General features: G+C 43.6%; 2 protein-coding genes across 6 annotated transcripts; one reads left to right on the plus strand and one right to left on the minus strand.

Annotated features, from left to right (window-relative positions):
- Positions 1-10,857: 10,857 nt before the first annotated feature.
- LOC106590409 (forkhead box protein H1) lies at positions 10,858-20,333 on the minus strand. Its single transcript, XM_014181402.3, has 4 exons — positions 20,217-20,333; positions 13,395-13,889; positions 12,679-12,783; positions 10,858-12,255 (listed from the first exon to the last, which is right to left on the minus strand). The coding sequence occupies exons 1-4, from the start codon at positions 20,331-20,333 to the stop codon at positions 11,275-11,277; spliced, it is 1,698 nt and encodes a 565-aa protein (XP_014036877.2). The 3' UTR covers positions 10,858-11,274.
- Positions 20,334-20,901: 568 nt separating this feature from the next.
- LOC106590404 (protein phosphatase 1 regulatory subunit 16A) lies at positions 20,902-46,548 on the plus strand. 5 transcript variants are annotated; one of them, XM_082970758.1, is made up of 12 exons: positions 20,902-21,006; positions 35,903-36,564; positions 36,761-37,841; positions 38,769-38,839; positions 39,690-39,835; positions 41,481-41,584; positions 41,804-41,928; positions 42,297-42,422; positions 42,736-42,811; positions 43,015-43,144; positions 43,304-43,466; positions 43,607-46,548. In XM_082970758.1, exons 3-12 carry the CDS (start codon positions 37,601-37,603, stop codon positions 44,096-44,098), a joined length of 1,674 nt encoding a protein of 557 aa, XP_082826884.1. In that variant the 5' UTR covers positions 20,902-21,006; positions 35,903-36,564; positions 36,761-37,600; the 3' UTR covers positions 44,099-46,548. The 5 variants fall into 5 exon arrangements, with proteins under 5 accessions (XP_082826884.1, XP_014036865.1, XP_014036866.1 ...); XM_014181390.3 differs by having other exon boundaries at positions 36,495-36,564; XM_014181391.3 differs by having other exon boundaries at positions 20,910-21,006; positions 36,499-36,564.
- The last annotated feature ends 11,992 nt before the right edge of the window (positions 46,549-58,540 follow it).

Here is a 58,540-nt window from a genome sequence, read left to right on the forward strand (position 1 = left end):
GAAATGGCTAGCTGGGTAGTGCTGCTCGCTTTCCCACGCATCTCATTCCTCCCCATGGGACCGGTGTGAAATGGCTAGCTGGGTAGTGCTGCTCGCTTTCCCACGCATCTCCTTCCTCCCCATGGGACCGGTGTGAAATGGCTAGCTGGGTAGTGCTGCTCGCTTTCCCACGCATCTCCTTCCTCCCCATGGGACCGGTGTGAAATGGCTAGCTGGGTAGTGCTGCTCGCTTTCCCACGCATCTCCTTCCTCCCCATGGGACCGGTGTGAAATGGCTAGCTGGGTAGTGCTGCTCGCTTTCCCACGCATCTCCTTCCTCCCCATGGGACCGGTGTGAAATGGCTAGCTGGGTAGTGCTGCTCGCTTTCCCACGCATCTCATTCCTCCCCATGGGACCGGTGTGAAATGGCTAGCTGGGTAGTGCTGCTCGCTTTCCCACGCATCTCATTCCTCCCCATGGGACCGGTGTGAAATGGCTAGTTGGGTAGTGCTGCTCGCTTTCCCACGCATCTCCTTCCTCCCCATGGGACCGGTGTGAAATGGCTAGCTGGGTAGTGCTGCTCGCTTTCCCACGCATCTCATTCCTCCCCATGGGACCGGTGTGAAATGGCTAGCTGGGTAGTGCTGCTCGCTTTCCCACGCATCTCATTCCTCCCCATGGGACCGGTGTGAAATGGCTAGTTGGGTAGTGCTGCTCGCTTTCCCACGCATCTCCTTCCTCCCCATGGGACCGGTGTGAAATGGCTAGCTGGGTAGTGCTGCTCGCTTTCCCACGCATCTCATTCCTCCCCATGGGACCGGTGTGAAATGGCTAGCTGGGTAGTGCTGCTCGCTTTCCCACGCATCTCATTCCTCCCCATGGGACCGGTGTGAAATTGTTAGCTGGGTAGTGCTGCTCGCTATTAGCGTTTCAATCGATGACGTCACTCGCTCTGAGACCTTGAAGTAGTTGTTTCCCTTGCTCTGCAGGGGTCACGGCTTTTGTGGAGCGATGGGTAACAATCTTTTGTGGGTCACTGTTGTCGATATATTCAGAGGATCCCTGGTCCGAGCCCAGGTTGGGGCAAGGAGACGGATGGAACACTGTTATACCGACAGATTCTACGGTACCAGTTATGTTTACATAGATCTGTCCATGAGAGAATAAGAAACTGCTGTTTATATAATTGTAGTGATTATTCCCCCTTTCTTTCATTCCCTTTACCTTATCATCTCTCTTCCATCTCTCCCTCCCAGGGCAGTACAGTGTTTGACTTCACAGTGGGGGAACTGTAACGCAACTCGTGCCATCACCTTCTCTGCCCTCATCTACTGCCTGCCTGCATTGTGTGCCAGGACATCCCCCTCAACCAGGTCAGTAGTGGCTCAAAGTTCTCAATTCACCACAGAAGAAAGTCTCGAACAGGAAACATATGGTAGGACCTCTGGTGGTAGATATTGGTACTACAATGTTGAAGTTTGGATGCAAGGATATGATGTGATATACACTGAGAAAGCATTACAACCACTCTTTGTCTCAGGGCTGTCTCACTCCAATCAAACTCATCATTCCCAGCAGCTCCATCCTTTAGCCCTCCAAGAATGCCGCTGTGGTGGGGGGGAATGTGCTGACGTTACAGAGGGTGGTCGATGTCATCTTCCGCGCCTATAAGGTCTGCGGCACCCCACAGGTAGGAGAGAGAGCTGTTACTGGACAGTCCTGGCACAGTTACATAACTCATAAACATCAAGACAATTGTTATCAGCCCTCTCTCTTGTTTTGTTTTTTGCCTCAGGATATGTTCTGCTTGTACACCCCTGGTGGAACGTGGATATGGTGAGGAAGACAAGCAGGCAGCTGGGTATGGAAGACCTCTTAAAAATGAGAATTTCTCAGAGGGGCAGTGTGTTTGAGTACCGCATGGCACAGGTGTGTGTGTGAGAATTAGGAACAGACCAGGGGTGGAGAGGGAAAGACCTGGAGAAACGGTTCCACAGGGAACTCCAGCACAGCGAGTATGAATGTGATGAGAGGTGTGTTCAGACACTCTGCCAAAGATGGGGACGATGAAGGCTGGAGAGAGAATTTAAAACTGCAATGCAATCATATCAGTACTGTCGTTTTTTTCCTAGACCTTGGTTCAAATCGAATTACATAAACAATGCCTTTATTTCAGCAGTCATAAACCACTAGTCGTGTTTTTAAAAGGATGCTAGCTTTGCAACCTCCTTACAGTACCTTATGAGTTTGCACAGAGAGAAGACATACGTGGAAATCCTGTCACCTATTGTGGATTTATTAGAGAACAAGTTAGGATACATATCCCTCTCTGAGCGGACCTTTAAGCTTAGTGTTTAACACACTGTCTGTGTTGTCCATCTCTATTCATCTAGTGTAACACACTGTCTGTGTTGTCCATCTCTGTTCATCTAGTGTAACACACTGTCCGTGTTGTCCATCTCTATTCATCTAATGTAACACACTGTCTGTGTTGTCCATCTCTATTCATCTAGTGTAACACACTGTCTGTGTTGTCCATCTCTATTCATCTAGTGTAACACACTGTCCGTGTTGTCCATCTCTATTCATCTAGTGTAACACACTGTCCATGTTGTCCATCTCTATTCATCTAGTGTAACACACTGTCTGTGTTGTCCATCTCTATTCATCTAGTGTAACACACTGTCTGTGTTGTCCATCTCTATTCATCTAGTGTAACACACTGTCCGTGTTGTCCATCTCTATTCATCTAGTGTAACACACTGTCTGTGTTGTCCATCTCTATTCATCTAGTGTAACACACTGTCCGTGTTGTCCATCTCTATTCATCTAATGTAACACACTGTCTGTGTTGTCCATCTCTATTCATCTAGTGTAACACACTGTCTGTGTTGTCCATCTCTATTCATCTAATGTAACACACTGTCTGTGTTGTCCATCTCTATTCATCTAGTGTAACACACTGTCTGTGTTGTCCATCTCTATTCATCTAGTGTAACACTGTCTGTGTTGTCCATCTCTATTCATCTAGTGTAACACACTGTCCATGTTGTCCATCTCTATTCATCTAGTGTAACACACTGTCCGTGTTGTCCATCTCTATTCATCTAGTGTAACACTGTCTGTGTTGTCCATCTCTATTCATCTAGTGTAACACACTGTCCATGTTGTCCATCTCTATTCATCTAGTGTAACACACTGTCTGTGTTGTCCATCTCTATTCATCTAGTGTAACACACTGTCCGTGTTGTCCATCTCTATTCATCTAGTGTAACACACTGTCTGTGTTGTCCATCTCTATTCATCTAGTGTAACACACTGTCTGTGTTGTCCATCTCTATTCATCTAGTGTAACACACTGTCTGTGTTGTCCATCTCTATTCATCTAGTGTAACGCACTGTCCGTGTTGTCCATCTCTATTCATCTAGTGTAATTGTCCATCTCTATTCATCTAGTGTAACACACTGTCTGTGTTGTCCATCTCTATTCATCTAGTGTAACACACTGTCCGTGTTGTCCATCTCTATTCATCTAGTCTAACACACTGTCTGTGTTGTCCATCTCTATTCATCTAGTGTAACACACTGTCCCTGTTGTCCATCTCTATTCATCTAGTGTAACACACTGTCTGTGTTGTCCATCTCTATTCATCTAGTGTAACACTGTCTGTGTTGTCCATCTCTATTCATCTAGTGTAACACACTGTCTGTGTTGTCCATCTCTATTCATCTAGTGTAACACACTGTCCGTGTTGTCCATCTCTATTCATCTAGTGTAACACACTGTCTGTGTTGTCCATCTCTATTCATCTAGTGTAACACACTGTCCGTGTTGTCCATCTCTATTCATCTAGTGTAACACTGTCTGTGTTGTCCATCTCCATTCATCTAGTGTAACACACTGTCCATGTTGTCCATCTCTATTCATCTAGTGTAACACTGTCTGTGTTGTCCATCTCTATTCATCTAGTGTAACACACTGTCCGTGTTGTCCATCTCTATTCATCTAGTGTAACACACTGTCTGTGTTGTCCATCTCTATTCATCTAGTGTAACACACTGTCCGTGTTGTCCATCTCTATTCATCTAGTGTAACACACTGTCTGTGTTGTCCATCTCTATTCATCTAGTGTAACACACTGTCCGTGTTGTCCATCTCTATTCATCTAGTGTAACACTGTCTGTGTTGTCCATCTCTATTCATCTAGTGTAACACACTGTCCGTGTTGTCCATCTCTATTCATCTAGTGTAACACTGTCTGTGTTGTCCATCTCTATTCATCTAGTGTAACACACTGTCCGTGTTGTCCATCTCTATTCATCTAGTGTAACACACTGTCTGTGTTGTCCATCTCTATTCATCTAGTGTAACACACTGTCCGTGTTGTCCATCTCTATTCATCAAGTGTAACACACTGTCCGTGTTGTCCATCTCTATTCATCTAGTGTAACACTGTCTGTGTTGTCCATCTCTATTCATCTAGTGTAACACACTGTCCGTGTTGTCCATCTCTATTCATCTAGTGTAACACACTGTCCGTGTTGTCCATCTCTATTCATCTAGTGTAACACACTGTCTCTGTTGTCCATCTCTATTCATCTAGTGTAACACACTGTCTGTGTTGTCCATCTCTATTCATCTAGTGTAACACACTGTCTGTGTTGTCCATCTCTATTCATCTAGTGTAACACACTGTCTGTGTTGTCCATCTCTATTCATCTAGTGTAATTGTCCATCTCTATTCATCTAGTGTAACACACTGTCTGTGTTGTCCATCTCTATTCATCTAGTGTAACACACTGTCTGTGTTGTCCATCTCTATTCATCTAGTGTAACGCACTGTCCGTGTTGTCCATCTCTATTCATCTAGTGTAATTGTCCATCTCTATTCATCTAGTGTAACACACTGTCTGTGTTGTCCATCTCTATTCATCTAGTGTAACACACTGTCCGTGTTGTCCATCTCTATTCATCTAGTCTAACACACTGTCTGTGTTGTCCATCTCTATTCATCTAGTCTACTCTAGTCTGCTGCCTCTCATCACAACTGATTTTAACCATGATGTAAAAGCAACAATATATGAAACAGATGTATGTGTCTACACTGGTGCTAACTAAGAAGACTTGAAACATTACTCTCACTTCAGTTGTACCTTCTTCAAATCTGTCCAAGTCGAGGTGTAACCGACTAGCCAACTTGTGGATCAGATCTATGCAGTCAATAACTGACTTGGATTTGTTCTCGTGTGTGTAACCTTTAGACCCCTCAAACTCAACTCTGGACCTTGAAGCCAGTTCCACTGTGTTATTTCATTGTTCCCCTTTAATCAAGGACTGATTTCGACCTGGGACACCAGGTGGGTGCAATTAATTATCAGGTAAAACAGAAAACCAGCAGGCTCCAGACCTCGTAGGGTCAGAGTTGAATACCCCTGCATTATTATACAACTGTAGTTTGGAGAATACATTTATAAAAACTTCCAGTGAACGCTTTCCGTTTATTTATATACAGTACCAGTCAAAAGTTTGGACACACCTACTCATTCCAGGGTTTTTATTTTTTACTATTTTCTACATTGTAGAATAATAGTGAAGACATCAAAACTATGAAATAACACAAATGGAATCATGTAGTAACCAAAAAAGTGTTAAACAAATCAAAATATATTTCATATTACAGATTCTTCAAAGTAGCCAACCCTTGCTATGACAGCTTTGCACACGCTTGGCCCTTGAATGAGGTGTGTCCAAACTTTTGACCGGTACTGTATATTAAAATAAATACTATTTAAAACAGTAATTTATTCCAGGGTTCTGTTACGTGAATTAAGTTATGTTCTTAAACCGAACTTCAATTTAAACTACTCAGCTTGTATATCAGAAGGTGTAAGGTTCCGGTTGAAATAAATAGACTGAGGCCCAGCTAACAATGGTCAGAACGTTTATTTATGAGAGCTCTGAAATCCTTACAATGTACAAAGCCTTTTATATTAACACACACACACACACACCCACACACACACACACACACACACACACACACACACACACACACACACACACACACACACACACACACACAAACTTACATCAGTAGAGAACTCCACCCCGCTCCACCCCGGCTGTATTTTTCCACAGTACACATACATTCCTTATCAACCTTGCCACCTGTCTTCTAATCTCCTGCCAACTAGCCGTTCCCAGGCCGTTGTTTCTCTCCCTAACTTAGGGAGGCATCTTCTCCTGTTCCTTTCCCAAGGTCGTCTTATCAACTCTGACCTGCTCATTTTGAAGTGGTAACAGTGTCTTACTCACACACAATATTGGAATATAGTTTTTAACCCATTATTATAGCCTTATTTCTAATACATTTCTACAGGTTATAGGGTTTCTGAGTGAAATCATTTAGTCAAACCTTTAATCATATAATTTCCATTACAGTTTCCCAAACTCGGTCCTGGGGCCTCCCCCTGAGTGCACATTTTGGTTTTTGCCCTAGCACTACACAGCTGATTCAATTCATTAAAGCTTGATGAGTTGGTTATTTGAATCAATCGTGTAGTGCTAGGGCAAAAAACAAAATGTGCACCCAGGGGACAGACCCAGGACCGAGCTGAATAATTCAAGAGGTTTTACAGTTGAAGTCGGAAGTTTACATACATCTTAGCCAAATACATTTAAACTCAGTTTCACAATTCCTGACATTTAATCCTAGTAATAAATCCCTGTTTTAGGTGAGTTAGGATCCCCACTTTATTTTAAGAATGTGAAATGTCAGAATAATAGTAGAGAGAATGATTTATTTCACCTTTTATTTCTTTCATCATATTCCCAGTGGGTCAGAAGTTTACATACACTCAATTACTATTTGCTAGCGTTGCCTTTAAATTCTTTAACTTGGGTCAAACATTTCGGATAGCCTTCCACAAGCTTCCCACAATAAGTTGGGTGAATTTTGTCCCATTCCTCGCGACAGCTGGTGTAACTGAGTCAGGTTTGTAGCCCTCCTTGTTCGCACACACTTTCTCAGTTCTGCCCAACAATTCTCTATAGGATTGAGCTCAGGGCTTTGTGATGGCCACTCAAATACCTTGACTTTGTTGTCCTTAAGCCATTTTGCCACAACTTTGGAAGTATGCTTGGGGTCATTGTCCATTTGGAAGACCCATTTGCGACCAAGCTTTAACTTCCTGACTGATGTCTTGAGAAGTTGCTTCAAAATAGCTACATAATTTTCCATCCTCATGATGCCATCTATTTTGTGAAGTGCACCAGTCCCTCCTGCAGCAAAGCACCCTGAAAACATGATGCTGCCACTCCCGTGCTTCAAGGTTGGGATGTTGTTCTTCGGCTTGCAAGCCTCCCCCTTTTTCCTCCAAACATAATGGTCATTATGGCCAAACAGTTCTATTTTTGTTTCATCAGACAAGAGGATATTTCTCTAAAAACTACGATCTTTGTCCCAATGTGCAGTTGCAAACCGTAGTCTGGCTTTTTTATGGTGGTTTTGGACCAGTGGCTTCTTCCTTGTTGAGCAGCCTTTCAGGTTATGTGGATATAGATACTTTTGTACCTGTTTCCTCCAGCATCTTCACAAGGTCCTTTGCTGTTGTTCTGGGATTGATTTTCACTTTTCGCACCAAAGTACATTCATCTCTAGGAGACAGAACGCGTCTCCTTCCTGAGCGGTATGACGGCTGCGTGGTCCCATGGTGTTTATACTTGCATACTATTGTTTGTACAGATGAACGTGGTACCTTCAGGCATTTGGAAATTGCTCCCAATGATGAACCAGACTTGTGGAGGTCTACAATTTATTTTCAGAGGTCTTGGCTGATTTCTTTTGATTTTCCCATGATGTCAAGCAAAGAGGCACTGAGTTTGAAGGTAGGCCTTGAAATACATCCAGAGGTACACCTCCAATTGACTCAAATGATGTCAATTAGCCTATCAGAAGCTTCTAAAGCCATGACATAATTTTCTGGAATTTTACAAGCTGTTTAAAGGCACAGTCAACTTAGTGTATGTAAACTTCTGACCCACTGGAATTGTGATACAGTCAATTATAAGTGAAATAATCTGTAAACAATTGTTGGAAAAATTATGACTCCAACCTAAGTCTATGTAAACTTCAACTGTAGCTGTGAGAGCACAGCCCTGACCACATAGACCCAGGGAAAGTAGTTCTCATCCAAACCAAGCAAAATGACCGACCCATCTATGTTTGCTGTTATTGCACTGCCACCCTGTGTTCAGAACACCACATGGGGGTTTCCCAACCCTCTCCTCTGCCTGCCCCCCCCCCCCCCAATATGTTTCACATTTTAGTTAACCCAACACTGCCACACCTGATTCAATTAGTCAAAGCCTTGATGATTAATTGAATCTTGTTTGCCAGTTTAGGGGTAAAACAAAAAGGTGAAATAACTGGGGGGGACCCTGCACCATGACACCCAAATGTTACACAACATAACCTGAGTCATGAAGGGGCCATGAGCTATGGGAATGATTACAATGATTTTCCTCTCAGGCCTCAGTTACACCACCAACCACTGCATGGTGTCTAGGTTTACAGTATCTGTCATTCTAACTCAATTCAAACTTCTAAAATAATAAATCCCAAACCAGCCTCCAATATGAATTCCAGGGAGTTACAGGGTGTTCTGGGAGAGATAAGGAGACCCAGCAGAAGGATTGGCATGTGGGGCTGAGAGGCAGGAGGGTTGGAGTGTGGTGGGGCTGAGCGGCAGGAGGGTTGGGAGTGTGGTGGGGCTGAGAGGCAGGAGGGTTGGGAGTGTGGTGGGGCTGAGCGGCAGGAGGGTTGGAAGTGTGGTGGGGCTGAGAGGCAGGAGGGTTGGGAGTGTGGTGGGGCTGAGCGGCAGGAGGGTTGGGAGTGTGGTGGGGCTGAGCGGCAGGAGGGTTGGGAGTGTGGTGGGTCTGAGAGGCAGGAGGGTTGGGAGTGTGGTGGGGCTGAGAGGCAGGAGGGTTGGGAGTGTGGTGGGGCTGAGCGGCAGGAGGGTTGGGAGTGTGGTGGGGCTGAGCGGCAGGAGGGTTGGGAGTGTGGTGGGGCTGAGAGGCAGGAGGGTTGGGAGTGTGGTGGGGCTGAGAGGCAGGAGGGTGGGAGGGTGGTGGGGCTGAGAGGCAGGAGGGTTGGAGTGTGGTGGGGCTGAGAGGCAGGAGGGTTGGAGTGTGGTGGGGCTGAGAGGTAGGAGGGTTGGAGTGTGGTGGGGCTGAGAGGTAGGAGGGTTGGACTGTGGTGGGGCTGAGAGGTAGGAGGGTTGGACTGTGGTGGGGCTGAGAGTTTTCAGTGTCTATGATGATAAGGGGAGAGGAGGGGGTGCAGGCCCAAGGCAGGCATGCATGGAGAATAGATTGGGAGATAGTGAGCATTGATGTTCCAGCAGCAGGACGTTGGTAGAGTGATGTAAATCAGATGTTAAGGAGTGACGTGGGACCTTACAGCTGGTGCTGTGGACCACGGATCCAAGACAAGAAAATCAAAAAATTCATGGATCACAATTCCTGTGGTAAAAATGTTAGTCACACCCAAAGAGATATCCTAAAACTCTGCCCCCTCCCAGTGAGAGGATATCTGCCTACGCACCAGGAAAGACAACTTGGAGACTCTCTACAAGTATTTCTTCAGTAATAGCCAGTATTGTACACTAATACAGGGATAAAGTCGATTAACATTTAGGGGTGAACCCACATGACATCAATCTTTAGCGGCACCGGACCACCAAGTCTAGGACCAAAAGTCTCCTTAACAGTTTCTACCCCCAAGCCATAAGAATGCTGAACAGCTAATCAAATGGCCACCTGGACTATTTACATTGACTCACCCTTTGTTTTTACACTGCTGCTACTCGCCGTTTATTATCTATGCATAGTCACTTTACAAATGACCTCGACTAACTTGTACATTGACTCGGTACCGGAACCCCCTGTATAGCCTCGTTATAGTTATGTACATTTCTTGTTACTTTATTTGTTTACTTTAGTTTATTTAGTAAATATTGTATTAACTCCATTTGTTGAACTGCATTGTGGGTTAAGGGCTTGTAAGTAAGCATTTCACAGTAAGGTCTACTACACCTGTTGTATTCGGCTCATGTGACAAATAAAATGTGATTTAGACTAGAATAACAGCTACCGTTAACAGTAACCCTTATATAAATAAGCCTTTTAGAGCTGGCTGGGGGGAGTCAAGCTTTTTGTCAGGCAGGCAGACAGTAAGATCACATTGTCTTGTGTTGTAACACTGGGACATCTCTATAGGACAAAGAATACAAGGCATCCGACACTGAACTTTAACTCTGAACCAATTACGCACAGCTCATCTCAAGTCAGGGACAAACACTCAATTTTGGTTGAACCATCTGAACAAACACACCTAACTGGAGTAAGAGGCAGTGATACACTGGGCTCTGATGAGACAAGACGACCAACACAGCACACACACAAAGACAAAGAGCTCCCTCTTCACTTAGGTGAGGCTTAGAAAACCCCACTTCTCTGTTTTCCTAAGGCTCTTGGCACTGGACTAGCACATGTGCAATATTGAAAAGCGCCATGTCTTTTCCTTAATGAATACTATCAAAGCCAACAGTTGAGTGAAAGAAAACATTTTATTTCATACCCTGTGAAGAAAAAGCTGACGTTCCAATAATTGCTTCATGTGCAGTTTTAAATCTTAAATACTGTACAAGCTTTTCAAAAGACAACCATAAAAACAAAAGGGAAGAAAATACTTTTCCTCTGGAAAAAATTCCACTGAAAAAAAACACATTCAATAGTCGAGGTAGGCAACATTGAAGAGAGATTTCTTAAAAGGAAAAATGATTCACATTGACAATACAATCGTGCAAATGCGGGCAGTGCAACATCCCTGTATTAACTGGTTTCATAAGAATGAGGTAGATATTAGTGGTTGTATATTTGAGGTAGATATTAGTGGTTTTATATTTGAGGTAGATATTAGTGGTTGTATATTTGAGGGAGATATTAGTGGTTGTATATTTGAGGGAGATATTAGTGGTTGTATATTTGAAGTAGATATTAGTGGTTGTACATTTGAGGTAGATATTAGTGGTTGTACATTTGAGGTAGATATTAGTGGTTGTACATTTGAGGTAGATATTAGTGGTTGAACATTTGAATTTACAATTTGGTCTTCTGTAAACATTTAATAAATGTATACGGTGGACACTGAGTTAAGTTTGTACTAATAGGGCATTCTTATCCCTGCATTGCACTTACAATATGTTTGGTGCTGGTTTGATTTGAGTCATAGTCAATAATGGGGATACCGTCTGAGAGGGGGTCCACTCTGCAGGGCATACTGACCAGCAGGCTGGTGAGACGACTGATTGGGTGGACCCAGCACATCAAACACACTCTTGTTGGGCGGTACTGACTGGAGCATAGTGTCCAGGTCCATAATGAGGGGAGGGCGCCCACTGGGTAAGAGGGGCCAGTAGGGATGACCTACAAAATGGCTGGATGTGACAGGAGGCCCTCCGTAACCATACAGAGGCATCCCCAGAGGCATCAGAGGGCTTCCGTTAAAACGCATGCTGGGCGGGGCCACAGCATTGGGCGGTGTGTACTTGGCATATGAGGTGGGAAGTTCCCAGGGAGCGGGGCAGCCTCGGCGGGCAGTCTTGTGTGGAGGGGGCCTGCAGTCCTCGTACCCGTCTGATCCCGCCTCGCCCACCTGCTTCCTGCCTTGCGACACACCCCTCCAGTCCTCATCGGATGAAGAGGCGGGGCTGACGGAGCTTGCTGAGGCGCTGCGGGCGGAGGAGGAGTAGCGAGCACATGGAGGAGGGGAGGGGCGAGTGTGAGGCTCAACCCCCCAGCAGTCCCTGCCCCTGTCGGGTTCTCCTGCGTCGCTGGCCGGCCTCAGGCTGTGGAGGAGGGAGTCAATGGCAAAGGACGAGTCCAGCTTGGGCCGGGACAGGTCCTCCTGAGAGGGGGAGAGTTGTCTGGTGGGCATGGGGGGTAGAGTGGTGAAAGAGGGGCCGGGAGGGGGGGTTGTGATGGGTCCTCGGGGTAGAACAATGATTGGTGGTGGTGGGGGGGCCGGGGACTCTGCATCTGGCTTATGTTGGTGCCCATGCAGGATGTAAGGAGCGAGATCCTGGGCGAAGATGGTCTCATCCTGGCGTGACACAGCAGTGTTCTGCCTCTTGAGGAGCTCCAGAGGCACCCGGCTCACCTCCACGGCCCAGAAGTTCCCCTTCCCCTGGGGCTTCCCAGGATCCTTCAGTACCTACAGGGACCAGGAGTGACAGACAGCGGTGAGATCAAAAGTATAGTACAACCTGAAAACCAGTCAGACAGGATCTCCCCAGTTTCACATCTCATAATTTGCTAGAATGATTTGCTTCATCTAATGTTTCATAAAGCACTGCAGTGGCTTTCGAAAGGCTACACAGGTAGTCTAGTGGTTAAGCGCGTTGGGCCAGTAACCGAAAGGTCGCTGGTTCGAATTCCCGAGCCAACTAGGTGAAAAATCTGCCAATATGCCACTGAGCAAGGCACTCAACCCTAATTGCTCCTGTAAGTCGCTCTGGAAAAGAGTGTCTGCTAAATGACTAACATGTAATACGTATACTTGCTTGTAGGTTGTTTGGATTCTAGAATCAAAGTGTATTTGAGCCCACTGATTGACATAACAATAAAGAAGACACACCTTAACAAAGCAGTCATAGGAAGAGAGGTTGTGTCGCACTGAGTCCCGCCAGCCTTTGTAGTTCCCATTAAAAAAAGGGAAAAGTGTACTGATCTCCTTTAGAATCTGGGGAGAGACAATAAGAAAGGAGTCAACTTGCATCAATGGGTGTCTGCATTAAACAGTCAAATTAACAGACTATATTAAAGAGATACTGTATATGAGTGAAAACATGATTGCAGCCTTTTCATAGGCCTATAATCCAAAACTGAACTGAACTGTAGGACTGTTAGCCTACACAGAGAGCTATCATCGACTGTTTCTTATCAACTCAACCAACTCCAGCTGATACATCTCAGTGTCTGGTTTCACTGTATGCTGCTATCCTTAACAAAACAAACCCAGAAAAGCATGGCAGTCACTTGAAGTGGGCCAAGAGGTTACTAGCTTACTCTGTTTAGCGTCAAATGATTGTACTATTCTGTCTGTTTAATGCAATCGAACTTCGTATACCTACCCCTACAAAGACCGTTTTTTAAAACTTGCGATAAGACAGAATCCCCGATTAGAAATTTTTAAAGTATATCAACTTTCTTTGCTGAAACTTAAATAATACATTAAAATAACAATGATTACCAGCCAAAATGTACACAAATAACCATGCGTAATTTGTCCTAAATTGACCAAAATTTACAATTTATTCTAAACTCGCATGTCCGCACACAAACTCACTTTACCTCAGACAACGTAAGCTTCTTCTCTGGAGAGTTTTGGATGACCATGGTAATCATTGCGAGGTAAGAGTAGGGTGGTTTGGGGTAGCGCTGATAGTTTTTTTTCTTTCCACCTTTGCCATTTTTCTTCTGGTCCCAAAATTCCTCCTTGATCGGCCCATCTTTGTTGAGCTCGGGCGACGGCTGGTAGGATGACCCGGGCGGTCCGTGGTGGTTTGGCAGCATCGCTTTATCCATGGGCGCTATGGCCCAGCTGAACTGGGCAGGGGCAAGCTTTTCCAGCCGTGGAGGCTGTTGGACTGGCACCTGGGTCGAGTAGGAAGGCCCGTGTTGGGCTGCAGAGCTCCGCGCTGTGGCAATCAGAGGATGGATCTCGAAGTCAAGTTGATGGTCGTGGTGGCCTCCCAGGCTAGGAGAGCGCAGGTAGGAGAGCGGATGGTGCCAGCAGGCTCTGACCCCCCCCAGTGCTTTGTCATGCTGATCATCCAGGGGGCTGCACTGTCGGGCAGGAGGGGGAGGGAGTCGGTTCGTAACCTCTGGCAGACTGTTGGCTCCAGGCCACCTCTATTTAAAGAGCAAACAATTAACAGCTTCATGTAAATCCCGCTGCGTAATCGAGGAGAGAATGAAGCGCTATCTGCGGGCAGAACGGGGGGGGGGTCTGTGTGTGCGAGAGAGAAAGACAGTAAATCTGTAAATAACCCCTCGGACAAATCAACTGGCAATTTACCACAGCGTTCCTTTTGGCAATGGTGTCCCAAAACTTTTACGCAGCAGGTGCGCACGGGAGTGAGCTTCTTATACCCACACAGATTATCCAAATTGTGTTGCGTTGTATATCAGTCCACTTGAATGTTCCTTTTGAATCATTAGCCCCCCATACAAATGGGTGTTTGTGGTGGACACCTTTATGTCAATCAGGGGGGGGCCCCCTTACACAAGGTATTGGGGGTCATACTGAGAAAGGTGTCCACCACAAACACCCATCTCATTTTCTTAATTGTTGAGACTTGCTTACAGTAAGCACAGATTGTGTAGAGGTGTTCCAATGTCACTAGTATATCAGTCGCCAACGTGACCCATATAAAAGAGGTAGGAGACTCCAGAGATTTGAGAATGAAAGTAGAACGTTGGAGTGGGGGGAGGGAACGAACGAGAGTGGCCCACAAGCAGAGAGGGAAAAACAAACCGAGGAATTTTGGGTGAGCCTTTCATTCAATCAACAATTTATGGCAAGCAATATACATAGCACAGCTAATATACAAACATTGAGGGATTAACACCCTCTGCCCACTAAACAGATACACTGAACGAAGATAGATAGATAAATATTAGGCGTACTTCTCAATAATTGTGTTGCTGATTTGTTGTGCCATTGTGACAAATTGTCAAAAGTAATAGATCACATTAGGCTATAGTAACTGCACGGAAAAAATAGGCAGTCCTGTACACCATATTTATTACAAAACAGTATATTATTGTAGCCTATTATAAAATATATATTTATTATCTAAATATATGGCTCTGCGTGTAAAATAGATGTTCTTATTCAAAAGCATATTAAAACTTCTGAGAGTACTCAAACGCAGGGACAGTGCAGGAGCGTACCAGTTTGGGTGTAGGCTATTTGCGCACAGTAGGAAGTCCCTTGAGAATATGCAGTGCGAGTCCAACGTGAAAGAATAGTTTCGGGAATGCGTATCTCTTTTGTGAAAGTTAATGTAGTGCTAATGCCCAAGCTCTTACTTCTCAGCAAGACCGTGAAAACAAGTTGGATTAGCCAGATTTTCATTGGCAGGAAGACTAACCGTCTCGTTTCAGGGATGGCCTACTATTTAGCGTGCGAGGACATGCAATCGACGATTCAATACCATCCATGATCGCCAAGTGGTGGGGATATCATCTCGTTCCGATTTATGCACATGTTTAATTTAAATATAGGCAACGCAGAAGCTGTTAAAGGCCACGTTATGATGAAGGCTATCTAACCAAGTGAAAGTTTCAATTAATTAACTGGGCCCATTGAGACAATTAAGCAGACCAATATGGGGAGAAAATTGCACTTTCTAATAAATACATTTTGAATAAATGAATGTATGTATAATATATGAAAGTGTGAAAGGAGTTGTAGCCTAGGCCTGAAGTGGTTTTTTTAATGTCAACCATCATGTCTTCGATCTTACCGTGTAGAAATCGAAAGTCAAATGTTTCAAATTAGAGTGAAGATGATATGGAAAGGTACAGGAGACCATTGTGCATTCATGCTGTCCTCACCTGCCTGGCACATGTTCTAATTGCTCCAATGTGATCTCTCGTTTCCAATTGGTTGTAATCAACCAACGCTTCCTATTATGTTTTTGACACGTTTTCCATGACAAACACAATTTTGAAAGTATTATGAAACCAAAATGTCCTTGGTTCATTTGGTATTTATAGAATAATAATGTGATATAGTTACTAAAGAAGAACTAACATTTTATTCTCTGCTGTTCAGAAACTCGTTAGGACATTTGTGTAGAGACAATGTTCAGGCCAAAATAGATACTTTGGCATTGTGCCCTGATTACTGTTAAAATGAGAAAATGAAGGATAATAGGTGTGTCCAAACTATTACTGCTCTCTGTAGTAGGCCTAAAAGTCAATAAATGCTCAGTGTTTTTGCAGTTACACTGCAGTGCCATGGCAAGTATGAAGATCTCAACAAAATGACAGAAATTATACAGATATATAGTTTGTCCGAAATACTAAAGTTCACTTCATTGTATCTTTTAAGGGTTCATATCTGCAGTTTTTGTGAGGTTTGCTAACAAACATAGAAACTTACATTTTGACAAATATATTCAAGTTGCACACTATTCTTTATTCCAAAGTTGTGCAAAACAGGTAGATTTGAATACATGCTGCAATCACTTCCAGGATGTTGAAGTGACAAAAGGGGTTTTGGTTGGAAGGTGAAAACGGTGTGCCAATGAATAGAGTAGCTTACAGGATTGGAATGGGGTGTACAGATGTCAGGACTAAAGAGAGTAGGTTTAGTCCTGCTGGGAGAGAGGAGTCTCTGTCTTTGTCCCCCTGAAGCTTTCAAATAAGGGACAAATTCCATGTCTGAATCAACTGCAGACATTTTAAAGGTGTTCTCAGTCAGGATGCACAATCCTCTGGTTTGGATAAGACAAAGACAAAGCTTTTGGTGTGAGAAACAGAAATTGAGAGCATTGCACAGCATGGATGATCCACATGAACTAAAACCATGCAATCCCAATATCCTATTTAAGTGATCTTGAATCAGTACACTTCATGAAATAATTGTCATCTTTCTTTTCCCGAGCTTCCTATTACTGATCATATCTAAACAATGGTGCCTCAACAAGTACAATAAAATATAATTTCCCCACCGATCACAGAACAATTTAGAAAACACAGGGATTGCATGATTATATAATTCCCAACGCATCAGTCATTGAGTGAAATACTACAAGAGAAGCTTCACATTTCCTGTGTCCAGTCCTCTGCAGAATGTTACTCCAGTGTTGATCGGGGAGGTCAGTAGTTCAGCAGATTGTCCTCGCCTGGGACTTTTCCCAGGATGCTCTATCAGTCCAACCTACCTCAAGCAGAATAGGCCTACTACATTTTGATTAAGGGCCTACTATATATCAAATAAGTTTTGATTCAGGTCAAATTTACTAGACCATGTTAACTAAATCTCATCAGATGAACATCAGACAATGTTTTGATTCTTATGCAACTATCTGACCAGCGACCACCAAATCACTCCCTTCTCAGATGTATTATCATGCCCTTGCTATGTTCATTCTTACATTTACATTTTAGTCATTTAGCATACGCTCTTATCCAGAGCAACTTACAGTAGTGAATGCATACATTTCATTTCATCATTTAAAAAAAAAAAAAATCTGTGCTGGCCCCCTGTGGGAATCAAACCCACAACCCTGGTGTTGCAAACACCATGCTCTACCAACTGAGCTACAGGGAAGGCTGTATTCTCTGATAGATACAACACCCTCCCTTTTTACAACTGAAAAAGATAACATACTGTACCTACCCCCACATTACCTGCTCACAGACTCTGTCTTACGTCAAGAACATATCTTATCTCTGATAGGGTAGGAGACTTTATATCACTGTATGGTATGTTTCAGGTTCTTTCCATATGATTTCAATCATGTTCAGGTGATAGAGAAGCTCAAAATTGAGACTTTTTGCATACCCCACCCTACCATGAGACATCCATGTCTTCATCACTTTAAAAAGATAAACGTTTTTTTAAATATTGTATTTCTAACCTTTAACATCTTATCTTAAAACGAGTAAACTCTGATTTGTTTCATGTTGCCTAGAAGGCCAGCATCCTGGAGTCACCTCTTCACTGTTGACAATGAGACTGGTGTATTGCAGGTACTATTTAATGAAGCTGCCAGTTGAGGACTTGTGAGGCGTCTGTTTCTCAAACTAGACACTCTAATGTACTTGTCCTCTTGCTCAGTTGTTCACGTCTGTTTCTCAAACTAGACACTCTAATGTACTTGTCCTCTTGCTCAGTTGTTCACCGGGGCCTCCCACTCCTCTTTCTATTCTGGTTAGAGCCAGTTTGCGCTGTTCTGTGAAGGGAGTAGTACACAGCATTGTACGAGATCTTCAGTTTCTTGGCAATTTCTCGCATGGAATAGCCTTAGTTTCTCAGAAAAAGAATAGACTGACGAGTTTCAGAAGGAAGTTCTTTGTTTCTGGCCATTTTGAGCCTGTAATTGAACCCACAATGCTCCAGATACTCGACTAGACTAAAGAAGGCCAGTATTATTGCTTCTTTAATCAGAACAACAGTTTTCAGCTGTGTTAACATAATTGCAAAAGGGTTTTCTAATGATCAATTAGCCTTTTAAAATGATAAACTTGGATTAGCTAACACAACATGCCAACACAGGAGTGATGGTTGCTGATAATGGGCCAGTGTACACCTATGTAGATATTCCATAAAAGATCAGCCGATTCCAGCTACAATAGTCATTTACAACATTAACAAGGTCTACACTGTATTTCTGATCAATTTGATGTTATTTTAATGGGCCATAAAATGTGCTTTTCTTTCAAAAGCAAGGACATTTCTAAGTGACCCCAAACTTTTGAACGGTAGTGTATGTTGTAGCTTAGAGACCTTATTTTGCGTCATCAAACGTGTTTGTGTTGTGCCCACCATTGGTTGAAAAACAGCATGCTCTTGAATACACGGTGGGTGTCATGTTTTGGCTGATACATGAACTAAAATGTCAATGAAAACAGACATTTTGACTATCAAATGGTACCACAAAGATGGTTGGAGGTCCACACATCAGAGAATGTTGACTCGGAATATCCATTGTCTTAAAATAAACTGTAAATATTCCATAGAAAACCTATTGAAATTATAGAAATATAGATACTAGAATAGACATTCCCATTCAAGTTGACATTTGATGGTGGGTGGACTGATGGCCAATGGTGGAGAAGTACCCAATTCTCATACTTGAGTAAAAGTAAAGATACCTTAATAGAAAATGACTAAAGTGAAAGTCACCCAGTAAAATACTACTTGAGTAAAAGTCAAAAGGTATTTGATACTTAAGTATCAAAAGTAAATGTAATTGCTCAAATATACTTAAGTATCAAAAGAAAGTAAAAGTATTAATCATTTCACATGGCTTATTTTAAGCAAACCAGACGGCTCAATTTTCTTGGTTTTAACATTTATGGATAGCCAGGGGCACACTCCAACACTCATACATAATTTACAAACGATGCATTTGTGTTTAGTGAGTCCCCCAGAACAGAGGCAGTAGGGATGACCAGGGATGTTCTCTTGATAAGTGTGTGATTTGGACAATTTTCCAGTACTCTTAAGCATTTAAAATGTAACGAGTACTTTTGGGTGTCAGGAAAAGTGTATGGAGTAAAAGTACATTATTTTATTTAGAAATGTAGTGAAGTAAAAGTTTAAAGTTGTCAAATATAAATAGTAACGTACAGATACCCAAAAAAAACGACTTAAGTAGTACTTTAAAGTATTTTTACTTAAGTATTTTACACCTCTGCTGGCGGCCATCTATATGGCAGTAATTGAAACTTAAAAATCAAATTAAATGCCAATTTCAATAGTGTACCAGCTAAATTGCAGTGGTCTTAAGGGATAGGTCCATTCTATTAATTATTTTTCTGTGATTGAAATGACACCAACACTGTATTCAAGAGAATACTGTGTCTCAACCAAGGATTTATATATAATGGTTTATATACATCATTGTTCTCAACCGATGATGGGCATAACACAAACACTTCAGACAATGTAAAATAGGGTCTAATATACAACATCTGAAAATGACAAAATTCAGAGTTCACACTAATTTGATAATTGACGTTGAAAATTAAATAACAATGTTGTGGTTTTTTTCTCAAGAAATTATAAAATAGTTTGACAATCCTATTTCTAAGATTTCAAAATCTATTAAACTCAACCTTTAATCTTCCTCAGTGATTAAGACATGGATGTGTCGTGGTTGCCTGACGACAAAAGGAATTATTCTGCTGCCCTACAGTACATTCAGAAAGTCTTCAGACCCTTTGACTTTTTCCCCATTTTGTTTTGTTACAGCCTTATTCTAAAATTGATTAAATCGTTTTTTCCCCTCATCAATCTACACACAAACCTGTTTTTGCTTTGTTATTATGCGGTATTGTGTGTAGATTGATGAGGAAAATGTTTTATTTAATACATTTTAGAATAAGGTTGTAACGTAACAAAATGTGGAAAAAGTCAAGGGGTCTGAATACTTTCCGAAGCCGCTGTATGTCCGCTACATACTTCATTGAGGAGTAGAAACGAACGTCCCTGGGCGTGGCGTAGCGTTTGCCCGGCGCAAGGAGTTTGAGTAGCCAGGCAAGTCTCATGGTAGTGTGGGGTATGCGAAACGGGTCGACTTTGAGCACCTCTTTCTCCTGAATGTTTTGGCATTCGGTTCCAAAAAGTAACTTTCTGACCTCTACCATGACCAAACATGTTTGGAAGGTTTCGTTCAAATCTAAAGGGGTGCAGTCAGAAAGTGATTGAATTCATACGACCCTTCAACAATTTATTATTTTGGTAGGATATATTTTTGAAGTGTATGTCATTGGGGGAAATGTTCTGCCCTTGATGACAAGTCCATAATTTTTTGTAAACATACATTTAGATGTACATTATATGGGGCATAAGCAGATGCTCTAGGTGGTCTGCAGTATTTTTCAGACAGCTGTTATTTTGAATGAATTTTAGAGGAAAAGGTCAGAAAATGTGAGACTAAGTTTATGTAGGATTTTGTTGTCAAATAGTTTGGTGAGAGTCATTACACATTACAGGTATGTCCCACAGTAAACATTGCACTCGGTTTACAGCGTTTCCATTTCTAGAGTTTGCTCTGAGCAATGTTTCCCTCTAGTGGGCACCTTTCGGTGACAGCGCAGCGGTTGTTATGGAAAAGCATTTCCCTGGAGGGTTGGGGACAGAAAACAGCTGATCGGGTTCAGTCGGGCTGCGAACACGGATACGAGTTCGTGCTGCTGTCAGACTGAATTAACTTCACAGGTAAGCAACAAGTCTTTAATGTTTTTTTTTTTAAATCTCCAATACATTTGAAAGTTGACATTTGAGTTACCCAAAGCAAACTTTTACCGGGGCTGAATGAGGACGGGTAAGTGAGCTGTGTTAACCAACGTTAGCAGGCTAGCGTGGATGCTAATTAATTGGCATTACAAAATGTTAATGACTAACAGATTGCTGTCACGGATAGAGCGGGCATGCTGGATGTTAGAAGGTTATATGATAAGCGATATTAGAAAAGTGTGACGATAAACAACTACAACTTATTCAGCAGCTAGCTACAGAGTTATGTGACCGGAATATAATATAGTCTATTTTTGAGTGAATTACTCGCATTCAGTGGAACCAGGCAGCTAGCATCCTAGCTAGTTAGCCTGTGTTACCTGGCTGTAGAGTGTTAGTAATCTGCTACCATCTACCCAGTGAAGTAGAATTTGCTTACTATTCAAGGCTTTTAATGTATTGGTCTGTCATCAGACACATCGGTTGAGAACAATGATGTATATAAAATCATTGGTTGAGACACGGCATTCTCTTGAAAACAGGGTGGGTGGCATTTCAATCATAGAAACTTAATTGAATCGACCGATCCCTTAAGACCACTGCAATTTAGCATTTCCTGTTATTTTTGGTGGACAACTTCTTAGATGATTGTAGACTGTTGTTAACATGTTCAATTCATGAAACAGTTTACTTGCATGTTTCAGTAGGCAATGTTAATAGCTCATGATTCCGTTCCTGCTCAGTGTTATGAATCAATATGGTGCAGAACTATTGTTTTGCTCGCTAGGTACCAGGTAAAGAAGCATAGATAGATGCATACATGTAATGCCTTACTTTCAAATAGAAATGTAAGTCTTTATTCTAAGTTTAGCCACTTATGAGCTGTGTGGTGGATTTTGGCCATGCATTCTTCTGCATGTCTGACTTTTATGAGTTGTATGTTAGTGTTTTTTTCTGTGTCCAGGACCAACAGGATAGCAACCATAGAGTTTATGTTATAAGAATGCCACTGCCTTAAGATGCAAAGTGCCTTTCTCATTCATATGGTGGCAGTCCCTTCACTAAGGTCCGTGTTACATTTTATTTGTTTACTTGCATTTTATTTGTTTTCATTAAGAATATTTCTTGGAAAGTGAGGAAGCAAGCAGGTCACATTTCTTATTGTGCTTAGAGATATCTAAAAGTTACAACTACGGCTGGCACAATTAATCGTATAACAGACAATTATGGACAATGACCGTGGATAAAAAAAAACATAGTCTTAATACATATTAATTTTAGGAGAAGGGGGGGTGGATCAACATTATATTCAAGTAGATATAATTTACCCAATAGCAGTTTTACATTTTTACATGAAGTTGGTCAAGTTCGTAGTCATTTTACGAGCAGAACAGCTTCATTTTAAAAAGTTCCAAGCAGTCAAAACCATTTGTTTTTTTAGACAGGGGTGTCACCAAAGCGGTGTTTTATTCATTAGGTTTCTCGTAGCTATTTGTCAGAGATGCATTACAAGCAACAACAAAAAAATGTAAACAAAAATAACAATTATGACTAACCTTTCCATTTGCATGACAATGAATCATTACCCTAAATTCCACAATCGTCACAGCCCTAGTTACAACTAGTACATGTACTTGAGTAGCGCACACAATGCTGCTGCACTCACAACTGTATGCTATCTCAGAATCTGGAGATCTGAGAACACAATATCCTAGGCCACATTGTGACATGGCACACACACTGGCCTATGTAAACTTCTGCTCTTGCTCAGTGGCTGACTCTTTTGAACGAGTCAGCCACTCTTTTGAAAGAGGGTAAGGTACTTAAGGTCTCTTATCTGAGCAGCACAGTTTTCATACAGAAAGGAAAGCGACCCCTACTTAATCAAAAGTCTTATCCAACTATTGAATAAACAATACAAGCTCCTATTTTCTCTGCCTTAATCAATATAGGCCTAACCATTGGGAACAATGTCCATTCTTCAAAGGAGCCAGATAGTATAGCCTTTACTAACCTGGCTGTCATTGATCCATCTCTAACCTCTATATAGCCTAATGATCTCTCTCTCTTCCTCAGCTTTGTCTTTTTAATTGCACATTAAACCAATTGCACATTGAAGCTGGGGATGGAAAAAAAGCCTTTAGGAATATTGAACAGGTGATTAGACCACTGGGCAGTGGTTCAAGTGGCAGGGTCATTCCAGAACACCAACCATTGATTCAGCATTGTTAGCCCACATGAAAGCCACAAGCCATAGACACAGGGGTTGGTTCTTGCCTGGCTACCCAAACTATTTTCTCGCCGAAACGCTACGCCATGCCCAATGATTCTAGATCTGAGTACCTCGCTGATGATTTCTAGAATGGAAAATTGGTCCCAGAAACCGATGGGTTGGGCCAGAGCCAGAACACACGTGGCTATAGCAGGGTTTTGAGAATTCTTCATTGGCTTTGATACTCTGATTGGTTAAAGATGTTCCAATCGCTTTGTTTTGTACAACACCCCTCATTTTGACATCACCACTAATGACTTCAATGATGGCAGTCTCAGAGTGAAGTACTTAGCGAACGCTAGAGCAGCGGAATAATTCAGTTTGAGTCGTCAGGCAAGGTTGGTTCTTTCTGTCCTCTGATGGAACAGAAATAGGATTTAGGCCTAAATCTAGCCTACAGGTATGGTCGACTAGGCCTATATCATTCTGACTCTAGCACTACCAACTTAGGCTATGTTGCTTTATTTAATCTTAACGCCTATAACGCTGCTTTAATCAGATCTCAAACATATTTTGACATTGACTTTGTCTCACCAAATATGTAGGCCTATTGGTTAAGTAATCCCTTTGTTTGACCTATAACAGTCCTTTTGAAAACCTTACTCTGTAGGCCTTAAACTCTAACTCATTTATGCAGAAATGTGTTTTATGATTTGTAGGCAAATTAAGTCATTTGATTTTTCACTTGGGGACTAAACCAGACCAAACACATATGAATGTGTGAGTATTCATAGTGAGGGCCAGTCACTGAGTGATTTGTTCCGCAGAACCACCGGCCCTCCCTGCCCAAGCTGAGTCAATGACTCATTGATGGTGGCTCTCCTGTAAACCGTTTTCAAGCATTTACCGACCAAACTCAAAGTACACCGATGATACATGAAGAACGCAGGTGACCAAACTAGGCCGCCCAGAAGCCTATAACCTGGGTCATTCCACCTCAAAAATCACAAGAAAGAGGATTTCGACATCCACCATCTCAGATTGTTATGAAATTGTTTCTGTTCGAAACCAATAAGATTAGCATTCCTGCAACATTATTTTGGTGAAATATAATTTGATATCCGAGAAATGCGTCATTGCATTTTGGGACACCAGAAGCACATTCATTTCCAATGGAGTGCTGCGTTTGCCTTGAAGCATTGCGCTGCAGGGGCAGTTGCAGTGCGTTCTGTGTAGTGCATGCAACTGAAGACAAAACATAAACGCAACATGCAACAATTGAAAATATTTTACTGAGTTACACTTCATAGAAGGAAATAAGTCAATTGAAATAAATTCATTAGGCCCTAATCTATGGATTTCGCATGACTGGGCCGGGGCGCAGCCATGGGTGGTCCTGGGAGGGCATAGGCCCGACCCACTTGGGAGCCAGGTCCAGGTCCAAGCCAGTCAGAATGAGTTTTTACCCACAAAAGGGTTTTATTACAAACAAAAATACTCTTCCCCCCCCCCCACACACACACACACACACACACACTATGCGGTTGTGAGACCAGTTTGATGTACTGCCAAATTCTCTAAAATGACGTTGTAGGTGGCTTATGGTAGAGAAATTGACATTAAATTCTCTGACAACTGCTCTGTTGGACATTCTTGCAGTCAGCATGGCAATTGCACACTTCCTCAATTTGAGACATCTGTGGCATTGTGTTGTTTGACACAACTGCACATTTTAGAGTGGCCTTTTATTGTCCCGAGCACAAGGTGCACCTGTGTAATGATAATGCTTTTTAAATCAGCTTCTTGATATGCCGTGCCAGTAGGGTGGATGGATTATCTTGTCAAAGGAGAAATACTCACTAACAGGGATGCAAACAAATTTGTACACAACATTTGAGAGAAATAAGCTTTTTTTGTGTGTGGAACATTTATGGGATCTTTAATTTCAGCTCATGAGAAATGGGACCAACACTTAACATATTGCATTTATATATTTTTCCTTGTATGGTTAGGATGACATTGTGAAAAGTTCAGTAGGCCGGCCCAGTGGTATGCCCATAAAAAAATGTATGATAAACTGTAATCTGATTGCTGCCAGAGTACAGTTTGTTTTACTATCTATTGAAATATGCCCAGTTGCCTAAATGAACTGAGATAGAGGAGAGAGCGTCCCTCCCAGTCTACCAGTAAATGATCCCTGATTTAATCTTCCCTCCTCTATCGACTGTATTAATAGCCACTCAGCCATCACACACACACAACTTTCAAACAAAGGTGTTTTTTTTCTGCCAACTTCAGCATCCCGCCAACTTTTTGCAGACTTTTCTTTATATATGAAAGGTATTTATGATTGACAGAGCCTCTACATTTATTTCCACCAACCAACCTAGTCATGATTGCGGTAAAGTTTGGCTTAGTATTAACTGTAGCCGAGAGGCAGCATATAAAGTGCCTTGCGAAAGTATTCGGCCCCCTTGAACTTATCGACCTTTTGCCACATTTCAGGCTTCAAACATAAAGATATAAAACTGTAATTTTTTGTGAAGAATCAACAACAAGTGGGACACAATCATGAAGTGGAACGAAATGTATTGGATATTTCAAACTTTTTTAATGAATAAAAAAACTGAAATTGGGCGTGCAAAATTATTCAGCCCCCTTAAGTTAATACTTTGTAGTGCCACCTTTTGCTGCGTTTACAGCTGTAAGTCGCTTGGGGTATGTCTCTATCAGTTTTGCACATCGAGAGACTGACATTTTTGCCCATTCCTCCTTGCAAAACAGCTCGAGCTCAGTGAGGTTGGATGGAGAGTGTTTGTGAACAGCAGTTTTCAGTTCTTTCCACAGATTCTCGATTGGATTCAGGTCTGGACTTTGACTTGGCCATTCTAACACCTGGATATGTTTATTTGTGAACCATTCCATTGTAGATTTTGCTTTATGTTTTGGATCATTGTCTTATTGGAAGACAAATCGCCGTCCCAGTCGCAGGTCTTTTGCAGACTCCATCAGGTTTTCTTCCAGAATGGTCCTGTATTTGGCTCCATCCATCTTCCCATCAATTTTAACCATCTTCCCTGCCCCTGCTGAAGAAAAGCAGGCCCAAACCATGATGCTGCCACCACCATGTTTGACAGTGGGGATGGTGTGTTCAGGGTGATGAGCTGTGTTGCTTTTACGCCAAACATTGTTGCCAAAAAGTTCGATTTTTGGTTTCATCTGACCAGAGCACCTTCTTCCACATGTTTGGTGTGTCTCCCAGGTGGCTAGTGGCAAACTTTAAACAACACTTTTTATGGATATCTTTAATTAAGAAATGGCTTTCTTCTTGCCACTCTTCCATAAAGGCCAGATTTGTGCGGTATACGACTGATTGTTGTCCTATGGACAGAGTCTCCCACCTCAGCTGTAGATCTCTGCAGTTCATCCAGAGTGATCATGGGCCTCTTGGCTGCATCTCTGATCAGTCTTCTCCTTGTATGAGCTGAAAGTTTAGAGGGACGGCCGGGTCTTCATAGATTTGCAGTGGTCTGATACTCCTTCCATTTCAATATTATCGCTTGTACAGTGCTTCTTGGGATGTTTAAAGCTTGGGAAATCTTTTTGTATCCAAATCCGGCTTTAAACTTCTCCACAACAGTATCTCGGACCTGCCTGGTGTGTTCCTTGTTCTTCATGATGCTCTCTGCGCTTTAAATGGACCTCTGAGACTATCACAGAGCAGGTGCATTTATACGGAGACTTGATTACACACAGGTGGATTCTATTTATCATCATTAGTCATTTAGGTCAACATTGGATCATTCAGAGATCCTCACTGAACTTCTGGAGAGAGTTTGCTGCACTGAAAGTAAAGGGGCTGAATAATTTTGCACGGCCAATTTTTCAGTTTTTTATTTGTTAAAAAAGTTTGAAATATCCAATAAATTTCGTTCCACTTCATAATTGTGTCCCACTTGTTGTTGATTTGTCACAAAAAATTACAGTTTTATATCTTTATGTTTGAAGCCTGAAATGTGGCAAAAGGTCAAAGTTCAAGGGGGCCGAATACTTTCGCAAGGCACTGTATACACACGGCGAAGTAGGGTACTCCTGCTACTCCTATGTTAAATTGCCTACTTTACTCATAACCCGACAACGGCTGTGTGTGTGTGTGTGTGTGTGTGTGTGTGTATACTGCTCAAAAAAATAAAGGGAACACTTAAACAACACAATGTAACTCCAAGTCAATCACACTTCTGTGAAATCAAACTGTCCACTTAGGAAGCAACACTGATTGACAATACATTTCACATGCTGTTGTGCAAATGCAATAGACAACAGGTGGAAATTATAGGCAATTAGCAAGACACCCCCAATAAAGGAGTGGTTCTGCAGGTGGTGACCACAGACCACTTCTCAGTTCCTATGCTTCCTGGCTGATGTTTTGGTCACTTTTGAATGCTGGCGGTGCTTTCACTCTAGTGGTAGCATGAGACGGAGTCTACAACCCACACAAGTGGCTCAGGTAGTGCAGCTCATCCAGGATGGCACATCAATGCGAGCTGTGGCAAGAAGGTTTGCTGTGTCTGTCAGCGTAGTGTCCAGAGCATGGAGGCGCTACCAGGAGACAGGCCAGTACATCAGGAGACGTGGAGGAGGCCGTAGGAGGGCAACAACCCAGCAGCAGGACCGCTACCTCCGCCTTTGTGCAAGGAGGAGCAGGAGGAGCACTGCCAGAGCCCTGCAAAATTACCTCCAGCAGGCCACAAATGTGCATGTTTCTGACCGTTTGAGCAGACACAGACTCCATGAGGGTGGTATGAGGGCCCGACGTCCACAGGTGGGGGTTGTGCTTACAGCCCAACACTACGCCGTGAAGGACTGAAATCCTGCAGCGCCCGCAAGGTCCCCCTGCTCAAGAAAGCACATATACAGGTCCGTCTGCAGTTTGCCAATGAACATATGAATGATTCAGAGGACAACTGGGTGAAAGTGTTGTGGTCAGATGAGACCAAAATGGAGCTCTTTGGCATCAACTCAACTTGCCGTGTTTGGAGGAGGAGGAATGCTGCCTATGATCCCAAGAACACCATCCCCACCGTCAAACATGGAGGTGGAAACATTATGCTTTGGGGGTGTTTTTCTGCTAAGGGGACAGGACAACTTCACCGCATCAAAGGGACGATGGACGGGGCCATGTACCGTCAAATCTTGGGTGAGAACCTCCTTCCCTCAGCCAGGGCATTGAAAATGGGTCGTGGATGGGTGTTCCGGCATGAAAATGACCCAAAACACACGGCCAAGGCAACAAAGGAGTGGCTCAAGAAGAAGCACATTAAGGTCCTGGAGTGGCCTAGCCAGTATCCAGACCTTAATCCCATAGCAAATCTGTGGAGGGAGCTGAAGGTTCGAGTTGCCAAACGTCAGCCTCGAAACCTTAATGACTTGGAGAAGATCGGCAAAGTGGAGTGGGACAAAATCCCTCCTGAGATGTGTGCAAACCTGGTGGCCAACTACAAGAAACGTCTGACCTCTGTGATTGCCAACAAGGGTTTTGCCACCAAGTACTAAGTCATGTTTTGCAGAGGGGTCAAATACTTATTTCCCTCATTAAAATGCAAATAATTTTTGACATGGGTTTTTCTGGATTTTTGTTGTTGTTCAAATAAACCTACCATTAAAATTATGGACAGATCATTTCTTTGTCAGTGGGCAAACGTACAAAATCAGCAGGGGATCAAATACTATACATACATACATACATACATACATACATACATACATACATACTGATCATTTCTTTGTCAGTGGGCAAACATACAAAATCAGCAGGGGATCAAATACTATACACACACACACACACACTCTCTACCGTTCAAAAGTTTGGGGTCACTTAGCAATGTCCTTGTTTTTGAAAGAAAAGCACTTTTTTTGGTCCATTTAAAATAACATTAAATTGATCAGAAATACAGTATCGACATTGTTGTAAATGGGTATTGTAGCTGGAAAAATCTGATTTTTAGTGGAATATCTACATAGGCGTACAGAAACCCATTATCAGCAACCATCACTCCTGTGTTCTAATGGCACGTTGTGTTAGCTAATCCAAGTTTTATCATTTTAAAAGGCTAATTGATCATTAGAAAACCCTTTTGCAATTTATGTTATCACAGCTGAAAACTGTTCTGATTTTAAAGAAGCAATAAAACTTGCCTTTAGACTAGTTGAGTGTCTGGAGCATCAGAATTTGTGGGTTCGATTACAGGCTCAAAATGGCTAGAAACAAAGAACTTTCTTCTAAAACTCATCAGTCTATTCTTGTTCTGTGAAATTAAGGCTATTCCATGTGAGAAATTGCCAAGAAACAGAAGATCTCGTACAACCCTGTGTACTACTACCTTCACAGAACAGAGCCAACTGGCTCTAACCAGAATAGAAAGAGTGGGAGGCCCCGGTCCACAACTGAGTAAGTGGACAAGTACATTAGTGTCTAGTTTGTGAAACAGATGCCTCACAAGTCCTCAAATGGCAGCTTCATTAAATAGTACCCGCGAAACACCAGTCTCAACGTCAACAGTGAACAGGCGTCTCCGGGATCCTGGCCTTCTAGGCAGAGTTCCTCTGTCCAGCATTTTTGGGTTCTGATTCAAAATATCACTTTTTTTATATGACAGCAGTTCCACGTGTTCCTGTGACGGAATATAATTTGTATTTTAGTCTTTTATATTCTTAGCCTACAATAAAGTGTGTGACTGTGATCAGGGTAGGTGTGTCTTGTCTGTTTAATGAACAAAATAACTATTGATGTGCATGGTGCACCTATATGTGACTGACCGCCTCTTATGTAGCAACATTTGAAATTGTGTTTTTTTTTTTTACATTGGATTAAAGTTGAGACTCAGAGCTAGAAAATGGTATATCATACACTACAGTTGAGGAACAATGGGAAAGTAATTCTGCTTTGAATGTTGATAAACTTGTATCCCCACTTTTGAGAAAATGGCCCTTGAATATTTTTGGTACACCTACTGGAAAACTCTTTGTCTACACCCATTCAGAATCGTTCACATCCTCTTAAGCCTTAGCCCCACCCATCTCTTTAAGGGTTCATATGTGAGGCCATGTTGTAAACACACGCTATATCAAATAAAATCTACGTTTATTTGTCACATGCACAGGATACAGAAGGTGTTAACGCTACAGTGAAGTGGTTACTTGCATAGTAGCAATGTCAAAAACCGTAAGTGTCCAATTATTTTTTTTAATACATATTTTATTTATTAGATGATGCTTAGCCGACAAACTTGTCTAAATTGATGGGTCATGTGAAGGAAATGCTATAACCCCCCCCCCCCCCCCCCAAACCACATCTAGCTAAGTGGATGTTCACTACATGTTCATGATATACAATAGATGGCTGTAATCACCCCCAGCCACATCTAGCTAAGTGGATGGGGTCACTACATGTTCATGATATACAATAGATGGCCGTAATCACCCCCAGACACACCTGGCTAACTGGATGGGTCATGTAATCATCTGGCTAAGTAGAGTCTTTTGTTCAGATATGTAGGTAGCTAGCTAGCTAGCTAGCTAAACAATGAACCGGCATAATCCCAATTCATACTACTACCAATACAAACATTGTCATAGCTGTAGTATGAATCTGCAGGTAGCTAAAGCTAACAAACTAGGTTCACTGTTAGCTAGCTAGCATTAGGCTACAACTAGCAATGCAAATGGATTTCTGATTCAAATAATATTACTACACAGATCATACACAAACCGTTAGCTAGCGAGCCAGTAAACTTTACCTTGCAATAAAAATGACTTTCTGACTAAATTAGAAACTTATCTGAAAATGTAGCTAGACTCTTACCCGTATACATGGATGAACGCTTCATGGCAGACTGGAACCATTTAACTCTGTTTTGTTTGAAGCTACATGTTGTTTGACCAGCATTGTGCCAAGTCACTCCAGTTCACACTGACATTGGCGTGTGCAGAAAGTAGACCATCACATTGTCCAACTGATCTGTCGATAGCGCCTGCTAAATTCATGGCAACAATGTTGTTGAGAAAAGTAGCAAAACTTTTGTAGTTCTCGATGGCTAATGTTGGACTAAGCTGGCACAGTGGACTAAGCCGGCCGCGACCGGGAGGCCCATGGGGCGGCACACAATTGGCCCAGCGTCGTCCGGGTTAGGGAGGGTTTGGCCGGCAGGGGTATCCTTGTCTCATCGCGCACTAGCAACTCCTGTGGTGGGCCGGGCACAGTGCACGCTGACACGGTCGCTAGGTGTACGGTGTTTCCTCCGACACATTGGTGCGACTGGCTTCTGGGTTGGATGTGCGTTGTGTCAAGAAGCATTGCGGCTTGGTTGGGTTGTGTTTCGGAGGATGCATGGCTTTCGACCTTCGCCTCTCCCTAGTCCGTACAGGAGTTGCAGCGATGAGACAAGACTGTAACTACTACCAATTGGATACCACGAAATTGGGGTGAAAAATATCAACTTTTTTTTTTTAAATGATGCGGTAGAAAGGACTGTCACCACATACTGAACAGCTCACGTTATAGACAGAAGTGTGCTACATGGCAGACCAATCCAAACTCATCTCCCGGCATGTCCAGCCCATATGTTATCTCAGCCAATTATGGCTAGCGGGAAGGTTCCTCTCTTTTTCTGTGGCTAAACCAGCTAGGCTTGTAATTTATCTATTTTAATCATATTTATGGATGGAGTACAAGTTTGTTATTAAGGCACAAGAAAGTTCACATGTTCCAGAAGGCATATCTATCCAATTGTGTTTCTTTACATTGTTTGTAACTTATTTTGTATATAATGTTGCTGCTACTGTCTCTTATGACCGACAATAACTTCTGGACATCAGAACTACGATTACTGACATAATAAATATTTACGTTCAAATGCCTCTCCTGTGAAGTACTGGATGTGTGACATACGCCTAGTTTCCTGGCACGAGTCACATGTAGACTGCACAGACCAGTAACTTAATTCAACTCAAAATATGCTATTCTTTTGAAAATACATTTAGTTAATCTTATGTTTCATCGGACCTGCCTAAACAAATGCATAATGGATTTCTTTGATGGTGTATTTTCAATAGAGTTATTAAAGTAAGCGTCAACCCATATCTTCCTACGACTACTCACACTCCTGAACTTACTGGCATGTGCACGGGAGATATAAAAGACTTCTCCTGGAAAGAATGTTGTAAAAATGGGAATGTATGAATTGGCTTTTTAAAAACATTGGCAGATTTTATTTTATTTTTGTAATTTCTTTTAGTTATATATATATATATATATATATATATATATATATATAATATATATATATATATATAATATAATATATAATTATTTATATATATAATATATAATTATTTATATATATAATATATAATTATTTATATATATAATATATAATTATTTATATATATATATATAATTTTTTTTTTTTTATTGTACATGAAACAGCGTGAAGTCTCTGACTTGCAGGTAGTCATTTCTGTGGAAGACTGTTAGGGTAAGGTTGACTTGTGAATTACCTTTGGCAAGACCCAAGCTGTGAAGTGTCAGTCAAAATAAGATGACTCAAGAAATCTGACATTTATTTTTGACGTTTTTACTAAAGAGATTTTACATCTAACAAAGATGTTTGGTGCAGTACTTGTCAATGAAAAAATGTGCATGAAAACGAGTCGTCTCTCGTTGAATGACAACAAAGACTTTATTGAAGAATCCCTACTGTTGACCAATCATTGACGAAGGGGCGTAGACTTCAACTCCGAACTTCGGCTTGCCTCCAGAATTTGTTTTGTGTGCCAGAACAGCCAAAGAAACCCTCACCAAAGTCCAAAACAAAAACGTCACAAAATATTGTCATAATATATGCACGAACTCTACCAAACTGTTTCGGCTGGGAAGCATGTGGATGCCTTTACAGAGTAGAGAGGTTCTCTGAGTTGAGGATGCACAGTGGCTGTTATTGTGCTAAACCTCGCTGTGGGCCACTGTGCCAGTCTGTGCTGGGCTAAAGTACACATACTGATCTGCCTCTGTTCCAGACTTACTCGCTGTTCGACTGACTGGCTGTGACTTGGTGTGCTTTATGTTTCGCATTTGAACTGCAACAGACAGGCAAGGTGGTCCTTCCGGCCTAAAACTCGCTCTATAAAGGATATCTTCCATCTGCCTCAACCTTAGTGTGTGTACACAAAGGGGTCATAAGTTGATCCATATGCGCCTACATGTTTCCTGACCCCAGGCAGAGCCCTGAGTTCATATCAATGTTTGGTTATGTAATTCTGCTATCACTTTCAAAATGACCTTTGAGACATCAGGCACAGTATATTCACAGAAATATGAGCATGATCTCTTTTTATTGTTATCATCAGTTGATCTAGGCCTATTCTACTGGCTATTCAGGGGGAAAGGAGACCCTTTGTGTAGGTTTCATTGCCATTGTTCAAGTGTGATTATATAGGCTAGGTTTCATGGTCACTAATGGTCTTAAGATATAGTGGTGGTGTTTATCTCCTTGGTGATTGACAGCATTACTGGGAGGACTGTCAGTTAAAGACAATGAGATTGGGCAGGAAGCGGAAATTAGAGGTTTTGGGATTAAGCCATCTTTACGTACACAGATGTAGCCTACTGCTACGACATCACATATCACTTCTGTCACACTCACACAGACCAGGCTGAACACGCAACTGAACAGGCTCACGACTTTCAGCAGTACAGAGACGCAGAAAGATGAGTGATGACACACACAGACATGCATAGAAAGCTATTATGTCCCTGAGTCCCATGGAGTTGTGTGTTCCAAGTGAGGACGGCCAATGATCTGTGATTCAGAGGACAAACGCATACAGACCAGTAGTTCTCTGTGTGTCTTCTTCACTTCATTTCTTTTGTTACATTCTGATGAGAGAAGTACATTAAAATATAGGCCTATCTATTGGCTACAACTGGTGGTGTTGAATAAGACTATTTTGTTACATGCTGATTTCGGCTCTTTTTATTTTAAGCGTTATGATTTACCTGAAGTGTTTAGTTATTCTGTGCTGATCCTAAAGGGATTGTGGGGATCTTCTTCCCCAAATCTCCTTAAAGCTTGAATCCTTAATGCTGAAATTGTCACGTCCATTTGATATTACAACAACAAAGAACTTACTGAAAACAACAAACACTGTTTTTTCATTGCACGCTTGATAGAAGAGCACAATTGTAAAAAAAAAAAATATATAGATTTTTATTTAAAAATTTTTACCATAATGCGTGATGCTCCTCAGCTCGGCAGCAAACAACAGTGGGGCAGCACCTACTGCAGATTCCATCTTTAAAGATGGCGTCTGGGATCTTAAGCACAACAAATTCGTAACATATTGTACAAATCGGATTCGTAACATATCATACAAAATGGATGACGTAGTACACAATTGGATGATGTAGTACACAAAAAACGTGGGCCCATTTTGACTCGTGAGCACCACTTTCAACACTACTGGCTAAAATTATACAACGTTCTAGAGCATCACTTTAAGAGTCTGTAAATAATGATTATTCTCTTTCTGTGTTTACTGTAGTGGAAACCGGGCACCATCCCTCCGTTTTCTTATTGTGCACTGATTACAAGCTGTTCCGTGGAGTGTGGACACACTAGACAGCGACAGCCTATGTGTCAGCAGCAGCAGGTGTCTGTCTGTTTATGGCTGCTTGGTGTCTCTGTAGCTAGGTCTTGTTTTGGAACAAAGTTCAGTTCTCTGTGATTGGGGATCAAGCAAGGTGTGGCCCTGGCCTCTATATTGCAGTAGGGCCTCATATTTTAATAGGAATACCGGTATACTCTGTGCCACTTTGTTGGTGTGTGTGCGGGTGTGTAGGATAAACATTCTGATTTGAATCCAAGGAAATCCTTACATTGTGGTCTGGGCACTGACAAAGGAAAGGTCATCCTAAATATAGTTTGAAGCCATAGTGACAGAAGTGTCCCTAAAGCAGGTCTATTCATTCAAGACTTGGGAATGACAATTATGGAAAGATTAGGCTGTAGGCCAGTTTGTTTTCCAACTTTTTCAGTGGGGATCACTTTTTTTTTTACCAGAATTTCTGGGTACACCTCCCCCACCCCAAGAATTAATCGCAACCCCTCCCCAAATCTAATGACAACCTTTAAAATTGGTACATTTTGAATTTTACATCAACAAATAAACTTAAATTCATTACATGTTCATTTTTTATCAAAATGAAAAGAAATCAAAACATTTTTCAAATTCTTTCTTGTATATTGTCTCATTAATTTGTTTTAAATGTTGGCGACCTCACTGCAGTTCGTCGCAACCTCGACTTTGATTACCACTGCTGTAGGCTGCAGTAAGGTCACAACACAGTGGTCTCTGTAGTTTCACAACACAGTGGTCTCTGTAGTTTCACAACACAGTGGTCTCTGTAGTTTCACAACACAGTGGTCTCTGTAGTTTCACAACACAGTGGTCTCTGTAGTTTCACAACACAGTGGTCTCTGTAGTTTCACAACACAGTGGTCTCTGTAGTTTCACCATAGGTATACTTGAATGTAGCCAAAAGTGCCATGCCATGTGTTTGTGATGCCATCTTTCCTGTCCATGTTACAAGATATTTGATGTCTTTTCCAGTCCCAGACCTGGTCCCCTCTGTTAGGTCTCTGTGACTGTGGAGTGGTCTCCGTCTGCGCTGGGCCTGCCCGTAAGCAACTGCTCCCTCTATCTCCCTGAGTGCGTCTAGTTGACCTTCCTCTCAGCGACTCACAGGCCAGGCTAAATAATGGATGAGGTGCCTGGAAAGAGCGGCTGGTGTGAGATGTTACTTACCTGGATAAATGGGAAGGGAGGGACAGAGGGCTTAGTGACAGCCAGGAGGGCCACTGCTAGCCTAGCACTTAGCACCCAAACCATTGTCTAGTCACTAGTACTACAGCCTGACTAATTAACACCCTACAGCATCCCTTCCTGATCCGTTCTCTTACACTAACCAACCACAGAGCGTGCTGTGCTGAAGTTGAGGGGGCATACGCAGGGCAGGCAGGGTGTCAATCATTAATGAAAGGCGTCCCATCTCCGGTTTCCCTGGGATGTGGGAGTGAAGAGCGGAGGATAAGGAGCGACATCTTCCAGATAACAGGCTTAGGAGGGTAGGTTGTGTACATTACTGTAACAGGGCTCTCTCTCTCTGAATATCACACTCACACACACTCTCTCCCTCTGTCAGGTAGCCTGGCGGTTAAGAGCGTTGGGCCACTAACCGAAAGGTTGCTGAATCGAATCCCCAAGCTGACAAGGTAAAAATGTCGTTCTGACCCTGAGCAAGGCAGTTAACCCACTGTTCCCCGGGCGCCGATGACGTGGGTGTCAATTATTTCAGCCCCCCGCACCTCTGATTCAGAGGGGTTGGGTTAAATGCAGAAGACACATTTTCAGTTGAATGTATTCAGTTGTACAACTGACTAGGTATCCACATTCCCTTTCTGCTTGCAGGTGTCAGGGGAGGGAGTAGAATGTTCTGTATTCTAAGAAGCACAATGGATTCTTGAGACGCTTTGATGCCTGACTCTTCCTGGTTCCTGAAGCACCACCTGCAGTGGCCTATTACAGGACTAGAAATGATCCAATTCCCATGCATCCCCCACCTCTGTCCAACCCCTGCCCTTACATTCTCTCATACTACTGCACTCTAAAAACAAGCTCTATGCAGTATTAGTCCAAATCTCTGTTTATATTTTATTCTCACATTGAACAATGTGACCTGGTTCCTCTTAGCTGCTGAGTTTGTACTCTAAGTAACCACCTCACTTCAAGGTTTGCACCACAGCTCTCAGTATGGACTCCCGCCCGGGGACTTCTGTGTTGGGTCCACTTCCCAGAGAGTGTAGGCCTAACCATCAATGGTTGCATTGCTGGTACTGACGGGGGCAGAGGCGAAGTAGTGTCACTGTTTTGGTCCCCCTCCCTCCAACCCAAAGGAATACAGGAAGGAACACAGGATTTAAGGACAGAGATGTGGTTCAAAGTAATCTGGATGGATTTGTTCCAGCAGGAGATGTTCCATGAAGATCTAGAGTAAGAACCAGTTGGTTCTCAGCTCTTGAATTTCCATACATAGTCTTTAAAGCATATAGACCCATGGAAGAGAAATTGATTCTCTGTTACTCACACAAAGAATACCGACTTGGACCTTTACACCTTGGAGATGTCTGCCACCTGACCTTCCAGCAGCTTTGATTATTTTTGTGTTCACTTTCATCTGATAACAGCCAGAACCAGATCAGAACAGTGAAACGGGAGGTGTAGGAAGTCTGAGGTGGGCGGTGGTGTGGCATGGCGGAGCACGGTGAGCTGCTCGGTGAGATGGCCACGGTTGGGCGTCTGAGTGCCACGGAGCGCCTGAAGCACGCCCAGAAGCGGCGCGCCCAGCAGCTGAAGGGCTGGGCCCAGATGGACAAGGATGCTGCCCGTGGCGGGGGCAAGGCCGGCCAGAACAAGGGGCGCACGCGCAGGGTGGTCTTCCCCAACAACATCACCCTGCTGGAGGCTGCAGCTCGCAATGACCTGGAGGAAGGTGAGTCAGTCAGCACACCACTATGGGCTGGTTTCCCGGACACAGATAAAGACTAGTCCTAGAATAAAAAACATGCTCAATGGAGAATCACTATTAAAAGCGTGTTTTTTGACCTGGACTAAGCTTAGGCTAATCCATGTCTGGGAAACCAGCCATAGATGTTATCCCACTTTATAAACTGGGTGGGTCCAGCCCTGAATGCTGATTGGCTGAAAGCCGTGGTATATCAGACCATATTCCACGGGTATGACAAAACATGTATTTTTACTGCTCTAATTCTGTTGGTAACCAGTTTATAATAGCAATAAGGCACCTCGGGGGTTTGTGATATATGGCCAATATACCACGGCTAAGGTCTGTGTCCAGGCACTCCGCGTTGTGTCGTGATTAAGAACAGCCTTTAGCTGTGGTATATTGGCCATATACCACACCTCCTAGGGCCTTAAATAACCCTCACTGTTGTTTTTATGGTTGCTGTTCTTCCAAGTTGCCTAGCATGAATTACACAGTACAACTGCTCTATAAACACCAGGGCAATTCCACAATAACAGTGATGCTGAGACTTTGATTTTTCACTTTAAAATGTGTTAAACCAATGATTGTTAACAGAATGACTGTTTGTGCTGTCATTCTGTTACCAAACTTTGCATCGGCACTGTTCCTCAAGTAAATGTGTTTTTGTAAAATGTTCAATGGAAATTGTTAAAAGTTGTACTTGTGTATAGGAAATGATTCATGCATATTTTTTGTGAGACGCGTCAGACTTTTAAACTTATCAGACCAGGCATTTGTTTCCACATATGATTATGGCTAATTATAGTGGTGACTCGTAACGTGCATTACAAGAGCAGAGGCTATCTGAAGTTAGGATTCGTAGCATAGCTTAGTGAGTAACAGCCACGCTGTTGTGATTGTGTTTCTCTGCAGTGAGGGTGCTGCTGAACGGTGGAGTCAGTCCAGATCTGTACAACGAGGACGGACTCACTGCCCTGCACCAGGTGCAAGCACACACACTCACACACACTCAAACATACTCTTAAACACATACTCTCAAACATACACACACACACTCAAACATACTCTTAAACACATTCTCAAACATATATACACACACACACCAGGTACAGACAGTTGTGACCACTCACACCAACAGGTCAGCCTGTGTGTGCATTGTTTTGTGTTTACTTGCTGCTTGGGGTTTTAGGCTGGGTTTCTGTACAGCACTTTGAGATATCAGCTGATGTAAGAAGGGCTATATAAATACATTTGATTTGTCAGCTCTCAGAACTGTAAGTACTGTCTGTTGTGTCTATCTGTCTGTTGTGTCTAACGTCACAGTTTATGTAAACACTGTAGAGCGTTTTCATATTGCTTCTAGGGCTTCTCATGTAACTGCTGCTCTGGACCAAGGCTCTTGCTTACATTCCTAGACCATTGGGGAGGATAAGTTTAGTTATGCTTCCCTTCATAGCACTGCTGTGTTGTTTGGAAAGGTCTACGAACACCACCAAGAAACGACACTGCTTTCTTTATAAGTCCAAATGACACAGACCCTACATATACACGTTACACACACACACACACACACACACACACACACACACACACACACACACACACACACACACACTGTAAACACGTGTCACTAGAGAGCACAGTGTTCTCTTTATAAGTACTATCTATAATTATTTCTTCCCTTTGGAAAAGATGAATGTGTTTTACTTAGTAAACGGCTGGAGGCCTGGGCCTATGCAAATTCAGTTTACACTGCAGTTGACTTACTGATGGTAGAACACTGTAGGTGAGCATGTATTCATTGGTTTGTCTGTCTGTCTGCTCCCCCTGCAGTGCTGCATTGATGACTTTGTGGAGCTGGTGAAGTGTCTGTTGGACGCCGGGGCCAGTGTGAACGCCTGTGACAGTGAACTGTGGACGCCCCTCCACGCTGCTGCCACCTGTGGACACACAGCCCTGGTGCAGCTCCTGGTGCAGTCGTGAGTCACATTTAGAAACACTTAAACGTGAAACACTCTCTCGTTTTCTGCTGGTCGCAGAAATGTGCACACAGTTACAATGTACTACTTTACTTAGACTTGGAAAAATAAGTTTGAGTAACTAAGTATGAGTTTGGACACGGTCCTCTGGTTGAACTCCCCCAAAATCTATTCTTAGCCTTTCTTCATAGACACTATCATATAAACATACGGTTACAATTCCAGGACATCCTTATCATTTACTACAGTAAATTAACACTGTGTGTCAGTGAATATACTGTACTGCAGCTACATGTGATAGTGATGCATGTGCCACTGGTGTAATGAGTCCTTGTCTCCTGATGTAACGGTCTCCTTGTCTGGTGTACTGAGTCCCTGTCTCCTGACGTAACGGTCTCCTTGTCTGGTGTACTGAGTCCCTGTCTCCTGACGTAACGGTCTCCTTGTCTGGTGTACTGAGTCCCTGTCTCCTGACGTAACGGTCTCCTTGTCTGGTGTACTGAGTCCCTGTCTCCTGACGTAACGGTCTCCTTGTCTGGTGTACTGAGTCCCTGTCTCCTGACGTAACGGTCTCCTTGTCTGGTGTACTGAGTCCCTGTCTCCTGACGTAACGGTCTCCTTGTCTGGTGTACTGAGTCCCTGTCTCCTGACGTAACGGTCTCCTTGTCTGGTGTAATGAGTCCCTGTCTCCTGACGTAACGGTCTCCTTGTCTGGTGTAATGAGTCCCTGTCTCCTGACGTAACGGCCTCCTTGTCTGGTGTACTGAGTCCCTGTCTCCTGATGTAACGGTCTCCTTGTCTGGTGTACTGAGTCCCTGTCTCCTGACGTAACGGTCTCCTTGTCTGGTGTAATGAGTCCCTGTCTCCTGACGTAACGGTCTCCTTGTCTGGTGTAATGAGTCCCTGTCTCCTGACGTAACGGCCTCCTTGTCTGGTGTACTGAGTCCCTGTCTCCTGACGTAACGGTCTCCTTGTCTGGTGTACTGAGTCCCTGTCTCCTGACGTAATGGTCTCCTTGTCTGGTGTAATGAGTCCCTGTCTCCTGACGTAACGGTCTCCTTGTCTGGTGTACTGAGTCCCTGTATCCTGACGTAACGGTCTCCTTGTCTGGTGTACTGAGTCCCTGTCTCCTGATGTAACGGTCTCCTTGTCTGGTGTACTGAGTCCCTGTCTCCTGACGTAACGGTCTCCTTGTCTGGTGTAATGAGTCCCTGTCTCCTGACGTAACGGTCTCCTTGTCTGGTGTAATGAGTCCCTGTCTCCTGACGTAACGGTCTCCTTGTCTGGTGTACTGAGTCCCTGTCTCCTGACGTAACGGTCTCCTTGTCTGGTGTAATGAGTCCCTGTCTCCTGACGTAACGGTCTCCTTGTCTGGTGTAATGAGTCCCTGTCTCCTGACGTAACGGTCTCCTTGTCTGGTGTACTGAGTCCCTGTCTCCTGACGTAACGGTCTCCTTGTCTGGTGTAATGAGTCCCTGTCTCCTGACGTAACGGTCTCCTTGTCTGGTGTAATGAGTCCCTGTCTCCTGACGTAACGGTCTCCTTGTCTGGTGTACTGAGTCCCTGTCTCCTGACGTAACGGTCTCCTTGTCTGGTGTAATGAGTCCCTGTCTCCTGACGTAACGGTCTCCTTGTCTGTGTCCAGTGGTGCAGAGCTGCTGGCGGTCAACGCTGATGGCAACATGCCCTATGACCTTTGTGAGGACGAGGCCACGCTGGAGCTGCTAGAGATGGTCATGGCAGAGCAGGGTCAGAACCCAACTTCGACATCCTCTCCTTTTCCACAACCTTATCCTCTATTTTCATTCCCAACTACTCCCAATCATTCTCTTACCATGACTACAGCCTTGAGCCTTCATCCTTAGCTACCTAGCCCTTCTCTTCCCAGTTGTGATCCCCACCATGACCCTTACTAAAAATCAGTCCTAGTCAAATGGTCTTGAGTTGACTTCCTGTGTACCTGTGCAGGTATAACCCAGGACCGTATAAACCAGTGTCGTGGGGCTAAGGAGATGGAGATGCTGACGGACCTTCGAGCGCTGGTCCAGAGTGGTGCGGACCTGAACGCTCAGGATGACAACGGGGCCACACTGGTGAGACACTAATCTGTTTAAAAAATTTAAAAAAATGTTTATCTTCCCCTCTAATCAGGGACTGATTTTAGACCTGGGACAACAGGTGGGTACAATTAATTATCAGATAAAACCAGAAGTACTCTGGACCTTGTAGGGTAGGATTTTGAATACCCCCCTGTAAACCTTAAAATACACCTGAAAACACACTTGGCTGGGATTAACTGTTCAAATACATTACTTACAAACGGCACTAAGGTTTACATTACTTACAAATAGCACAGAGGTTTGAACTTCTAGTCTCATATTATAATCCATAGCTTCACCTCACCACTGGTATTAAAGGTTGACCATGTAACAATCTGTCCTCTGTCTCACTTCACATCCAGCTGCACTTAGCGGCAGCTAACGGCTACCTGTTGGTAGGGGAGCTGTTGTTGGAGCACCAGGCCAAAGTGGAGGAGAAGGACACAGACGGCTGGACACCACTCCATGCCGCCTCCTGCTGGGGACAGGTCGGTATTGCCGCACTCAGAACAATTTAGAATGAAGCTACGTCCCCCTTTCTCCACTGTCTTGCTCTGGGCGGCAGGTAGCCTAGCGGTTAAGCGTGTTGGGCCAGTAACAGAAAGGTCCCTGGTTCGAATCCCCAAGCCGACTAGGTGAATAATCTGTTGATGTGCCCTTGAGCAAGGCACTTAACCCTGATTGCTCCTGTTTAGGATAAGAGCGTCCTCTAAATGACTAAAATGTAAAATATGCCATGCTATGCTAAATGGCTGTATTGCCTGACAAACCTGAACATGCTGGTGTGTCTTGTTTCTCCAGGTCCAGATGGTGGAGCTGCTGGTGGCTCATGGGGCCAGTCTCAACACCAAGTCCGTCCTGGAAGAGACGCCGCTGGGTAAGCACACAACTATCAACCCCCTCAGAGACTGTGTAGACGTGAAGGGCAATGACAGAAAAGGATTGGACAGTATAGATTAACTTACTGTTGTCTTGGTTGATAATTGTTGTCCAGACACAGCATAAACGTGTTTCAGAGGGACTGAAATCCTGAATGGGGATGACATGTCCTGACTCTGTTGTGTTTTCTGTCCGTGGCAGATGTGTGTGTGGACGAGGAGGTGAGAGCCAAGCTGATGGAGCTGAAGCACAAACACGACGCCATCATGAAGAGTCGGGACCGACACAAGGGCACCTTGCAGAGACGAGCCTCCAGCACTGGCAGCAGAGGGTGAGGGGGGTGAGGGGGGGACAAGAGAGAGGATTAGTTCAAGGATTGAGGGGAGAGGATGATGGTTTTGTTTAGACACAGGTAAAACCCTCAAACTACGGTCACTCTCCAGCTTGTAGCTGTGTCTACAGTATCTCTCTCTGTCGTCCGTCTGAGCAGTAAGGTGGTGCGGCGTGTTAGCATCAATGAGCGTTCCAGCCTGTACCGGCGGGAGCACCACAAGGAGGCCATGGTGTGGCAGGAGAGAGGCCGGCAAGCCGAGCCGCAGGACGACGACGAGGACAGACAGACGGACAACGAGCTCCACCAGCACGTTGCCATGGTGAGTATTACTCCTGTCATGGCAACAACACCAGGACAAACTGCTACCATGTTCAGTTAACACTGAGAATAGATGATATGGTTCAGAGTTGATAGGTGAATGTGTCATATTAACTACCTCACTTGCGCTGGCTCTCTCAGGCTGCAGGTGCCATGTCGAGGGGGGAGGATGACGAGGGAGGGGAGAGGAAGTTCAATCTGGGGAACGGTGGGATGCCCCTGGCCCTGTCGGCGTCAGTCCCAGGGGAGCAGTGGAGCGGAGGCCGGATGGACCGCAGTGCCTCTTACCAGCTGAGCCCTGCCTTGGGGACCGGGGAGGCAGGGGACAGCATGACCCGGGAGAAATCCCACCAGACACTAGCGGACCTGAAACGCCAGCGGGCCGCAGCCAAGCTCAACAAGTACCCAGCCCCACCCCCACCCCCTCCAGAGGAGATGCCCCCTTCTCCTGCCCCTCTGCAGGAGGTGACCCCGTCCGGAGCCGCCCAGGAGACACCCAGCACAGAGGAGGTGGCCTCCCCCAGCACTGTGTACTTCACCCCAGCCAGTGGGGACCCGCCCCTGCTCAAACTACAAGCCCCAGAGGAGGACACCTCCAACAACACCAAGGAGCCCTGCTGTGGACTCATGTAGGGACAAACACTTCCAAGCACCCACTGCCTGACTGGAATTTAAAGTGGGCGATGTGTAACAATCAAAAATGATTTCAAAACAAAACGCTACGGTGACGACCAGATATACTTTTTAAGGATTCATTGCAGTTGTATTTATTGTAAGTTTATTATTTGGTTCCGTTAAGCACCTACTTCCATCAATTACATGCCATTGAATGTTTGGTCTACTCTCCATTTTGGTCAATGTAGTTTTACATTCCATCTTCTTGCACGGATTTATTTTCAGCAGTCCTTCCTGAAATGTCTAAAACAAGATTTATCTAATGGAGGGAATGTAAAACATTTTCCAATGTATGAGCACTTAACGCTCTTAACGCTCCTCATTGCTCCTCTGTTGATAAGGGCGTGGCCAGAGCCATAGATTTACATACATGGATATTGCTCTGCGTATGTCTATATGGACCTCGTATAGAGATCTTATGTGTCCACCTGGTGGCTTCTAAGAGAACTACAGATTCCAGTATTACTCTTTCAATAGCACGGAGTACTTTCTTTCGTTTAATTCCTTTTTTCCATGTTTGTTTGTGGCAGTTCAATCAAAAGAGAGAGTTTTCTCATATCAAGCATATTATATATGAACTAGCCATATGACTGAATTAGATTTGCTCATTTAAAGCAGAAAGGGGCTAGAGAAGCGTGAATGAACCAAAGCTGATTATTTAACTTTCTTTTTTCAAGCTGATAATCGGACCAATGAATGATCATGTTCTACTCATGATTGACTGAGCATGACGTGAGATGTGCACAGTAAATGGATTTAAGAGAAGGACAGATTAGGATCGAGAGTGATTGTTACAAAATGGTACATAATAATGGCATTTGTTGGTGTTATTTGTTTTCCATACACACTCACACCAGTCTGTCTGTTGACAGGGTACAGAAGTGGGAGTGTTTGTAGATGATGGTTTCTCTTTCTTGTTGGTTTGAATTTGCATCAAATTTACACACGTGTAGACAAGTGCTATTTCCCTGCCTTTCTACTGATCAGCATTCAGCACTGTTCTCTAAATTCTTATTTGTTCGTAAATCAACCTACTGTTCCAGTGCACTAAGAACCTACATTTTCTACGGTGCAATTTGTAAACAAGGGTTTTGTTTTCTAAATGATTGTAAGAGATGATCTAATATTCAAATTAATATAAATTGTGTTTTTGTCATGGTGTTTGTCCCCCCTCAATATAAATTGACTTCTTATAGGCATTTCTATTTAAACTATTTCTATGCTGTGAATAGGGATGTACACAGTGTACAAAACATTAGGAACACGTGCTCTTTCCATGACAGACTGACCAGGTGAATCCAGGTGAAAGCTATGATCCATTATTGATGTCACTTGTTAAATCCACTTCAGTCAGTGTAGATGAAGGGGAGGAGACAGGTTAAAGAAGGATTTTTAAGCCTTGAGACATGGATTGTGTATGTGTCTATTCAGAGGGTGAATGGGCAAGACAATATTTAAGTGCCTTTGAACGGGGTATGGTAGTAAGTGCCAGACGCACCGGTTAGAGTGTGTCAAGAACTGCAACGCTGCTGGGTTTCACGTTCAACAGTTTCCCTTGTGTATCAAGAATGGTCCACCACCCAAAGGACACAATTGTGGAACGCATTGACGTCAACATGGACCAGCATCCCTGTGGAATGCTTTTGACACCCTGTAGAGTCCATGCCCTGACAAATTGAGGCTGTTATGAGGGCGAAAGGGGGTGCAACTCAATATTACGAAGGTGTTCCTAATGTCTTGTACACTCTGTGGATATTAATGACATTTCATTTTTGTGTCAACACAATTTGGGAACCCATCCCTTACAGGATTATTTCACACACAAACTACAATAATTCACAGTGGTAGTTCTTCCGGTGTTCTGTACAGTGTGCACCTCATAAGGAATGAAAAATAAATCAAAACAAATAGTAGATACGGTTATCCAATCAATAATAACCCTAGGGCAGTAAAAAATGAAATATAATACTGAAAAATGTATTATATTTTTGTGTATGGAGTAGATTGACCTCAACCATTCCTTTACAACAAACCATTCCTGCCTAGAAACCAGGATCTTCTACATGGCTGCCTTAATGAAATGAAGGGGGCATCAGAACAACTGACAGACCAGCTTGGTTAGCCTTGTCAATGTGATGGTTTGTCAACAGTAAGTGCCTTCTGTAGGGTTGATTGGCTAAGTGTAAATAGTTTGCATTGCTTGCACAAAGTTTCACATAGACCGTGTGGAATTCTGATTGATGTGAAGTATGGGACTAAATGCCTTTGACTCTCTCCTAAATGTACTACTGAAATGTCTCCTTCCATAATGGAACTCAGTCCTCAATTACACATTTACAATTGTTTGTTTTAATGTAGACCATGATTTGTACGGTTGTTGCCTGTTTAAAAAGTTTAATGTTTTCACAGATTTTTGTATAGAATTTTTTTGGGGGGGATGCGACATGGGTTTAGGAGTACATGTGTGGACATGTCATTTATTTGTATATATTGGGAGTAAGATGGACAGTCGTGCTTGCTCGCCTAATAGATACACTATATATACACAAGTATGTGGACACCTCTTCAAATTAGTGCATTCAACTATTTCAGCCACACCTGTTGCTGACAGGTGTATGAAGTTGAGCACACAGCCATGCAATCTCCATGGACAAAAATTGGCAGTAGAATGGCCTTACTGAAGAGCTCAGTGACTTTCAATGTGGCACCGTCATAAGATGCCACCTTTCCAACTAGTCAGTTTGTCAAATTTCTGCCCTGCTAGAGCTGCCCCGGTCAACTGTAAGTGCTGTTATTGTGAAGTGGAAACGTCATTTAGAAACAATAGGCCACACAAGATCACAGAATTGAACCGCTGAAGTGCGTAGTGCAAACATATCGTCTGTCCTTGGTTGCAATACTTACTACCGAGTTCCAATCTGCCTCTGGAAGCCATGTCAGCACAAGAACTGTTCGTCGGGTTCTTCATGAAATGGGTTTCCATGGCTGAGCAGCTGCACGATCACCATGTGCAATGCTAAGCGTCGGCTGGAGTGGTGTAAAGCTCACCGGCATTGGACTCTGGAGCAGTGGTGAATCACGCTTTACCATCTGGCAATCCTATGGACAAATCTGGGGTTGGCAGATGCCAGGAGAACGCTACCTGCTCCAATGCATAGTGCCAACTGTAAAGTTTGATGGAGGAGGAATAATGGTCTGGGGCTGTTTTTCATGGTTCGGGGTAGGTCCCTTAGTTCTAGTGAAGGGAAATCTTAAAGCTATAGCATGCAATGACATTCTAGATGATTCTGTGCTTCCAACTTTGTGGCAAAAGTTTGGGGAAGGCCCTTTCCTGTTTCAGCAGGACAATGCCCGCGTGCACAAAGCGAGGTCCATACAGAAATGGTTTGTCGAGATCGTTCTGGAAGAAATTGACTGGCCTGCACAGAGCCCTGACCTCAACCCCATCTAACACCTTTGGGATGAATTGGAACGCCGACTGCGAGCCAGGCTAAATTGCCCAACCTAAGTGCCCGACCTCACAAAGGCTCTTGTGGCTGAATGGAAGCAATGTTCCAACATCTAGTGGGAAGCCTTTCCAAAATAGTGGAGGCTGTCAGAGCAGCAAAGGGGGGACCAACTCCATATTAATGCCCATGATTTTGGAATGAGATGTTCGACGAGCAGGTGTCCACATACTTTTGGTGATGTAGTGTGTGTAGATGTAGCATCCTTCATCTGCGACATAACTGTACTTCAAGCCAGCAGGGGGACACTGAGGGAAGAAAACCATGTGTAATTTCTGAATTACCAAATGAGAGTTACAAACTTCACACACCAGTCAGAGTTATACTTAAACTACATCTTTAATAATTAAGAACTTTTGCAAAAGCACTTTGACTTTCAATGATGCGCTATCTCTAATGAACCATTGAAAAGTGTCTACACAAAAGTACAAAGATCTTTTATAGCCAAGATACACCCCTCTCAGCGTACATGACGAACCACAGATACATAGAATGGGTCACAAGGTTAAGATTTGTATGAAAGATATCTATAAAACATAGCAGACAGCAACTGCTGTGTCAACAGTTTTCATTGTATAGACCAGTGTCTGGTCCTCCTACTCCAAACTGGAACCGTCTCTCCCTGGTACGGTATAGAACAGAACCATTAGATCATGTTCTCTGGAATGCTCTTTTAGGCTTTATTACCCAAAGACATCGTAAATCTCCTCTGTCAGTGTTATCTCATAGAGGCCCATCCTCAGTAGAACACACACACAATAGTTAACAGAATACTCTATTCTGTCGAATATTACAACCATTATAATACAATACAAGCATTATAACATAATCTTGCAATTTTCCACGACACATGCTGCTCAACATTCACACCAGTTTCCTCTCTATTGTACATGAAAGTACCTGCACTGAGTATATGAATGGTTGAAATATTGAAGGTTCCTGGAGTTCATTGTCTATCCTGTCCAGCTGATGTTGATGAACCATAAAAGGGGGACCCTCTTGTTTCTGTGGGATGGGGAATGTGGAAGGACTCCATGCTGTACACACTCAGACTGATCAAGGACCTACAGTAGCTTACCTGTCAATGTATTTCTGATACCTTCATTTTGATCACCTTACAACAAATCTAGAGCCTTTGTAAATATTTTACAATAAATATATTATGTCAAACTTGAGTGTGTGCTTTTCCTTGTATTTTATGTGCTTCTTTCAGGTTTATATAGTGGTGGAATTGTACAGTGACTTGGCACAGAAGATCTTCCGTTCTTTACACCACCTAGGTGTAATTCTGACGTGAGCTCTCGTAGCTTTACACACCACACACTCATACACACACACTGTACTGATTGTGTCAGTGTAAATAAGTTTGTTCTTAACTGACTTGCCTAGTTAAATAAAGGTTAAAAAATGTTTTGGGGAAATGTTACAGCCCAGTCATTTGGCAATGGCATCCTAGTGCCCAGCACATGCCTCTCAGACATCCAGGCAATACCGGTTTCTCCCCTCACCTTTGTTTATGTATTGTCGCTGTGTTGTGAAGACATGGGTGGTGTGAGGCTGCGGGGCGATATTCTACCATATGCTGAAGGACAGATGTATCCTGTATTGCTGACCCCTAGTAATTGACACATTGCCTGCCCTTCAGTCTACCCCTGCCTCAACTACCCTCCCCCTCTCTCTTTCAGTTTATGTGCTGACTGTGGCTTTGACACAGCTTGTGTGAAAGAAACCCAGTAATGCAAACAGTAAGGGTATATGACAACCAAGGCCTTTGAGCTTTATGCAAATCAGAATATTGGAGGTCTGCAGATGTGCTGTTTGGTATAAGAGGCCTTTATGGAGATTAGGAGTAGTAGTACTGACATACTTTGATGACAGACTGGATGTCATATGACCAACTGTGCACTGTGTGGTACATGAACATCGATGGGGCTGGGGGAATCACATGGTTGAGTGCCCTCCATGTGAGGAGGGATCAAATGTATTTTCCAAGCACCCACAGAGACACACACATATTTTGTCTCCTTGGGCTGTATGTAGTGGAGAACCTGTTGGACTGTATATTCTTAGTGTTTTCTTAGCACTATGTGTTCTTTCTCAGGTGCTTGTGAGGGCACAGATGACAGACCGGTAGGATTCTAGTTGAGGTGGTTTAATGACTGATTCACATAGAGCAGGAACGGCACAGCACAGTGTATGGCTTGACACTTGTGTTAACAAAAAGCGTGTGTGGTTCTGAAAAGGGGGAAATTAAATACAATAGTAAATGGCAGGTATAAGCTTAATACAATCCACAATTACATAACCTATCGTAGCCATATTATTTATAGCTTATCTGCTGCACAGGGCAATACAACCGAACAACATGGCTGTGACTTCACTAATGAATGATCAGAGGAGTGCAACTACACAGCACTACTGAGCTGCACCGTCATCCTCACACAACTGCATGAACTTGAACCTTTATAGCTACATCCACAAGGCTCATTGCTAACAAAATACCCACATAATCTATACAGTATACATCCATACAACCACAGGGCATATAAGACTAGACACTGGTGGACATTATACTATACAATGAAATGCTAAATGTCTGAAACTAGATGACAGAAACAACAGGGTTAGCAAGCTTACAGGTAAAAACGCTAATTAGCACAACAAAGGAGTGCGTTCCACATGAATAGTAAGAAATATGAACTCACAGGAGATGGCTGGAATTTATCACTTGGCTTGTGTACTTTCTCTAGTTACTTCCTTCTCCTCAATTAGAGATCGCCCAGCATGCTCTGCTCCACATCACTGGTGGGCAGAGCTACAGCTCTCCTATGATGAACTAATATTTACTCTCAATAGTCTTTCGTACAGCCGCCCCCAAATTGCGATGTCATTTTGGTTCTGAGAAAGGCTAAGGGCTCTTGAGCGGGATTACGGCAGGAGTACTGTTGTTGTCTTCTCTGTCCGGGAGAGCTGAGAGGACTACCAACCGGGCAACAGGACAGGTGTATGTTCTGTCCTTGATCTTGACCTTGGCAGAGTGAACTTTAATGACACGTCCGATTAGCCAGAGGGCTCTCAGAAGCTGGGGTCCACCAACATTACCACCATATCCCTTTTTAGGTCGTCAGGGATGGCATGCCACTTCTGGCGGGCTTGCAGGCTGGGTAGGTAGGTAGTGCCTGAATGAGCTGGACCAGAAGTGATCTGACAGTGTCTCCATCGATGTCTGCTGAGGAGCTCAGTCTCTGGGTACACCACTTGTGGCAGGGATCCGTCTGGCCACCCCATCAACAGGAGCTTAGGGGTCACGGGGTCCAGGTCTGCCATAATGGAGGACACATAGCCCAAGGGCTTCAATTTCAGGATACCCTCCACTTCCATGAGGACAGTTCTGAGCACTTCTTCGGTCACTGACTGGGCACCCAAAGTAGTGTAGAGGGCAGTCTTAACGGAGCGAATCTCTCTCTCCCAAACTCCTCCGAAGTGCAGTGCTGCAGGGGGGTTGAAGTGGAAGGCAATCTTCTGTTTTTGCAAGCTGCTCTTGCAGGTTGGGAGACAAATCAGTGAAAGCCCCGCGCAGCTCCTTCTCGCCTCCCCGGAAGTTTGTTCCCTGGTCAGAGAACAGCTCAGCCGGTGTCCCTCGGCGGGCGATGACTCTTCTAAGGGCCATCAGAAAGGAGTCGGCATCGATGTTGGTCAGGAGGTCCAAGTATACACCCATCGTATACACCCATCGTGGTGAGACCAGTTAACCTCTTACATCTAGACGTTCCGCTAGCGGAACACCTGCTCCAATATCCAATGATAGGCGTGGCACGAATTACAAATTCCTCAAAAATACAAAAACTTCAATTTTTCAAACATATGACTATTTCACAGCATTTTAAAGATAAGACTCTCCTTTATCTAACCACACTGTCCGATTTCAAAAAGGCTTTACAGCGAAAGCAAAACATTAGATTATGTCAGCAGAGTACCAAGCCAGAAATAATCAGACACCCATTTTTCAAGCTAGCATATAATGTCACAAAAACCCAGAAGACAGCTAAATGCAGCACTAACCTTTGATGATCTTCATCAGATGACACACCTAGGACATTATGTTATACAATACATGCATGTTTTGTTCAATCAAGTTCATATTTATATCAAAAAACAGCTTTTTACATTAGCTAACAATTTACTAAATTACTCACGATAAACGTTCACAAAAAGCATAACAATTATTTTAAGAATTATAGATACATAACTCCTCTATTCACTCGATATGTCCGATTTTAAAATAGCTTTTTGGTGAAAGCACATTTTGCAATATTCTAAGTACATAGCCCAGGCATCACGGGGTAGCTATTTAGACACCCGGCAAGTTTAGCACTCACCAATATCAGATTTACTATTATAAAAGTTTGATTACCTTTTGTTGTCTTCGTCAGAATGCACTCCCAGGACTGCTACTTCAATAACAAATGTTGGTTTGGTCCAAAATAATCCATCGTTATATCCGAATAGCGCCGTTTTGTTCGTGCGTCCCAGACACTATCCGAATGGTAAAGAAGGGTCGCGCGCATGGCGCAATTCGTGACAAAAAAAATCTAAATATTCCATTACCGTACTTCGAAGCATGTCAACCGCTGTTTAAAATCCATTTTTATGCAATTTTTCTCGTAAAAAAGCGATAATATTCCGACCGGGAATGTCCATTTAGCTAAACAGAGGAATGAAAACAAACCTTTCGGTCGACGCGGGCACGAGCCTGAGTCTCACAGTACTGTAACCAGCCACTACCCAAACGCGCTACTTTGTTTCAGCCAGAGCCTGCAAAGCCACGATTCCGCTTTTTGCCGCCTTCTGAGAATCTATGGCAGCCGTAGGAAGTGTCACGGGACAGCTAAGATCCTCACTCTTCAATAAACAGAGACAAGAAGAACGACACCTTGTCAGACAGGCCACTTCCTGCATGAAATCTTCTCAGGTTTTTGCCTGCCATATGAGTTCTGTTATACTCACAGACACCATTCAAACAGTTTTAGAAACTTTAGGGTGTTTTCTATCCAAAGCCAATAATTATATGCATATTCTAGTTACTGGGCAGGAGTAGTAACCAGATTAAATCGGGTACGTTTTTTATCCAGCCGTGAAAATACTGCCCCCTAGCCATAACAGGTTAAGGGCCCAAAGTAGTCCATGCCCATGGAGTGGATGGCTGGCTTAAAGAGGCGCAGGCGTGCAGCTGGCAGGTCAGCCATCTTGGAGACAGCAGGTCTGGATTTACATCTATGGCATTCTTTGCAGGTATGCTGGAATCGACGGATGGCTTCCCGCCCGCAGAGGATCCAAAGGGTGTAGCGGATCTCTGCAAACACCCTCTCAGGGCCTGGATGGCACAGATGGCTGTCGTGATCTTGGATAAGGAGTCTAGTGGATGGATGACCAGGCTGGAGGACGATGGGAGGAACTGTAGAATGTTCTAGATCTTCGGCACAGCCTAGTCTACCACCAACTCGGATGAGCTCTATGGACTTGTCAAGCTCAGGTGACAAACTAAGTAGGCGACTGCTGGACGAGACAGGCTTACCGGCTTTCAGGAGACACAGCTCATCTGGTAAACTCTCTCACTTGGCTCTCTTGAAGATGACGGTGTCCGCTTTCTGGTAGTCTTCGGCAGTAGGATCACCACCCTGTCTTGGCTGTTGAAGTTACCGAGTCAATGTGCAGGGGTACATGTTAGTCGAGGTAATATGTACAGTACCAGTCAAAAGTTTGGACACACCTACTCAAAAAGGGGTTATTTTCTATTTTCTACATTGTGAAATAATAGTGAAGACATGAAATATGACTATGAAATTACACATGTGGAATCATATTGTAACCAAAAAATTGTTAAAGAAATCAAAATATATTTTAGATTTAGATTCTTCAATGTAGCCACCCTTTGCCTTGATGACAGCCTTGCACACTCTTGGCATTCTCTCAACCAGCTTCACCTGGAATGCTTTTCCAACAGTCTTGAAGGAGTTCCCACATATGCTGAGCACTTGTCGGCTGCTTTTCCTTCACTCTGCGATCCAACTCATCCCAAACCATCTCAATTGGATTGAGGTCGGGTGATTATGGAGGCCAGGTCATCTGATGCAGCACTCCATCACTCTCCTTCTTTGTTAAATGGCCCTTACAAAGTCTGGAGGTGTGTTGGGTCATTGTCCTGTTGAAAAACAAATTATAGTCCCACTCAGCTCAAACCAGATGGGATGGCGTATCGCTGCAGAATGCTGTGGTAGCCATGTTGGTTAAGTGTGCCTTGAATTCTAAATACATCACCGACAGTGTCACCAGCAAAGCACCCCCAAGCCATCACACCTCCTCCTCCATGCTTCACGGTGGGAACCACACATGTGGAGATCATCCGTTCACCTACTTCGCGTCTCACAAATACACGGCGGTTAAAACCAAAAATCTCAAATTTGGACTCATCAAACCAAAGGACAGATTTCCACCGGTCTAATGTCCATTGCTCGTGTTTCTTGGCCCAAGCAAGTCTCTTCTTCTTATTGGTGTCCTTTGGTAGTGGTTTCTTTGCAGCAATTTGACCATGAAGGCCAGATTCTCACAGTCTCCTCTGAACAGTTGATGTTGAGATGTGTCTATTACTTGAACTCTGTGAAGCATTTATTTGGCCTGCAATTTCTGAGGCTTGGAGCTCTAATGAACTTATCATCTGCAGCAGAGGTAACTCTGGGTCTTCCTTTCTTGTGGCGGTCCTCATGAGAGTCAGTTTCATCGTAGCGCCTGATGGTTTTTGCGACTGCACTTGAAGAAACTTTAAAAGTTCTTGAAATTGTCCGCATTGACTGACCTTCATGTCTTAAAGTAATGATGGACTGTTGTTTTTCTTTGCTTATTTGAGCTGTTCTTGCCATAATATGGACTTGGTCTTTTACCAAATAGGGCTATCTTCTGTATACCACCCATCGGAAGGACAGAACGTCAGCATCAGGTAAACATCGGGTAAACTAGGCAAGCATCGGGTAAGCTGTTAACAACAGCTGGTGCACAATCTCTAATATGAAGAAAGTCTCAAGGTTCTGCTCGCCTGAGTTAGAATACCTCATGGTAAGCTGTAGATCATACTATTTATTTTTTGTAGCCATCTATTTACCACCACAAATTGATACTGGCACTAAGACCGCACTCAACAAGCTGTATAGGGCCATAAGCAAACAAGAAAATGCACATCCAGAGGCAGTGCTCCTAGTGGCCGGTGATTTAAATGCAGGAAAACTGAAATCAGCTTGACCTAATTTCCACCGGTATGTCACCTGTGCAATTAGAGGTGAAAAAACTCTAGATCACCTTTACTCCACACACAGCGACGCATACAAAGCTCTCCTTTACCCTCCATTTGGGTGAGGATGCTAAGCTACAGGACTGTTTCACTAGCACAGACTGGAATATGCTCCAGGACTCATCCAATGGCATTGAGGAGTTTACCAAATCAGTCACCGGCTTCATTAACAAGTGCATCGACAACGTCATCCCCACAGTGACCGTGCGTACATATCCAAACCAGAAGCCATGGATTACAGGCAAGATCCGCACTGAGCTAAAGGTTAGAGCTGCCGCTTTCAAGGAGCGAGACGCTTATACGAAATCCCACTATGCCCTCCGACGAACCATCAAACATGCAAAATGTCAATACAGGACTAAGATCGAATCATACTGCACCGGCGCTGATGCTAGTCAAATGTGGCAGGGCTTGCAAACAATAACGGATTACAAAGGGAAACCTAACCGCGAGCTTCCCAGTGTTGCGAGCCTACCAGATATGCTAAATGCCTTCTATGCTCGCTTCGAGGCAAGCAACATTGAACCATGCGTGAGAGCACCAGCTGTTCCGGACGACTGTGTGATCACGCTCTCCGTAGCCGATGTGAGTAAGACCTTTAAACAGCTTAACATTAACAAGGCCGCAGAGCCAGACGGATTACCAAGAAGCATACTCAGAGCATGCGATGACCAGCTGACAAGTGTCTTCACTGACATTTTCAACCTCTCCCTGACCCAGTCTGTTAAACCTACATCTTTCAAGCAGACCACCATAGTCCCTGTGCCCAAGAACACCAAGGGAAACTCTCTTAATGAAATCACCCCCTAGTACTTACATCTGTTGCCATGAAATACTTTGAAAGGCTGGTCATGGCTCACATCAATATCATCATCCCAGACACCCTGGACCCACTGCAATTCGCAATCTGCCCCAACAGATCCACAGATGATGCAATCTCTATTGCACTCCACACTGCACTTTCCCACTTGGACAAAAGAAACACCTACTGTACATGAGAATGTTGTTCCTTGACTACAGCTCAGAGTTCAACACCATAGTGCCCTCTAAGTTCCTCACTAAGCTAAGGATCCTGAGACTGAACACCTCCCTCTGCAACTGGATCCTGGACTTCCTGACAGGACACCCCTAGATTGTGAAAGTAGGCAGCAGCACATCCGCCATGCTGATCCTCAACCCGGGGGCCCCTCAGGGGTGTGTGCTTAGTCCCCTCCTGTACTCCATGTTCACCCACGACTGCGTGGCCAAGTACGACTCCAACACCATCATTAAATTTGCTGAGACACGATGGTGGTGGGCCTGATCACTAACGATGATGAGACAACCCATAAGGAGGAGGTCAGAGACCTGGCAGTGTGGTGCCAGGACAACAACCTCTCCCTCAACGTCAGCAAGACAAAGGACCTGATCGTGGACTACAGGAAACGGAGGGCCCAGCCCGCCCCCATTCACATCGACAGGGCTGTAGTGGAGTGGGTCGAGAGCTTTAAGTTCTTCGGTTTCCACATCACTAAGGATCTATCATGGTCCAAACATACCAACACAGTCATGAAGAGGGCATGACAATGCCTCTTCCCCCTCAGGAGACAGAAAAGATTTTGCATGGGCCCTCAGATACTCAAAAAGTTTTACAGCTGCACCATTGAGAGCATATTGACTGGCTGCATCACCGCTTGCTATGGAAACTGCTTGGCATCCTAACGCAAGGTGCTACAGAGGGTAGTGCGGACGGCCCAGTACATCGTTGGGGCCGAGCTCCTTGCCATCCAGGACCTCTATACTAGTCTTGTCAGAGGAAGGCCCTAAAAATTGTCAAAGACTAGCCACCCAAGTCATAGACTGTTCTCTCTGCCACCGCACGGCAAGCAGTACCGATGCACCAAGTCTGGAACCAACAGGACCCTGAACAACTTCTACCCCCAAGCAATAAAACTGCTGTATAGGTAGTTAACCAGCTAACCAAATATCTACCCGGACTATATGCATTAACCCTTTTTGCACTAACTCTTTTTGACTCATCACATACGCTGCTGCTACTGTTTACTGTCACTTTATTCCTAGTTATATGTACATATCTACCTCAATGACCTCGTACCCCTGCACATCGACTCGGTATTTGTACCACTGGTATATAGGCAAGTTATCGTTACTCATTGTGTATTTATTACTCCGTGTTTTACTTTTCTATTATTTCTCTATTTTCTTTCTCTGCATTGTTGGGAAGGGCCCATAAGTAAGCGTTTCAATGTTAGTGTCACACCCTGATCTGTTTCACCTGTCTTTGTGATTGTCTCCACCCCACTCCAGGTGTCACCCATCTTCCCCATTATCCCGTGTATTTATACCTGGATTTTCTGTCTGTCTGTGTCAGTTTGTCTTGTTTGTTCAAGTCAACCAGTGTTTTGTGGCTCAGCTCCTGCGTGCCTGTCCTGATCCCGCCTGCCTGACCACTCTGCCTGTCACTGAGCCTGCCTGCTGACTGGTACCTCTGGCCCCCCTCTGGATTACCAATCTCTGCCTTACCCTGCCCTCCGGTACCGTTGCCCCACTTCAGGTTTTCTGACCCCTGCCTGCCTTGACCTGTCTATTGCCTGCCCCTGTTGGAATATTAAACTATTGTTTATTCGACGTGGTCTGCATCTGGGTCTTCCCTTCATACCTGATAGTTAGTCCACACCTTGATTTGATTTTCTCTCCTATGTCCTGGGTGTCAGGATAAAGCTAACCTAACGTAGCAGGCGTAAAGAAATGCCTGACCGAGGTCGCCACATCCAGTTTACAGAGGAAAAGTAAGCTAGGTTGAAAATACTGTATCCCTGAGAACCAGATGTTTCTGGATTCTTCCAATGGGGTACAGCAGAGACAGAACGGCCTCACAGACACACAGGGATATACAGAGAGAACCATTGTGCTTCCACTGACTAGTGCAGAGGTGGGCAAACTTTTTGGCTCGAGGGCTACATCACGATTTTGACATACTGTCAATCTAGTTTTAAATGTTCAAGTGTGGCCTGAAGTGTTTTTTAACTCCCCTCTCGCAGGCTGGATTGAATGCATGCCTAAAAGTGCTGCATGCCTAAAAGTACTCACGTGCTGGATTAGTGGCTACATCCACATCCACTGTAGGAGTGACTGTGAGGGTCTCATACGGAAGACATGGACTAGACTGGACGGTCACAAAGGTTAAGCAAAATAGTGAGTTTATGTCCAGCTCTAAATGAAGGGATGACCTCCAACCGCCTACAGTGTGCTGTCATTTCAGTAGGTCAGACCAGAGCACTTTAAGGCGTCTAGAGAATGTTGTCTGATTTCAACTAACAAACACATGTAACGCAGTACAACAGGTCTGAGCCTGTATCAACTTGTTATAAAGGATATGCCTGATACCAGAGTACCAGTGAAATAATCTATGTAATAATTCTGTAACATGTACATACACACAGTTAGCCTGGAATAGTACCTATGCAATGTAACATTTCACAGGGCATTCTTTTTTAGAAGGACTGTTTAAAACAAACTGGTTTGACAATCAGTCGAAAATGTTCAGGGGAA

Source organism: Salmo salar, chromosome 29 (assembly GCF_965601325.2).
Source record: "Salmo salar chromosome 29, fSalSal1, whole genome shotgun sequence".
NCBI classification, from domain to species: Eukaryota; Metazoa; Chordata; class Actinopteri; order Salmoniformes; family Salmonidae; genus Salmo; species Salmo salar.

What these genes read in the sequence shown, in the direction of transcription:
- LOC106590404 (XM_082970758.1), top strand. Translation starts at nt 37,601, where the DNA reads ATGGCGGAGCACGGTGAGCTGCTCGGTGAGATGGCCACGGTTGGGCGT. An exon ending in TCGCAATGACCTGGAGGAAG is followed by an intron (nt 37,842 to 38,768) that starts GTGAGTCAGTCA and finishes GTTTCTCTGCAG; the next exon opens with TGAGGGTGCTGCTGAACGGT. An exon ending in GACTCACTGCCCTGCACCAG is followed by an intron (nt 38,840 to 39,689) that starts GTGCAAGCACAC and finishes CTCCCCCTGCAG; the next exon opens with TGCTGCATTGATGACTTTGT.
- LOC106590409 (XM_014181402.3), bottom strand. Translation starts at nt 20,333, where the DNA reads ATGAGACTTGCCTGGCTACTCAAACTCCTTGCGCCGGGCAAACGCTAC. An exon ending in ACATACAGCGGCTTCGGAAA is followed by an intron (nt 13,890 to 20,216) that starts GTATTCAGACCC and finishes CCTGCCCGACAG; the next exon opens with TGCAGCCCCCTGGATGATCA. An exon ending in AGAAGCTTACGTTGTCTGAG is followed by an intron (nt 12,784 to 13,394) that starts GTAAAGTGAGTT and finishes GTCTCTCCCCAG; the next exon opens with ATTCTAAAGGAGATCAGTAC.